Source organism: Dreissena polymorpha, chromosome 12 (assembly GCF_020536995.1).
Source record: "Dreissena polymorpha isolate Duluth1 chromosome 12, UMN_Dpol_1.0, whole genome shotgun sequence".
In the NCBI taxonomy this organism is placed as follows: domain Eukaryota; kingdom Metazoa; phylum Mollusca; class Bivalvia; order Myida; family Dreissenidae; genus Dreissena; species Dreissena polymorpha.
In genome coordinates, this window is record NC_068366.1 from 37,987,980 (window position 1) to 38,060,068 (window position 72,089).

Genomic DNA, 72,089 nt, shown 5'->3' on the forward strand with positions numbered 1-72,089 from the left:
ACGGTAGATCGTAGGTTACGTGCTGGTACTTTTTCTTTTTAAAGTTCTGTAAGGTATTTTGGCGCGTTACCAACAGAACAATTATACATGAAGTTCAGTAATTTAAATGTTATCCTAGCCTTTACTGGTAGCCAGTGTAGTTCATACAAGGCATCTTTTGAACTGCCATATTTCTGTCGGCCGAGTACCAATTTGGCACACATGTTTTGGATACGTTGTATTTTGTTTTTTCGAATTGAGCTGTTCTATACAAAATGAGATTACAATAATCTAGATGGGATATTACCAAAGACAAAACGAGTAATTCTGTTGCTTCTTTTGTTAAGTATTTCCTTATGTTTTTTATTTTAAGGTAGTTGTACATGGCTGTACGGCACTTAATTTTGATGTGTTCTTTAAAATTTAGTGTTTCGTGTAAATATGCACCCAAATACCGTGTGCATTTTTCTGCTTTAACAGTGTCACCAGCAATATCTATTTCTTGAGATTGACATTTATTTAATTGGGGTCTACTACAGAACATGATGAATTCCGTTTTTGATGCGTTCATTTTCAGTTTATTCTCGTTCATCCAGTTGTTAATAACGAGTGCACAACTTTCAAGTTCTTGAATGGCAGTTCTTTCAACAGAAGAAGATGTAGGTTTAAATCGCTTGTTTGCGGTGTGGTCGTCTGCAAAACCGTAGACTGTGATCGAGGGAGGAACGACATCAAACAGTGTTCCAGCGTACGTCAGGTAGAGCCATGGACCAAGACAGCTATCCTGGGGGACACTACACTCCAAAGAACGTGCCGCCGATAAAGCTGAGTTAACACTTATGCGACAGCTTCTTGGACGAAGATACGAGTCTATCCAGTTTAGTGCCGTGCCACATGCACCGTATTGTTTTTGCAACATGTCTAGCAGAATGTCATGATTGACTGTATCGAAGGCAGCACTCAAATCAATTGCGATAAGTGCTATAACCTCTTGTTCTTCCATACCTTCGAGTATATCATTGAATAGTCTAAGTAAAGAAGATTCACAAGAATGGAATTGTCTGTAGGCTGACTGATTTTTTGGAAGGAGATTGTTTTCATTTACGTGTATATTGAGTCTAAACAGAGCAGCCTTTTAATCACTTTCGATAGAAATGATAAGTTGCTCACTGGTCATAGTTGGCATAACTCAGGTCTAGTCAAATTTTCTTAAGAAGTGGTCTTACTATTGCCTGTTTAAATTTTGAAGGAAAAACTCCTTGACTCAGAGAGAGATTAACCAATTTTGTCACGAACGGTAGTAACTCGTTTAAAATGTTTTTAGTACTCTAGTTGGCAATGCATCTAGTTCGCATGATTTTGTTTGAAGATGATTGATGATCTTTTTCACTTCATCTTGGGTTAGCTCCTTGAACATACCGAAACATGGCACTTTGTGTGATCGGGTGTGAATTTTTCGAAACTTGCAAGGACATCTCGAATTTTGTTAATTTTATCCGGGAAGTAATCGGCAAAATTGTCAGCTATCGCGGTGTCGCTTTCACCTTCCGGCATAGGGTTATCAGTACTTTTTTCCTGTTAATTCTGATACAAACTTGTAGAGTTTTTTAGAATCTCCGTGAAAATCAATTACTTTTTCACTAAGCGATCGTTGCTTCTCTGCATTCAACTTGAAAGTGTATTTATTTCTGGCATTTTTGAAAAGTTCATATTGGTCTGGTTGTTTGTATTTTCTCCACATGCGTTACAGTTTGCGTGTTTTACGTTTTAGTTCAAGAATGTTTTCATTTAACCATGGTTTTGGTGCACGACAGATTTTGTTTTTCTCAATGTATGGAGCGTGTTTATCAAGAATTCTACAGATTTCATCTTCAAATTGCTCTACAAAAGTGTCTACTTTGTCTGCTGTAATTGACATTTCATTGAGGTCGTTAGTAAATGCTGAGTGGTCTATGTTTTTAAATTTTCGAAATTTTATTGTTTGACTCTTGATATTTTCTTATTGTACTTTGGTAACGACTTTAATTACACAATGGTCCGAAAAGAAAGGGCCTGGTTCACACGAATTGATTTCAATACCATTTGTAGCTTCAGAGATTACTGGGTCGAGTGTATTTCCCTCTGTGTGTGTGCTGAAATTAACATGTTGTTCCAAACCCATTGCTTCAAGAGAATTCTTAAATTCAGTCACAACACTGTTAGTTTTGTTGACATGCAAGTTGAACGCAAGTGGTCTGTAAACGCCAATTACATTAATTGTTATGTTGTTGAGAATCAGTTGCCAAATACCATGTTCAAATGTCCGGGTATTACTACTTGACACTTTTCGTACAGTAACCCCAGTCCGACAAGTTAAAGCCACTCCGCCGCCTGTTCTATTTGAACGATTTACAGTACTCGTTGTATAACCATTTTGATTTAAATCTGAGGTATCTATTTGGTGTTGCTTTTCATCTGAGAACCAGGTTTCTGTGAATACGGCAAAGTCGATTTTTTCTTCTCTCAGATATTGACCAATCAAAACATCTTTGTTTCTGACAACAGAATGACAACGTCGCTTGACAAAGGTATCTGAATAATTCATTTTGTGTTTATGCTCATTATATAATATATTTAATATTATTTTATAGTTTATTTGAATCAAAACAGTTTCACTTCCCGTTTAAATTTAAGGATTGTAGAGTCTGCACCCTGATGTAGCGCGAGGCAAATTTCAGGTAAAGACGAACCGAAAGACATGCCTTCTCCAAATGACGAAGTTGAAAGCGAATTCGCAGAATATAGCAGTGACTGGTACGAAGACATAAGTATTGGGTTTTGTAGGAAGTGATAAATAATAAGCTAACGTTCGATGTTTACCACTCACATGGAGGTTACTACATGCATCTGATATGAGAACAAGTACATACACAATTCGCTATGCATACGGATAAGAAAGCAACCAGCAGAGTGTCACTTTTTTTACATCAAAATTCACGTTACTTGTGTATGCTATTCTCTAATCGTTTTTAATTTATACAGATTTTAGTATTTCCATTTCCATCAATTGTTTCATATTTAAAAAAAAATCTTGTTATCATGTGTCCCCGTTTTAAATTTCAGGGCAATAAAATCTAAGCAACCAAATCCGGTTTCATTGTCATAGTCTATGTTCATGTTTTGATATCTAGCGAACGCTTTGATTAACAACCATGCAAATATGTAGGATGGTAACTTTGGAAAACAAAAGAGATGCCTCTCAAGTTTGAAGTCAAGTGGTGAAAGTTCAAGGTCACATATTCTCGTAACATGAAAATAAATAGGTACATTAGTGATTAAATTAGTAAAGTACCTTTGTTAGCGACAAACCACATCATTTACAGCAGGCGTTCAATTGTGATAAAACTCAATCATAACTCAAGTACATGATTATTGGATAGATCATGGAACGGTCAGCTGTACGAGCGTTCAATCATCGAATCCTGATTGACATCGTGTTTACAAATAAACCTGTTTTAGTCCGTTGCATTAGCCATATATGGAGTGTCTATCCTGGTAACCGACCTTTACTTTACTATGCAGTGGTAACGGATTGGCAACAACCATATCTAATGCGGTAACAGCACTTTAACACAGTATGGCCGCAGTATTTTATGGTATATTAGATTGGATATTTTAAAGACTTCGAAATTCAAGTCCGTCTTGGCTCAACAATGTAATACCATTATTTATTACATTTATTATTTTCTTTATTAGTTTTAAGAATAACATATCTGACAAATTTATATTCGTACAATGTAATAAATCAATGACAGCAAAACGATATCGTGATTGATACAACAGTATGTTTCATTGTGTGCAAAACGTTGTGAATGCAATTCTGTTATTTTAAACTGCCCTTCGGGTATTCAGCTAGGCAATAGTTGACGTTAGGCTAGAAGACGTCTACATCTAAAGTATTGAAACTATTTAATCTATTTCATTCTTATTCTAGAATAGCTTCGACGAACATTATAAACTGCCTGGGTTCTAAGATAGTAGTTTTTTGATAACTCTGAAACGAACAAGCAGCTATCATATAAAAACCCTCGGAAATTTCATTCCATATCAACAGCAATTGTTTGAATGCAACTACCATTGGAATGGGTATGCGTTTTGTACATAGGGGTTTTATTTTTTCGTAAACAGTTTTTCCAAAGATTTGGATTGAAATACATACATATTATAAAGTTTGTTTTTGATGTCGGTTGTTTGTGTGTTGTTGCTTTTTTGTTCTCTTCTTCAACTGTTCGCTGGTGTTTCGATAATTCTTGAAAGGCATCTTGTATTAAACTTTTATGAACGTTAAATTAGTGTTAAGCTTTCATTAACCATGTCTATCAATCAAACTAAACGCTCTTGGCTTTAAACGATTTTTATATGTGCGAATTTTGTTTGGGATGGATGTTGAATTTTTTAATCGGCGGAATGATTGTAGTGATTCTATGGAGTCAATGCCGTAGTAGGTGAATATTGCTTTGCAAATTTGATAATTGAGAATGTGTTCTTCGTTTGTAAAATGGTTGAGCATCTGGTGGTGAAGAAGAGGTATGTGGAAATAAGTGATCAAGAAAATCAATGTGGCTACTTGAATTTCACCAGATCTCATCATATTAGTAAAAATTGAAACATTATGTTCTTGCTCAAGGTTTTCCATTCTTTCAAATGTATTTATAAAATAATTTATTTCTTCTTATTGAGTTTCTTTAGAAGGTAAGACCATGGAAATTGGTGATTGAGAACTAAATTCTTTACAAAATCTAAAAAATGATTGAAAGAAAATCGAATTGGTAATCCCAAAAGTAATGTTTACAAAGAGGTCAACGAGGTACATGATTAATGAATGAAATATGTAGTTAGAAAATAAGAAAATGTTTATATCTTTGTTGTGAGGAGCGTCAGCGGACAGCAAAGTTCTTGTAGATTGTGTCAGCGGACAATGTAGTTCTTGCAGATTGAGCGGCAGCGTTTAATGAAGTTGTTGTAGGTTGGACGTCAGCGAACGGTAAAGTTTGTGTAGATGGGGCGTCAGCGGACAATGTAGTTCTTGTACATTGGGCGGCAGCGGACAATTAAGTTGTTGTAGGTTGGACGTCAGCGAACGGTAAAGATCTTTTACATTGGGCGGCAGCGGCCGGTAGAGTTCGTGTAGTGGTTGGTTTGAGTCTGCGGTAGAATAACTCGTGGAATCAACAATTATTGTTAGATACAGTTCATGGTGCGGACAGTTGTCTTGGTAAACTATATACAACATCTTAATAACATATATTCCAAACGTTCGTTGAAGAATTTTATACGAGTTTTTAACGCGTATATACAGTCACAAATTCATTGTTCATTGACGAATATAGTATTAATTGTCACTGCGTATATATATATATATATATATATATATATATATATATATATATATATATATATATATATATATATATATATATATATATATATAAATATATATATATAATCCTTTCAATAACAATGTTCTTTGGTGAATAAAATATAAGCTATCACCACGTATGTACAGTTAATTACGCAATTTGGATCCATCTTGTCACTATTGCATTAAACTTTTTAAACTATAGTTCTGAATTGTTAAATTCCCTCTGTTTGGATATTGAGTGGTATCGGTACTTTCACTATTGACGATATGTGATAATGTCCAGTAAACAGCTGGTGTAGTAATGAAATCAAGTTGTTATCGTCAAGTGTCATCATGATGTTCTCGTCCCAATCGTTATCCGCGTAGGGATGGGTATAGAGATGACAGTGTTCGTGTCTGTTGCATGGGTGCTGAAGGTTTTAAAAGAATCTCAGATTCGAGAGTTTCGCACGCCGCATCGCAGGAGGCCACGCCCACATAACCCGGGGGACTGAGTTCTCCCAGGTGCATATCATCGTTGGCAGATCGAAATTGGGCAATTACACGTTTATTAATTCGGGTCGTATGTTTGAATTTACAATAAATGAGAAGTGCTGCTCCAGAACTCAAAGTTATCATCACTCCTATGGCAATGAATCCCCAGAAAGGAAAAGCATTAGATGTTACTGTCATGTCATTTAATTGTCGTAGGTTTTGCAGTTTTGTTATTAAAGCTTCCATTGGTATTTCTCTGATGTTTGAGAGTTCATGGGGTATTTCAGTCTTAGAGAAATTTAGAAGAGACTTATGGAATGGTTGCCAAATGGAAGATCCCTTAAAGGTCGGCAAGTTAAGGGTTTCGCTCAGAAAGCGGGCTTGGCTAGAGTTAATATACCAGGCATTCAATATAAAAAGCGTTCATTATATGCGCTGCAATTCATAGGTATATTCACAATGTCTATGGGTGCGATTGCGCGAGCAGCTATTTGATTTTGAGAGTGATCTTGACATATTATTACAAGACGTAGGTCTTGTCGGGATACATTAGCCCAATTATCAGACCTTAAGTAGTTGGCTGCAGTATCGCTATAACACATAATTTGGACATGTCTACTTGATAAAATGGAGATTGGATGTCACAAGTATGTGGTGATTGGCCTGTCTGGAGTTCATGATCTGTCAAAAGGCAGTAGTGAGTACGCGCTCGGTCGATCAATAAGCCATTAGTATCTAGTTCGTACCTGGCAGACATGTTATAATGTATCTTATTTTCATTGATGGTTTCATTGGCAGGTGTGTATGTCATTTCGAAATTAAAATTTCATACATGTCAAAAGAAGCGCCAACTTCGAGTAAAGGTATGTCGATTGTAACAATTATAGCAGTAGGTGTAATCATAGCAGTCGTCGAGGTAGATTGATAATTGTGCCAAAGGTCATTTTTGGGATAAGCTGGTAGTTGAAGGTTGTTAGGTAGTTTTGTCGATATGTCTGTTAGTACGTCTTTGAGGTGAATAGGTGATATTAGAGATGGAAAGAGAGTGCTGAGCATATTGAGCTGTTCCTTAAAAGCTTCTAGGTAGAGTGATGCGTGTAAGATAGCTTGGCTTAGTTCGTCAACAATGAGTTTAAGGTAGTTGTTATTAACATGAGTCATGGCCTGTAAACGTTCATGTGTGTTTCTTAGTTTGTCGTCGAGTTGCTTAAGTGTGGATATCAAAGTATTAATGGAGTGGCGATTTTCAGATATGTGTTGTTGAGTAACATTTAGAATCGATAAACTGTTTTGTAGTACATGGAGAACAGTTTTCTGACTTTTTTGAAGTTGATTAACATGTACTTTAATATTTTGGATATCAGAATCGTCAGCTGTGCCAAACAGAAATTTAAAGAATCCACCGAGAGGTAGTAATGAGCGTTTTTGGGCATGACTCAGAGTTTTATAATCCAAATAAGTACTGTCATGATCAGAACGGATGGATTCAATTTCCGTGTAGAGTTGTGTTAGTGATTGTACAAAAGCGTCAGTCTGTAACACTATGTCATTTATGCGATATTGGTTTGTCATGTCATTTGTGGCATTTGTGATATATCTAGCTGATTGAGATACGTAGAAAACACAGTGGTATCGAAGAGTAGGGCTATTTACCAATGAGCTCTGGTAACAGACACTTCGTTAACTTTTTGAAAAATGACATTTTCATTAATTTCTAGCCCAATGATCATACCCAACGACAATATTACCACAAATGATGGTAACATCATCTGAAATATTTACAAAATTAAAAAGTATCGTATAATGACAATTTTACAATACTTCAAGCTATGACCAACATTTGGAGTCATTTAAACGTATGGACATTACTATTGCTTTGACGTGTGGCCATTAATGTAAATCTTTACATATGAGCAGCCATTGCTTCAATGCATGTAAAAATTACTTTCTTTATAGCGTAATAAGAACGTTGACGTTTCCGTATCGATTTTCGTTTTCTGTGTTTTACTGCTACAGCATCAATTTGCATCTGATCATCCGTTGAATTAGTTTCAACTTGACGTGCAGATGGGTATTGTGAATTATCATTATCACAATGATTGGTATCTGATTCAGTAGTGCTTGAATACTTGTACATGAATAGTTTGTTTTTTAAATGTTTTTCTGCCAGAGGGATATCTTCCTCATTGTCAGAATTGTCTCGAATTTCACGGGTTTGTCTAGTAATAATAGGCAAACTTTGTACTGATTTGCCGGAATCACTATTGGATACCGAATCCTCAGCAAAAGCTTGATTTGCTTTTCGAATGGGACGCTCTAGGGGTTTTGTTATTAGGGGTCATTCTTCTATTTTAGCGTGTCGTTTTTGGTCGGCGTGTACCTTGATAGTAGACTTGTCTAATTGATTTTTTATTACATAGGTTAGAGGTGATTTTTGTTCAATAACGCGGATGTAGGGTCTCCACTTACTGTCTAATTTGTTAGTTCTTTGGAAGTTTTTGTAGCAAACTGGGTCGTTAATTTCAAATTTATATCTTGTGTATTTTTATTAGCATATTCAGCACGCTTTCGTTTAGATTTTTCTGAGTACAAATTTTTTGAAATGATTTATGTTGTTCTGCTTATATTATTTTATGGTAATCTTCGCCGTGGTATCTACGTCTGGGTTACAATAAATTATCAATGGGAAGGATAGGGTCTCTATTAAAAACTAAGAAGAAAGGCGTGTTTTTCGAAGTCTTGGACGTACTAAATCTCATTGCTGCTAAGGACATGTTTAGATGTATATCCCATTGCTGTACATTTTCTTGAACCCTTTTTGATAAGATGTTGTAATAGTAGAATGAGAACGTTCATTCATACCATTTGCTGCTGGATGATATGTAGTTGTTTAAACATGATATATGTTCATTGCCTTTAAAGTTTCCGTGAAAGCCTCACTGGTAAATTCCTTACCATTGTCTGTAATTATTCTTATTGGGCAAGAATGTCGGCAATAAATTTCATTCATTAAAAGATGTACAATCCTGTTAGAGGATTTATCTGGGGAGGGAAATGTCTCTACAAATCCTGAGTACTGGTCAACAAAGCATATCATGTATCTATTTCCAGAAAGTGTTGTTGGATACGGTCCGCATACGTCTATAGAAACGACTGAGAAAGGGAATGGTGGTATTGATGTATCAGGCGATATTGGAGCTTTTATTGCTTTCTTCAAATTCCTACGTTGACAGACGATACATTTTGACACATAACTATTTAACTCTTTAAACATTTTGGGCCAATCATATTTTTGCTTGATGGTATGAAATAAACGTTGACAACCGGGATGTCCGTTTTCATCATGATATTGGTTGACAACCGCATCAGTTAGGTGTTTAGGTACGACAAGCCTAAACGTAGGTTCCTCATCTATATTGGAGATGTAGTAAAGTATCCCCTCAACCAAGAGATATTTTTATTTTGTTTCCCTAAGCGTAATCTTGTTTTAATCTCAGATATTTGAGGATCTTTTTCTTGCTCTATTTCCATGTTACATTCATTTATTTTATTTATTATTACTGTTTCATCAATAGGGAGCGTTTGTTGCATTGTGTTATTATCAATTATTTGTTTGTGATTAATATGTGTTGAGTCTATTACATTTATTTCATATGTCTGCGCTTGTTGGTTGAGTCCAGAATTGTATAATGTTTATCATTGATATCTTATTCTATTTGATCTTGATCACCCTTGTTAATTTTGAATTTAGTGTTAGGTGGTCTACTGAGAAAATCGGCTATAATAATTTTTTTCTTGAGATATATTCAATTAGACAGTTGTAAACTGCTATACTGAGCGCCCAAAGTTGTACCTTTTACTTTGCATTGGCGATTCAAGAAGGTATTTAAGTGGTTTATGGTATGTCCATATAACGAATTCAGCGTTGTGTAAGTAGTGGTGTAATTTGTTTAGACTGTAAAATATGCTGTAACATTCTTTTTATATAGTGCTATTTTTACATTGTGTGGGATAAAATCTGTGTGATATAAAGAATATTAGTTTTTCTCCCGCATAATCCCCAGTTTCATTTGCATCACATTTTTGGGTGAGACAGGCCCCTATACATGTATCGGAAGCATCTGTATACAGAATGTGCGGTTTATTTGGGTCAGGATATGATAGATAGGGTATTTGGGTTAGTGAATGTTTTAATTGCTCAAAGCTATCTTCGCATTGTTTTGACCAGGCAAATTGGACATTCTTCCTTGTTAGGTTAATAAGTGGTTCCACCATATCAGAGTAAGAGGGACAGAACCTTCTATAGAACCCAGCAGCACCCAATATGGAACGTACATCTCTGACACATTGTGGCCTAGGGCATTGTCTAATTGCCTCGACTTTCATTGGATCTGGTCTAATACCATTTCCATATATCACAAAACCTAAATACTTAGTATTTTGGCGCAAGAATTGACATTTTGACAGTTTTAGTTTCAGGTTGTGATTGCCGAGACGTTCTGGCACAGTATTTATGTGTGATAAGTGGGATTTTAAGTCAGGTGAAAATATTAGGATATCGTTTTGATACGCTACTGCGAAATTCTGACAACCTTTGAGTACTGTATTAGCTAATGCTTGGAAGATTGGACCCCCTTGAGAAATGCCTAACGGCATGACGTTAAACTCAAATAGACCACGAAAACCTGATGCAAATGCTGTTTTTCTTTGTCCTCCTTTACTGGAATTTGCCAATATCCAATATCCAAACTCGTGAAGTATTTACTTTTTCCTAATAAGGCTAGTATATCATCAATTAGAGGTAGTGGATAAGCGACTGGTTTTGTTATTTTGTTCAAGTGTCTAAAATCGACACGAAATCTCTTATCGCCTTTGTTATCTTTGTTTGAGTCTAGTGTATTTTTCTTTTTGTCTACGAGTACGATCGGGAAACTCCAAGCTGATCGGGATGGCCTTATGATATTTGCATCTAACATTTCGTAAATTGCTTTGTCTATGAAAATTTTATTGTTTATTGGTGTTCGGTACGGTCATAATTTAATTGGTGAATGGTCACCTGTAGGTATTTTAACTTCTACTGATGATGTTTGGGTCAATTCTAAGTTGCTTCTTGCAAATAAAGTTTCGTGTTTTAAAAGTAATGGAAGAATGTTTTCTTTTTGATCTTCATTTACATGTAAATCCGACGAAATTTCTTCTTTGATAGTCCAGATTTTGGTGTATTATTTTTGATATCATTTTCGACAGAGCATATTTCACTATCTTTTATAGATTTTATTTGACCTACGGCACAATTACGTCTAAGCCTTTTGATGTGTATTGTTAATGATTAAAACAGGTATTTTTCTGTCACGATTTGTTTTGACAACAGAATTAACAATTGATAAGCCCGGTTCATTATTAAAGAAAGAATTGCTTATTGTGTTAAAATCATAATTTTGGATTGGTTTTATGCAGTTTCTTTTAGTTTTGGCAAAAAGTCTATTAGCAGTTTGTGGTTTTAAAACAGTATGTCTAGTTAACCTCGTTTTGTGGAAAGATGTACATCTTCTTCTAGTGGTACATAACAGTCATTGATTCTTAAACATCCTAAATCATAGTATAAACGGACACCATTATCTTGTAAGAAATATCTTCCTTTCATCACGGTTCTATTTATGTTTTCTACAACAAAAAATGGGTGTTCTATATATATACTCCCCATTTTAAATTTTAATTGTACGCTCCCGTGAACTTATAATGAATTGCCATTAACATATTTTAGATTTACCTTTTTTATTTTAAGGGCTGGTTTGTTCCGTAGGATATCATAAGCCCGTTTACTGATTGTCGATACTTCTGCGCTTGCATCTACCAAACTTCGAAATTGACGCCCTCCTATTGGAATGATACAAGAATTGGAACTACCACACAAAGCAATATTAAAAGTCTCTACGTTTTCAGTCTTACCATAGACCCCTTTTAGGTAAGAATTTCTTAGTTTTATTATTCGTGAATGGTTAACGTTGACTATTTTCTCTACTGAAGTGTCCAAATTTACCACAATTCCAACAGTCAATCTTGTCTTTCCAATTTTTGTCATACCCTGTCCTGTTTGACCTACTGTTTTGTCCTACCGTGTATGCGTTTATTTCGCGTTTCCTACGTCTACAGTCCTGTATAACATTAACTGGTTTCCTACAATACGTACAAGCATAAGGTGGCCTAAGGTGGTCGATTTCCATGTGAATAGGTCTGTCATGTGTCTGATGAGTGTAATTTTGATTTACCTGTGATCTTAGTTCGAATCTAGCCCTTACATTTTGCTCATTCATTTCGCTGTAAACGGCAGCCGATAAGGTTGCAGGGTTTTCACGCATTATCTTGAGGCGTAAATAATCATGTCTAAGACCATCAACAAAATTTCCGACTAACTGTCTTTCAATGATGTCTAGATTTTCATCAAGGTTTTCGTTCGCTTCACTTGCTAGAGATAGAAGACTTTCTGCGTATAATTAAACATGTTAATCTGTTTTTTGTTTGATCGTTTTTAATAAAGCAATAGCATAATGAGGGTCCTGAATTTCTGCAAATCTAGCTTTAAGCTCTGCTTTTAACGTTGCCCATGTCTCTCTTGGATGATCAGTCAAATACCGATGAATGTAATCGCTAACAATTCCTCTACTTGATTGGTAAGCAACTAATTTCAATTGATCCCCTGCCAAATTTGAAAGCATCCCAAATTTTTCTATGTTTTTGATCCAATTTTTAAATTATTTTGGGTTCCCATCAAAAGTGTGAACTACGTGTGATACGCTTTGTGTTCCAATAGCAGTGGTAACACCTCTAATTTGCTCACTTAAATTTTGAAAGAATAGATCTGCCATCTTAGATAATAAACCTTAGGAAAAAAAATCAGTCACTCACCGATTATCGCCCGATGTTCTTCGTGGAGGTCCGGCACGTCTTCAGTCTTTCCGGCTCGTGTCGTGTAGCAGTAGCACTTCAGTTGATCCTTGTCACTGCGCACCAATTTATTATGTGTACCGTAGCCACTAATTCTAACACTCTTTCATCAAAGAAGACAAGTCTCTGAATAATTTCTATGTCTATTTATTCTTTTTCTTAAGTAGAGTACAATACAAAGTGATTCAAAACTACCAGTCTATCAGAGAGTTCTATAGATCTGAGGTGCAGAATGAATTCTTACAACAACCACGCAACATTTTATTCCAAGGTACATAAACATAAAATTTAGATATTTCCTATCCCATTCTTGATTGGTTTACTGTACTTTTCCTTTGATCCACTAAACCCCACCCTGGAATAACTCTTGTTGATTGGATAATTGCTCATGCATATATCACACGTCACAGCAGAAAAGTGCAATACACAGTTATCACGTTTGACCAATATGTTCGTGATGAACATGTGCAGATAATAACCTTTGGGAACATGAGACCTCGTTACATTAAGCATACTCGACCATATAAACAGACGTTCTCTATGGCCAAATCACATTGTTAATATGAAACCTGACACTTCTATAATCAATTATGCAAACGCCGATACACATTCAATCCGAACTTGTATCCGTTATGTACCTTGGGAAATTGGAACTACACTTATATATTCAATTATTTAAATTTCATTATAGATCATATCTGAATTGGGACTTGTTATGTCTGCTATGTATTGGTTTGAAGTAATGTTGACCTACGAGCCAAATTGTTAATCAAAAACTAATAACAATTCTCAAGATTCTATTTTAACTATATATATATATTACTAATAATATTCAATACATAACATGATGATAAAGGATGTATTTCTAATTTCCCAAATTAGTTTATTTATACAACAACAACAACAACAACAACACAATAATGTACAATGAGCTAAATTATTTTATTATTAATATATATGTCCATACACGATTTAATTTGCAGAAATGTGACTTTCCCAGTAGCATGTTATCTATGATGAGTGATATGGTTAATCGTCGAACGTCCCTTGGTTTTCAATCGATGCATTGACGTCTAACCCTAGAAATAACTATGCGTTATGAAATTCCCTTATGCTTCATATCTTCGAAAGTGGAAGGTTTAAAATGACATATTAAGGGGTGGTAAAATGTTATAACAATTTCATAACGTGAAATGTGTCTGTTTGTAGCTTTTTGAATAGAAATGCCTTTTAGTCTTTTCCGACTAATGTTTTATATCTGCTACTTGCATGGGATTTTTGCATATTCAAATATCTATCTTAACTGCTTAAGCTGCTTCCATACTTAAGTCCGATACTGCACGGGCACACCTGCATATGAAATAACCAATAACAGCAAAGAGCATGAAAAAGGCGAAGGACGATTTCAAATAGAATGCTTCTTTCGATTTTGATAAGCTGAACAATCGACGTCATTTGGAAATAGTAAATAAGTGTTTTGCGCATACATTACGTGAGAATAACAACAAACGGTACATCTGTTTTTATTGAATATAACTATAAAAGAATACATGAAAATGTATCAAATAACGCATATATTTATATAATAAAATATAAAAACAAAGTGTTAAGATTTTACATTAAGCAACAGTTTAAAACTTTTAATAGCCAGATAATTGGCTTTTCTACAGCACGGATTAACCGATATTAATGTAGTTACAAAAACTTATATACATATAATGAAATACTGTAAGTCGTCTAAACTTTACTCAGTTGACTGCAATAAATATTAATATTAATGTAGTTTCTGTCTAAACAAAACTGTTAAAGATGGATAATCTACAATAAAAGTTATAGAACCGAATATATAAATGTAATTTACTTCCCTTGCGTATTATTGAAATATTTGTAATGGTTAAAAAAATCGACTAGGTAAAGAAGCTAATTATAAACATCAATAGGGCCTACATATACTGCGGTTTTTGAATAATATATACACAATCAAGTAAATGCATGCTATACATTATATTGAATATTGATTGATTTAAATGTCTTAATTCATGTACGTACAGCGCGTCCATCAAAGCTTTTGTATCTTATCTCATGTAATCCAAATATTTTTTAAACTTAGTAACTGCGACAAATGTTCATTAGTTTGTTGTGCTTATTTCATAGAATATTTCAGCAAACGAGGAAGAAGCTCGATCTCTCCATCTGTCTACTGTCCTCGAAGATATTGGTGTCTCCAAGGGTGTCATATTGTTAAGAAGATACTCCCTCTTATAGTAGAGTTATTGTTGACCGCGATGGTACGTCTAGGTGGTAATGATGACGATTTGTTCATCTTCGGAAGTCAAAGCGAAGGGACGACAACAAGAGGAATGCGTTCAGATACGGATGCTATGTTTCACAAGATATGGTTATGGGGAGTTCAAGACGAATCTGCTCTAATCGTTGGAAAAGAGTACATTTTTCGGGTTCTGAGAAAGGAAAAATCATCACCCCAATGTTGCAGTCTAAACTTGTTGAGTCCGGCTGCTCCGTTTGACTGGGACAATAATAAAGTGTGAGGAGTAGATGCGTCCGATTTCGTTGCCATACACGACGGCCAAACGTTCCTGAAGACAACGTTTCAATTACGTGAACTGCGACAATATGGAAAAACAAGAACAAGGCACGGACCGGCTATCACTATAGATGACAACACAGATTACGTGTTGGCTTTTGTGACAAATCTACTAAATGAATGTAAGTTTGTATTTGATCGTTTGAGACACGTCACTGGACAAAGGCATCTACAATGAAGTTAGTAAAAGAATGCTTGACATTTTTTGTGCCGCAATGGCCAGCAAACCGGGAGAACAGAATGATATTTGACGTGAAGTCAAAAGTTGTGAAATTTGACGTGCGTGTTGGCATTGATGACATAGTGCATTAATGCGAAGAATTTAGATTCTCTACTCCGACGATCGAAAGATAATTTATGTTTGACCTGGATATCGTTCAACTAAAAGCTAATGTGACAATGAAAATGATAAGAAAAGAGTTATTTAAGAAAGTAGTTGGAGACCGATTGAGCACTTTTCACTTTAAAACGGCGCTTTTGTGGACCGTTGAGACATATCCACCAGAAATTTGGCGAGAGAACAATCTTGAAAATTGCATTATGTATTGCCTGGTTACACTGAGGCGTTGGATGGGGCGTCGCTACTGCCCCCATTATACAAGAAGGGATATCAACTTGTTTTCTGGAAAGCTCAAGTACGCTGAATTTCCCAAATGGATTGTTTTGCTGTCAGAACTAATAGATACACGACTGGAATTTCTGAACGAGCTTGTAATGGACAATTTAGGGCTTCGACTGAAGGAGCAAATGAAACATTCTGGAACTTCAAAACTACCAACACGATCTGAGAATCACACATGGATTGTAAAATATCTATTAGAGAATTACATGTATAAATTATTTTTAATTCCGTTAAGTGTCTGCAACATCTTGAGGTTTAAGTTGGCGTCACATGAAATCATGGATCGCTATACTGCGGTTTGGGAGGAAGTTCGCCGTCATCTTGCATATAGCCTTTCGACAGAAACAGACATTGTAATCCATATGGGAAATTTGTTTGCTGCATCAGTGCTTGCATCTTTATATTTGGAGAAGGGTTTACCAATCTTATCCCAAATTACTGCAAAATACGAAAAATCGTTAAAGGTCGATCTACTGTCGGCTAGGTTGACATATGCATCTTTATTGTTGAATATTGGACAGGTTGATCGCGCTGCAAAGCTTTTGTTCGACATAGAAGCAAGTCTACCATCTGAAGTTTATGAGTTCATTATGCAGTTACCAGCCTTTCTTACTCCTGGTCCAGAATTGGTTTAAACTATTACTGAGGAATCAATCATCGCCGCTGGGCAAGCGCATGTCGTCTTTTGTGTAATCTATACTCCTCTAGAAGTCAACTGCGGGCCTACTCATTTAACCTACGAAATGTACAGAACAATCACCGAAGACGACAAACGAGACAGACTCAACAAAGGACTTTGGATGGACTGTGCAGTGACAGATTCTATACCGTACCTTTACTATTTGCAGTATCTTGTTTACAAGCGGTTGGGTTCAAATAATAAGGCGAAAACTGCCATTTCGAAGCTGAGGAATAAGATTTCCAACGATCGCGAGAATATGTATTGCAAGGATAACCCAATGATGAATAGGCATCTGGAAACATCATTTAATCTTCTTGGGAACTGTTATGAACTTAAAGGCAACCTCGAACGCGCCTGGGTTTGTTATTCAATGTCTGAAGCTTTGTTTACTTTGAATAACGCTGCACGCTGGCACATGTTTGTCATGCTGATGAATTTTTATCAATTGTTATCAAAATAAAATTTAATACATTGAACAACTATTAAAAAAAAACATCCTTCAAGCTCTCCCGCACGCGGTCTCGAACAATGTACATATTTTTATTTGATTCATGTGTAGACGATCTAATAGTATAAAAAGCTAATTTAAGCGTACGTCAAAAGAAGTTCAGATCTGTTAAGATTTATTTTAAATACTGCTTTTAAGTACATGAAATATTAATATTTTTCATTCGCATTGAATACATTTAGTACCGACTTTAATATACTAGTAATCTATGATCCTGACTATATGATTTTTTTTATCGACAAGAAGGTACTCAGATAATCTAATCCAGTTTACCGATCCATAAAGTGTATACCAGTATTATGTTACTATGTTTATTATTCAACCATCAATAAATTACAATGTAATTCAACTGAATTGACATTATCTTGAATTTCCGTCTGAAAAGAATACCGCGTTTTGAGGTGTATGTATTTTTACATTTGTGTTTTGTTATTAATTAATATGTTTCTATTTGTTATTGCATGTATGTATTTATCTGTTTAAGCGATAGCCAATCGCCTGTTATAGAAAACAATCGCATGGTGACGAGATTTCTTTTGTTTGTGTTTCCGGAGTTTCAATTTTTAGTTGGTCGCGTTAGCGGCCCACTAAATTTACAGAGCATGGTTTGCAAATCAGTATGTGCTAAGCTACGCTGAGGACGGTAACTCACTACGCTAGGAACGATAACCGTTGCCTGTCTGCACTGCAGACGATGAATGCTTTATAGGAGCGTCTGCTCTACAACTGCAGTGTGTGTATTTACCAGCTTGTAAGACGACATTGGCAAGTCTAGTGTTTATCATTGAACTCTGTACGTGTTGGCTGCTTTCAGGGAAAACGGGGCTTAAGGCATGTCAAATGAGATTAGCCTGTGCACACTGATTAGCCTGTGCAATGCACACAAGCTACGGTAATCAAGGACGACAAAAGCAAACAACTTCAGTGCCTTCAGTGCTTTGATTTTTTTGTGTGTGTTAAAAGTTTCGTTCGTGTTATTCTTATATTAACTATGTTGGTTGATACAAGTTACCATTTTTACTTTAACGCGTGTTATTTTACAATGGGCTGTGTGAGTGTCTAAAATGCAATTGCACCCATCACCTTTCTGCGACGCTCAAAAATTGTTACAAGCTTAATGGCGATTTCAAAAGTACCTTTGAATGCAAGGCATTCTCTGTTATGTTTCGACCTAAAAATAATGTTGCACGATGGAATGATCTGACATGATTCCTATCCTCTTATGCGGGAAATCATAAATGATTAATTCAGCACAAGAAACGGATAACATGTAGAATAATAGTTTCATTAACATAAGAATAAAATAATGAAAGTTGAAATTATGATTTATTTTTATTGAATAGAATAGAAACACCAAATACATACTATAAATGTATATGCCATTGTTTAATTCCATTTTTGCGTTTGTTTTATTCCGTGTTACCGATTCAAGCAGTACATCCTGAATAGTCGGCTAATCCCGCTTGCGGAGCATTATTTTGTATTTAAAGCCATAGACATATAACCTGCGTTATGCTCATATGAGACTCTGGGCCTCAAGTGTGAAATTGACCTTAACGCTAGAGACCCAAGTCTTGCGCACGACGCGCTGTTTCCTCACGATTTTCATTTGTGACAAATTATTTTTAAATTACGTACTATCTACGTACGACCTTACTATCGAACACGGAAAAGTTTTCGGGGCGTATCTACGTATGGGCTGAGGGCGATGAGTCCACCAGAAACCTAGGTTTTGTTCCATTTCAAAACTAGTTGTTATCACATACTTTATCTTTTTTTGGTAATGTCAAGCGACATACTATTATGTTTGTCCGCTTTTACAGCACACAAGATGCCAGTAATTAAAACAACAAAATGACAGAATATATTCTTATATGAATTCATTTAACATGTAGGTGTTCAGTTCCCTAGTTAAATAAGTTTAATCGTGACTTTCATATGGGAAAGTTTACAATTATTTTGATTGCATCGAACATACTAACTGATTGGTACGTCGAAAATGCATGACAGGTGGATACAGTGTGTACGAATTGCTAATTTGTCGCATTCATACATGTATGTACAAGCAATATACACAACTTGTGATGTACATTTAATATCTTTTTCATTCTTAAATAAATACAATACTGGGCCCGTATTCACCAAAGAATTCTTAGACTTAAGTCTAAGAATAAAGAAAATTCTTTAAATTAGAATATTAAAGAATTTCTTTTATTTTGAGTCAAACTCTGCAGTAAACATCTCTATCTATATTATTCTTCATATAGAACATTCTGTTAATTACATAATCACCATTGGAGGCCTGTATATATTCAAACACTGAACACATTTTTCTTGTTTCTAAGTCTTTTCTTTATACTTAAGTCTAAGAATCGGTTGGTGAATACGGCCCCAGGTCCGACAATATTATTATACGAGACTTAAAAATGTGCAAATTTTGACAAAATTGCAGTCAGTTGGTAACAATTCGTACGGTACCATTGTTAAATCTGCTTTATTATTTATAATTTAAGACAGTAGAAGTTTGCGAATATTTGAACTTTTAAAAAATACATTTGCACCATAATAACATCTCCATTTGTTATTTACAAAATAAATAAATAAAGTCAGTATATAAACTTTTTGATATAATGCTATTTAAAAATACCAAATCTTGACTTGACGCAAGACAGCGGATCAGGTTCATAACATGCGTGATTTAAGTACGATTGTAGACATACACCTACCTCAATGTGTGGATATCAATCCAGTGGCTACATGTTTTATATTATTCTATTTTAAATAGGGATGCAAGAGGTTACAAAAATCATTTACCGGTTAACCTTTTGCCGTAACCGGTTAGTAACGGGTTAACCGACACACCTTAACTAGTTAAAATGTTAAAGTATACGAAAACAATGTCATACCGCTTGTACCCGTACTTTCTATAGAAACGAAAGTAATTTGAGATCGGTTGCGTTGCGTTGCGTTGATAACATGTCTGTTCCCTTATAACATGTTTTGTATCAGTTATTTTAATAATTTTGTAAATGTTTGCTATATTTTGTTTTTATTTTTCCGGCGTAAAAGAATATGAGTAAAAAATTAAGAATTACACAATGTTCATTTTCACGGGTCATAAGCTTATTTTTGTTAGGGTCGTTTTCATTACTTTTGCGTCGCATCGCTCACAAATTGTGTGTTTCTAGGTTTATTCTGTTTTAATTTTATTATTAATGTTATTTATTTAATTAGTTTAAGTATTTGCTTTCTTGAATAAAACTTGCCCCAGACGTTAGGGGTGGAATCGTGGATGATGTAAATTACTAACAATGATTTTAATGTGCGATAGAACAAATAAGACGTGAACTCGACAAGACTTTAACTAAGAAATAAATTCAGTTGGTTTGTTTAGTACAGCCGCTTAGCTGACATAAGCGGTAATATCGCGTACACACGCGAAACGATGTTGTATTGTACGTTCAAATGCAATTTAAATATCGTATCTTTAAATGTGTGAAACCAAATTTAACATTTAAATGTCCCAAATACAATGCATGATGTGCATTAAAGTGAGTCGTTCATAAGGCGCGACGTTTTTAAACGCAACACAACTCAAAGTATGACACTCGACATTTTATCTAATGCATGTCCTATTCTCGACTGTCGCCTTTGATCGCTTTAGCACGATATTAACGTTCAACGCTACAACCGGCTATGACCAAATGACGAACGACACTGTACAGGACAAATCACCTTGATGATGATTTATCTCAAAGTCATACAGCCCATATTGGCAACGTTTCGTGTCTCTTCATTTTTTATAGGATTGTATGCCCTTTGTTTAAGACATATATACGCATCTTTGATAAACTCTTCTTCCTTTTATCGTGCGATTTTTTTTATTCTACATAATATTTATCTAAAAGTGTTGTAGTTCAGTTATTGAAAAAGTGTAATTTTAAAGGAGTTAATCACGTTGCTACACTACTCCTAATTTTGTGTGCGATGTTTGTCAAACTTTCACAAAATTATAACACGCGTTTGCGTTGTTTTAAAGGGCTTTTAGCTCGAAAATACATGATTTAATATTTTATTAGGAGCTCCTCCGAGATTGTGTGTGCGATTTTCGCTAACCTTTTACAGAATAGATATCTGCAAGTTGCATAGAACAGTTTGTTTATTTTTTTTATTTTACAGGTGCGTTATTTTTAATAAGTAATTTCCGTTTGTTTAAATTCACAAGTGCAGCTAGGAAAACAGAAAATGCAAAAAATGCTAAATATATATCTTATTCTGTTCAAGTGATTTATTTGCTGAAGTGATTCTTTGTTTGATATATTAAGGTGTTGTTTTAGATGTTCAATTTCATTAACAATTTCTGTTCGTTTTATGGTTTGTGTTTGTTTATAAAACATGAATAAGAAAAGGTTGTCCACTAAAGTCCATTAATATCATTTCCAAGCTGATTATTTATTGCGAAAAGTATTTATTATTATTAAATGTATGAACATTGAATGAGGTATGCATTTAAAATATGTATTTTTCTTCAATTTAATTTGTTATACAGGTTAAGCAATCTATATCATGCAACTTTTAGTTGTTGAGCTTCCATAGACCTTTACCATTAACAATTTTGCAATTTAATTAAAATATCAATAACAAGTAATCAGTTTTCATACCGGTTTGAAATTCGATCTTTGTAAAAAAAGATAATGTTCGGAGTTATTTAAATTTGGTCTCATCTTTCTTGTTGCACGGTGTTTGCGGACAAAATCGTCATGTAACTTTTAAGGGTATCTATAACATTCTCATTGCATGTTCTGGCAAAATAAAGTTCCAATAGTTTATAATTTTATTTACAATCTAATATTAACTAAACAAATCTAGCTGTGTAATTTTGGAACATAATTGCTGATTAACCAAAACAAATTAAGCAATAGAAATATTAAATCCTAGTAAGTTTCCAAAATCATTATTTTTAGTCTATACACTTTTAAATCGATATATTGTTGCATAACTAAAACACATAACCAAACCCAGCTAGAGTATGTTTCATTTTCCAATTAATTGGGCAACTGTGTCCTGTAAACAATAAATATGATATTCCTAATTTTTAAGACAATATTGAATAACATTTATTGTCATATGACAATAAAGCCATACATTTAAGCATCTTAAAATTACGTACACTTGTAAATGATGTTTGCGAATAAAGATAGCAACCTTCAAGACCTAACTAAAATTGTGATGTTCAACACATAACACTTATTGTCAAACCATAACTTCGGAGTCTCTGTAACACTCGTATGCTGGTCGATATATCAATAGTATTTGTTTTAAGTTCAATTTATGTTATTGTCACGTACCTTTATGCGTATGTACTTTTGATTGATAACATGTAACATAACTATTTTTACTACTATAAGCAAAAAATATACCTAAAACTAACAGTATTAAAGCATCTTTGTAAGATGTCAAAGTACCTATACATATTCTCTTTCAATAATCATATTTACAATGCAACTCTGTAAGGAACAATACAAACAAACAAATACAATAAGATAACCGTGCAATTACTTAATGTTTCCAAAATCGAATGCCATCTACGCCCGTCCTGAATAAACCAATCATTTACAAATAAAACAAAACACATAATGAAACATGTTTAAAAAAACATTTCAAAACCTATACAATTATTTACAAATTTAAATGAAAAAATGCATTATTATAACTCAATTAATGTCATTAAAATGTTATGCAACCGTGATAGTAGTAACCCTTTAAAATAGTGGTCATGAAAGCTTCAAAAACAGCCAAAAAGTTATGGCAGAATTGTACACACTAAGATACTGAATCATGATTTGTTTATTTATTTCAGTTCGATACAAATTTAATTAGCTTTGCATGTATACATTGTTACCACTTGTAATCGTTTGTAATCCGTTCGACAAATCCTTTGATGATATATCATCAGTGTACTGCACGGGCATTTATTTAAACATATAAAAAGACAAAGCTAAAGATAAATGAGCGCAATAACTTGCGAGAAAAGCGATGTGATCATATTCATACTTATATTCAAAAGCAACATGAAATCATTTTTAGTTAAAAACCACATCAGGTATTTAACAACTACGCTTATTAAATACAATACTGGGTACATTGCTATATCATAATACAATGAAAACAATTAATGTTTTTGATAGTTATATTCTTTTTTCAAATGGTATCAAGTATTGCTTGTTTTCATACCATTCAAATGCATTTCGTCGTAAGATTAGTACTTAACTACACAACCTCTTGCACATGTTTTAATGAAGTTATCTGTACACGTCTGATGTCTGCATCCCACGAAGCCTCAGAAGACCCACTTTAATCTCGTGATATAAGAGACCATATTGCAATCTTTGTCTGGAGTGTGTTATTTTCCTTTACACATGTATTCAGCAAGCTTTGTAGAAAAGAGATGCATTGCTTTTGGTATGCTTTCAATTCCACACGCCTACCAAATAATGGTAGACCATGCCATTTAGATGGAACAACTTTGTCATATTGTGCATAGTGTTGCTCAAAATTTCTTAAAATGACATGCGTCGTTGAGTTCAGAGCCGTATATATTTCCTCACGATCCTTCTTAAACCTTTGCGCAACTATTTCCAACGATTCTGCATCGATTCCAAGCTGCCGTGTATATAGCAACACTTCTTCTTTCAGAATTGTATCCTGATATCGTTTGTTAATCTGTCGTGAATGTATAGCTGCAATTGCCGCCACCTTGCTTACCTTGCCGATTCGTTCCTGACAAATTTTTACTTTTGCCGCTACAACATCTTTGGTAAAACTCGTTATTGAAAGGACAAGAGCATCTCTTTTCAGAAAAGAAACTTTTAAAAGAAGCATATTTACAAATTTACCAAATTCAAATTTATCTGTTTCATGATTATTCACCATGAAGATGTGTGGATTCCGTATGTTTGCCTGAACGAGGTTATCACGACAGTTCTGTTTGATTTCCATACATGTTATTTCATTTTCTTCATCTGTCAAAGGGACTTTCCTTCCTTTGCTTTTATTTCGCAGATCATCGTCAATTTTTGTTCTCACGAAAAAAAGATTTGCGTCTGGAAATCGGTATATTATTTGTTCTGCCAACCAAGTATCATTCGTCGTGTACCTCGAGGAGGAAACAAGTATGATAAAGTCATGCTCTATGAAACGTGCTTTTTCTAAGTAACTTTCTTTTGGGAAATTTGGCGTTCCAATGCCAGGTAAGTCCCATAGTACCAGATTGTCGTTCTCAGGGTGGATGTATGGAGTTGGCTTAACAGTTGTTTCAACGCAACCGGTTTTTGCTGCACCAGGTTCGTCGTCTTTAAGGCCTCGTAAAGCGTTAATAAGACTTGATTTTCCAGTACCGGATTGGCCTGTTATGGCAATATTTATTTTCCTTTTCCTCCATTCGTTGTTCTTTTCATACAGCAAGTTCATTAATTCTGCATAGCCACATCTTTCAAGAACCTCCTCATACTCAACAAACTCTTCATTGGCAAACTATAAAAACACACAAAATAAGTAATAAGTACTACAACTAATGATAAGTAACTGAACTATCGAAAATAAATATAAAAAAGACCTATCTTATATGTCTATCTTACCAAATCACTATCGTCGATTGCATCACTTCCTGAATCATTTTCCTCGTTTTCTAAAACAATAAAACACATGTTTTCAAACAATTATGTAGATTCAACATGTTATGTGTGACCGCCATTTGTTTTCTTACTCATATAGCATGAACAATATCTAGAAAAACAAATTTTGGATGATTCAAGGGCCATAATTCATGCGTGTTTCAGTCCATTTTTCTAATTATCATGCTTGGCCAAGATTTAAAGCCAACAGAAATTGAGACCACATTTTATAATAATACGATTACGGGAGTGTTTCCGTACAAACAGTTGTATTCAACCTATATTATTTTGCCATTGCCGTTTCTGTAACGTTCTGCAACGATTCAGGAATTAACATTCCAAATAATAGTATATTTTACCATCAGATTCAAATTTATGTGTTCTATTTTGATATAAGTAATACAAACAATCGGTTGTTCATAGTAATGCAAATATTTCATTTGTGCTAATATGTGTAATAATTTGTGTTAGTTGTGCTGTTGTTTCTTTCGACTCGATAAACAATAAGAAATACACTACAATAATGAAATCATTAGTTCCTGTCACTTGTGAACATATTCACACATACGTTTCTTACAGCTACAAAAAGGCTGCTCTCGGAACCAATATATGTTAGTTAGTCAGTTCGAAAATCAAGCCTGGTAATCAAATCAGACACAATCAGAAAAATCATTTACTTTGAATGTTTTACATAATCATATACGAACGGGATTAAAAACATATTTTGTTCTTCTTTTTGCAAATTCTTACAGTTTGCAAACAAATATAAATAACTGATAATAAATAACTGATGTATATTGAAATAGAAGATTTTACCTTTTAAAATTGTGTGTCGATCTCACAATTGTGTACGTTTATAAATGTTAGCTGAATATTACTATTATGATAATACTACAGTTGAGAACGATATTATAAGCCTTTTTCAAATAGAACGTACTGTTTTAAATGTAGACATTTCAACATTCATTCCATTATTTTATAATAAAAAACATCATCTAAATTTTGAATTATTTACATAATGTAATATTAAATACCCAGTACTCACATAGTATGTAGTCTTAGTTTTGTTCATGCTTATTGAGGAACATATACGATCCGAACAAGGGACTTTGAATTCCCGCTTCATTTGAGCGCAAAGAAGTAAAAAGGGACCAACTTACAATTGTTTCTTACGCGTGTTATTATTTTTAAGTACCATAATAATGTGAATTCCGGATCAACTGACATCATTATGTGGTTAAATTGAGTTTTCGCTGATTATCTTAAGAATCATAACAATCAATTAACCAGTTATGTAATTATCCTTTTACAAAACGAAAATAATACTGGTATAAAAATGATAACGCGGCAGTTTAATACAGGTACACGACATTAAAACCAGTTGAGCTAAAAGGGCGGACAAGTTGAATGGATAAGCCCGAAAATCTTTATATTATATGTGTTTTTTCCTAAATGTGTTTAAGATTTCGTTTCCGACTTTATTTATCTTAACACAAATGGTTCTGTTAATTTAAAGTACTAGTGGCTATAACGCATTGAGGTCTATCATTATAACGTCATCGGGTACATTGCGCACTCAGTACAATACGCCAAATTCAAATCGATCAAAATCTGACAGTGTCGTATTGGAGAGTCATCATCATTTACGGTTAAAAACATAGTCATGAAATAGTTTGTCCACATGGAGATTTGTTTATTGTTAAATATAAATATTTGTTGCAAAAAAAAATTAAATGTAGTTTTATGAAAACATAGGTCACATAGTAATATGCAATTTGGCTATTTACAACCAACATTTCAGCTTCCTTCTATTAGTAAATAACGACGTACTGAATATTAAAGTTTAGTATGCTATTTATCTTCAACTTGTTTAATACGACTACATGTTGTTGCTACTTGTGTTGTTTTTTTCAATTGTACTTAAGAAAGTTACACTTGTAATGCTATCGTTAACAAGAAACAAGTAGTAGATATATAATGAGATTGGAACGTGTTCTGTTATGTTGCAGTTTGATTTAAGCTTAGTTGCTACGAATTATATATGCTTTATACTTAAATTGTTTATGAATCTGGGCTAGATGTTTGGTCGAACGAAACCTGTAAACACTCAACGGATATGTTTTTCATGGACACTCTAAGGCGGTAACGCGAGTTGTTTAACATTTCGTTTGTTTGTGTACCGTGTATTTGTCCTTTGACACAATGTATTGCAATTGGTATCTTGCCTCAAATAAAGAACATATATAGATGATATAAAAGATCCCCAACTGATGCAAATGGAGTTGTAATTTGTTTGTTTTTTTACAATTCGTGTAAATATTGTTACAATTCCAAATATACCAATAGCAGTGAAAACAACTGGTGCGTGCGTAAAATGAATGTTCCCATGAACAAAATAAAATATTTAATCAACATTCGGGATTTATCATTGTGTTTGCGTAAGTATTTATATAATTTGCTCATGTATAAGCATGTGATAAAAAAGATCGGACACTCGTTGTCATATCATACCATATTTTATTAAACTCGTCCAGGAAATTCGTTAGTAAGCTCGCCAAAGGCTCGCTTACTAACAAAATTCCTGAACTCGTTAAAAAAAATATGGTAGATATGACAACTCGTGCCAGATCCTATATATATTCAATCCCATCATCACTCTTCCATTGACGAAATACAGCCCGGTGTTGTAAACTCAAGCTATATGTATACCTGTTGAAAATACAAAAAATGGAAGTATCTAGATGTGTTTTGATTGAGCTGCATAAGGTCATTAGATATATTTCGCGCTTTTCGAATATAAAACAACAATCTCATTTAATATGAATAAATTCATCGTTGACTTTCGTTAAGATTTCAATAAAGAAACATGTTTGAAGTTAATATGAGAGCCATTTAAAACTATTAGGTTTGCGTATATTTGATGGCTTCGGCGTTGACCGTGTACAGTTTATTTAAAAGACAGCTGTCAAAAAAAATTTAATGACGCGTATTTCTATTCATCAGACCGCATTATTATAATTGAACCAATCCCAACAGTATCATTCATTTTTATTTTGCAAAACTGCATATCAGCGCCTTGAACGTTTTGATAAATGCTCCGCGCAATTTCGGTGGTAAATATCAAATGTTTATAAGTTTATTCTAATCCAGTCAGGTCTCATTTGCACTGCTGCGAGTAGAAACATGCATGGGGAGTGCCCACCACTGTTTTAACATTGTCCATCCAGCTTTTCTTTTTGAAGACCTCGCCAGTCCTGCACCTTGAATCGTACCTAGTGACGCGTCCAAACCAAGTAGTAGGGGAAATTTTTCAAAATTTTGTAACCTGTTTTAAACTGGAAAGATACTTTCAGATATCGAAGTGTATGGTATGGCGATGTAAATAAAGATGGGAGCAGCATTGGGGTACATCTATAAAGAACTAAAATCAGCGTTTCCATGGCAACAGTGTGATAACAATTTGAATTTACCAATAGTTTAAGTGTTGCCTTTTTTGTTTTAAACTAATGGAAATATTTTCATGAAACTTGGCATGTAGCTGTACAATATACTAGCCATGATGATAATATACGTATGCATTATAAATTCATGATGTCAAGGTCACAGTCAGAGGTCAAAGGTCAATATTTTGGATAGGTTTTGGTTTTCAGACATTTGTGTTATATTTTTGTGCAATACATTAAAACCTTTTGAAGAAATATGCATGCGTCACACATTGGTGACCCTCACTTAAATATTTTTGGGGTATGTTCAGGTATGGGTCATCAGTGGGGGTCAAAAGGTCACAAATTAAGCGATAAAGGTCAACTATTCACTATTTTATAATTTTTGGTTCAATAGTTCAGCGTGATTTTTGTTTCAATAGATTCTTATAATAATTGTGAACACATAACACACATTTAAATACGCTTCAATAGAAGAGACAGCAGCAGAGTAGTGCAATTATAAAGTTCCAAAATAACCGTTTCCATGGCAACAGGCAATATTGAAAAATGTTTACTATCTACAAATAATACTTAATATCTTTTAAACACGTGGGAACATTTTGATATAACTTGGCATGTCATTAAACAATACCCTATTACTATTACAAATGGACAATTATACCACCTTAACTCAAGGTCAAGGTCAGTCTGAAGGGTCAAAGATACTTTCATATTCTCAGAAGTAGAAACTTGCAAATATATACTGTAGGTTCAATGCTAAAGTTTAATGTCGATTCAGAGAACGTTTATTTCAGTTTACAGCAATTGAAAACAAGTTGTATTTGTAAACAACTCATAACTGTTGAGTGTCAATTCAAAGAACATATATTGCATTTTATATTAGTAGAACATATTGTGTAAAAACAACTTGTAACTGTCAGACATAAATAAATGTAATGAAATATCATTCAAAACATTTTCACATGTATACAAAAATATTTAGGGACAGATATCATAAGGTGTTTTCATCGTTGCAAATTGTGTCACAATAATTTCAGAAATATCATCAACAAATGTGATTCCTGTAATCACACTTATTATAACTGAATTATGGAATATTATTTAACTTTATCACATCTTTATCAATTTATAATATATCAGCAACACTATTGAACTGTTGTTAAGCATTACATCACATATATTCAAAAGTGTTAATTGTAACTAAACTTATAAACATCACACAATGTTATCATTTACAAACTGTTCAAGAATAAATTGAATATGTTACAAGATAAACAATTTTAACTCTGGCATTGAAGGCAACTGATTACAATGTGCATCTGTATTATTCATGTTTATCAAAACGTTACTGCTGAAGTGTGTGGATATTGTAATATAATCACAATATATTATTAGATTTAGAGACAAAATCCTCTTTGCAAATTCGCAAATATCACAAAACCATCTTCACTGTTATTGCAAATCCTACAAAATTTACTTATCACAGATAGACCATCTTTCGCATATATCACAAAAGCATCATCACTATTATTACAAATCCTTCAATATATACTTATCACAGATAAACCATTCTTATCACTGTCATTGCAAATACTTCAAAATCTTCAAAATATACTTATCACAGATATACCATCTTTCGCACATATCCAAAAGCATCACCACTGTCATTGCAAATCCTTAAATATATACTTATCACAGATTAACCATCTTTCGCATGTATCACAAAAGCATTATCAATTTTATTACACATTCTTCAAGATATGCTTATCACAGATAAACCATATTTCGCACATAACACAAAAGCATAATCACTATAATTACAAATCCTTCAAAATATACGTATACAAAATAAACCATCTTTCGAATATGTCACAAAAGCATCATCACTGTTATTGCAAATCCTTCAAAATATACTTATCACAGATAATCTGAAAACGTAGATGCTTAAAATCCATAACATCGTGGAGTTTTCATATCATTTTCATAGAAATGCTAATGTGCTAGTATTCAGTCATCAGAATATATTTCAGTTTAAAGTGAATATTCCTGTGTATCAATTGAAAGTGAGTTTCTCGTGAAAAGTATGCTTAAAATACTTATAAATTTGTCATACATTGGTTATATAAACAACGGTCCTTTACTCATAAATCATATACCACATGAGCAGCGACAGCTAGCCGAGCATTTAAGCCTGTCAGTCGAACATGAACATTTACGATTGCTGCTGCAGTCTTTCTTGCATGAACACCTTGTAAGTTCCTTCAACGCCTTCACAAGAAATGTCTGGTCTGCCCAGTGTGGCATCCATACATCTGTTTCAGGATCAGACTGCCAACCGAATGATGCTGGTGACTGGACGTTCATTTGGGTGTTCAGACACGGGTACCAAATACTGGATTGCAGGATTGCTCTTCTAGTGTGTTGTTTGAGGGCACTTTGTGTTGGTGGTTTATTTTCTATCCGCCTGTTTTTCTTTGTAAAAAGGAACTTGCGTACAGCGTTGATGTTTGGTAACGACATGGCTGTTTTGTCGTAAGCTGCGATGATAATTTTCTTGACTGCGAGATGGATTTCTTCAGTTTCACAGAATCGGTTATTTTCAACACTGTGAATGGCAGTTAAAGAGGATAACATCCCCGTCTTTAGGGCTCCTAAGATGTATAGAGTGCCTCTTACCACGTTGAGTGTCGGTTGATACCGTAAAAAATGGATCCGCGCCGCTGCTAAGTCTCAGTTAGGAACAGCTACTGGTTGAGCATGTGAAAGACCTAGCGCGTGTCGGGTATGGGTACACGCGCGCTAAAATCTGCACCAAGGCGTCCGAATTCGATGTTCACCTTGGAAAATGGGGAAAGGAAGAGAAACCCTTCAGTCTCAAATGGTTCTATGGCTTCATGGGCAGGTAGCCAGAACTCAAAGTTGTTAAGCTATCCGGACTTGCTGAACAACGAGCAAGGTATGCTTCTAAGGAGGTGATCCTGAATTACTTTGAAGAACTGAAACATTTCTTCGACAAGTATGAGTTGCACAACAAACCTCACCTTGTGTACAACATCGACAAAAAGGGCATCAATACCGAATATAGACCACCAAACAGTGTAGCTTGCTTCGTCGCACGTCCTCAAGTGGTTCGGACGATCGAAAACGGTGACAGTGATCGGCGGAGGAAATGCCCTTGGTTCCCAGATACCGCCATTCTTTGTATTTCCTGGTCAACGGATGCTACCGGAATTAATGGTCGGAAAGAGTGAAGAGGCTGAAGGCATGATGACGCAATCTGGTTGGTCAAACAGCGAAGTGTTTCTTCGCTATATGAAGACGCACTTCTTGAAATATGACATGGGACGTAACCAAGAATATACAACATTGGTGTTGTACTATGGTCAAAAGAGTCATATCTCCATCAAACTAATTGAATGGGCAAAGGAGAACACAATAGTACTATTCGCTCTATCACCTCACTGTTCCCATATTTTCAGCCCATGTATGTCGGTTGTTTCGGTCCATTCCAAAAGAAAACAACCAGGAAGGTTTAACATACTCCAGACTGCACAACCAATGTGTGACCTGGTACGATGTTTGCAAATTTGCGTGCAAAGCATACACTGTAGCTATGTCGCCTGTCAACTTGCAAGCATCGTTCAGAAAGACTGGAATTTATTAGTTGCAGAATGCCATTGACGCGGTGACTAGTCTAGGCGATGTCATAGCACCTTCAGAGCTGTATGCAGCTACCTGCGAAAAGCTGGGAAAAGCTGGCTCTGGTGCGGATAACATTATCCAATATGAACCTGACATGAACGACGGTGAAAAGTTGTTCTTCAGTGACTTCCCCACTAAAGTTTCAAAGAAAGGTTGTTGGTGGCAAAGCAATGACGGAAGACAAAACCTTCGATGTTGTGCCTCAATACATTGCTGAGTCCGCCACCCGCCCATCGACCGCTGGCAAGGCTACGACTTCAGGCAGTCCAGTAGCAGGACCATCACGCGCAATACAGACTGATGATGACTCCATGTCCTTAGATGACGATGTGACGGACGATGAGAAATGTTGTTGCGTGTGAAAGAAGTACTACTGCCCTTCAAATGATAGACAGTCTCTTGTAATTTACACATGGGCGCAATGCGATGTATGCCAACACTGGACACACATAAAATACTGCACACTAGTCAGAGTAGTCCGGAGAAACACTACTTTCATATGCCCATATTGTTAAATAAAAGATTTTTTTGGTTTGTTTTATAGTTGCTATATCAAGGAATATTGTTTTTCAATTAAATTTGTTTATAATGTTAGTGCATTTGCACCGCTGTTTCGTAAGTCAGTGCTTGAAATGACGTCACGATATGACTATTCATGGACTATCGGAAACCGGTGTCGCACTTTCTGTTTTACAGTTTTTGTCGCCCGTTTGCTTTTATTGTTAATTTCCCTTATGTTGGCTCCTTTGTTCCCGTTTTTCGTTGTTAATTACACTTAGAACATTCATCTTGATGATGCAGTGTCAGAAAAGACGACAATAAAGACAGACAACTTTTTGAGGCGAGTTTTATTGTATATATATATAACAATTTTACCCTTTAAAATGGCAGAAAATCCCTCCTTGGATAATCAGTAAACTATCGCCTGCTTCTCTGTTGATGTTGTACACATTGTGTAATATTTCAAAGGGAAGTAATTCAGTAACTTTTGTACATGAAAAGTGATATATGCTACCACTGGGCGACAGCAGTTCTTACATGTTGTGTGTGCAATTCAGTCAAACCTTCCGCACAATAATGTCTGAAACTTGTCTGATGATGTGTTTTTATCACAATGCCAACTGGCTTGTGTGTATGTTTGTCTGTTGCTATGGAAACAAATAAGAATTTCCTTAGCAACCACATTAAATTTTCTTTATTTTCTCGAATCTACTTGATTTTATCGATATGAAAATTATAAAATACATGGTAAAGCATAACACATAATAAAACTGTTAATACAAAACATTTTACACCAACATAAGATGTATTTCAGGGTGGTTATCATGGCAACACAGAACATTTCTAATAATATTTATTAATAAAAGGGAATCATCAGTCCCCTAAATATGTTCTTTATATGGAAAAAAAAACAACATGTATAGTGAATAAACTCAAACCTATTGGCAATTATTGGAAAATTTGATTCTTTAACCACTGATAAGTCAGTAAATTATATAGCATAGTTACCGAGTTTTGGATTTATTTATGAACATGCTGGTAACCATAGCAAACAAATGTGTGTCCAAATTTATTGTCATAATTGTTGATTTATTAAATAAGCAAAGATTAAGACCAGATAATCACCTATTGTTTAGAAAGAAGGATTAGAAATTGTATGTGTTACATAAAAAAGTAAAAACAATAAGGAGAAATGAGTATTTAGTTGCCATGGTATCCCTTATAGGAGGACAAAATGGAAAACAATATAATTTGAAATACAATTTACTAATCCCTCATACATATGGTATATTAAATTACATCACAATCACACATGCGACCAGACTGACATTGATTTTAAATAGTGCCCACCATTGTCAAACCTGTTTCCATGGAAACTCATATTCCGAAACAAATACTTAGCGGACAGTGCTGCTCTCATCTTAAAAAGATCGTTTAAGGTGTTAGGTATAGATATGTGAAATATCGGGGTAGTCTAAAACCGGTAACAAAATCGGCCAGAATCTGGGTTATTTTCCCCTACTAAAGCCAACATTTGTCATTTAACAGGCGCATGAAAGAGATCTTGAGAGCAAAAAAATGCCGCTGTTAAATTCCGCACTTACTCGTTTACCTCATACTCCATGTGGGAGATGCGGAGCATTCTTCGGAGTAACGTTTGTTCAAAAGTCTGAATCCTGCGTTCTGCGTCAGCGTGAAACGTCAAAGTCTCGCAGCCGTAGAGTAGTATAAAAGAACGAGCGAATTATTGCTCAGGACTTTGACTATTATGCACTCTTAAACTACTTGATAAAAATGTGCAATCTCATTATCTTCGTAATCTGATGTTGGTACATAGACCTGGATCATAGTGGTGTTGTACGGTCTGCTTGAGACTTCGGTGCAATGGATAATTTTGCCCGTTGTTGCTAATCGATCGATGGATAACCTCCTCTAGCATATACTCTGGAGATAATCAGTTGAAATTATCAGTTTAGTGCGTGGTCGTTTTTATTCTAAGTCTAAACCGATACGGCTTGGTAGTCGTGTCCTATTCATTTATTTTAAGTGGGCTTGAGTCAATCCTGAAGGCGCCCGTCTCCTCTCCAAAATCTTTCTGCTGGTCGTATGAAAGGTGCCAGCCCCTATTATTGTTTCGCCCGCCGGCATAAGCGTTCACCAGGGTGAGGTTGGGTCAAGGTCTTGGAACCATAAGAGAGAGTTGAGGGACAGTCGAGAAACAGTTAACCCACCCCCCTCGTCCTCCCGAAGGATCTGCTGCGAAGCGACAAAGTACTACTTCCACGTTGTAAACCCCATACACACACTATGTGTATTTGCGTACAAAAAAAATCATTTAATTTCCAATGAATAATGCCTGTAATTATGCTCTCGTTGCTGTGGTTAATAGAGTTTTGATGATTCTTCTGATAGTTAACGACACGTTTATATAACTACGGATTGATATAATGTATGGCGTCCGTCGTGGCAGTGTTTGTTTTCGTGAGGAATGTTCGTCTAAATCATACGTTACAAAGAAACAATTACGTGTAGTCCTTTTTGCGTTAAATTGTGCAATTATTCAGTGTCAAAAATAAGATTATATAAAGTTTTTAATGTTCCCAAATAAGTATCATATAAAAACAGTAAGACACCCATCATGCGATTACTTGTTATGGCATGTTTATCATGCGAGTGTTTGAAATGACATGATAACCATGCGAGTACTTGTTATGACATGTTTATCTTGCGAGTACTTGGTATGCCATGGTTATCATGAGAGTACTTTAAATGAGATATGTATCATGCGAGTACTTGTTATGACATGGTTATCATGAGAGTACTTGGTATTGCATGGTTATCATGCGAGTACTTCTTATGGCATGTTTATCATGCGAGTACTTAAAATGACATGTTTATCATGCCAGTACTTGTTATGGCATGGTTATCATGCGAGTACTTGTGATGGCATGGTAATCATGCGAGTACTTGGTATAACATGTTTATCATGCGAGTTCTTGTAATGGCATGATTATCATGGGAGTACTTGATATGACTTGGTTATCATGCGAGTACTTGGTATGAAATGGTTATCATGGGAGTACTTGGAATGGCATGGTTAGAATTCGAGTACTTCGTATGACATGATTATCATGCGTGACTTGGTATGACATTATTATCATGCGAGTACTTGGTATGACATGATTATCATGCGAGTACTTGATATGACTTGGTTATCATGCGAGTACTTGGTATGAAATGGTTATCATGGGAGTACTTTTAATAGCATGGTTAAAATGGGAGTTTTGGTATGACATGATTATCATGCGTGACTTGGTATGACATGATTATCATGCGAGTACTTGTAATGACATGTTTATCATGCGAGTACTTGGTATGACATCTTTATCATGCGTGACTTGGTATGACATGATTAGTATGCGAGTACTTGTTATGACATGTTTATCATGCGTGACTTGGTATGGCATGATTATCATGCGAGTACTTGTTATGACATGGTTATCATGCGAGTACTTGGTATGACATGTTTATCATGCGAGACTTGGTATGACATGATTATCATGCGAGTACTTGGTATTACATGATTATCATGCGAGAACTTGGTATGACATGATTATCATTCGAGTACTTGTTATGACATGGTTAACATGGATGTACTTGGTATGAAATGGTTATTATGCGAGTACTTGGTATGACATGGTTATCATGCAAGTACCTGGGATGACATGATTATCATTCGAGTACTTGGTATGACATGATTATTATGCGAGTACTTGATACGACATTGTTATCATGCGAGTACTTGTGGAACGACACGGTTATCATGGGAGTGCTTGGTATGACATGATTATCATGCGAGTACTTGGTATGACATGATTATCATGCGAGTACTTGTTATGACTTGGTAATCATGCGAGTACTTGGTATGAAATGGTTATCATGGAAGTACTTTGGATAGCATGGTTAGAATGAGAATACTTGGAATGACATGATTATCATGCGTGACTTGGTATGACATTATTATCATGCGAGTACATGTTATGACATGTTTATCCTGCGAGTACTTGGTATGACATCTTTATCATGCGTGACTTGGTATGACATGATTATTATGCGAGTACTTGTTATGACATGTTTATCATGCGTGACTTGGTATGGCATGATTATCATGCGAGTACTTGTTATGACATGGTTATCATGCGAGTACTTGGTATGACATAATTATCAGGCTTGACTTGGTATGACATGATTATCATGCGAGTACTTGGTATGACACGATTATCATGCGAGAACTTGGTAGGACATGATTATCATGGATGTACTTGGTATGAAATGGTTATTATGCGAGTACTTGGTATGACATGGCTATCATGCAAGTACCTGGGATGACATGATTATCATTCGAGTACTTGGTATGACATGATTATTATGCGAGTACTTGATACGACATTGTTATCATGCGAGTACTTGTGGAAAAACACGGTAATCATGGGAGTGCTTGGTATGACATGATTATCATGCGAGTACTTGGTATGACATGATTATCATGCGAGTACTTGTTATGACATGTTTATCCTGCGAGTACTTGGTATGACATCTTTATCATGCGTGACTTGGTATGACATAATTATTATGCGAGTACTTGTTATGACATGTTTATCATGCGTGACTTGGTATGGCATGATTATCATGCGAGTACTTGTTATGACATGGTTATCATGCGAGTACTTGGTATGACATAATTATCAGGCTTGACTTGGTATGACATGATTATCATGCGAGTACTTGGTATGACATGATTATCATGCGAGAACTTGGTATGACATGATTATCATTCGAGTACTTGTTATGACATGGTTAACATGGATGTACTTGGTATGAAATGGTTATTATGCGAGTACTTGGTATTACATGGTTATCATTCGAGTACTTTTTATGTCATGATTATCATGCAAGTACCTGGGATGACATGATTATCATTTGAGTACTTGGTATGACATGGTTATTATGCGAGTACTTGATACGACATGGTTATCATGCGAGTACTTGGTACGACACGGTTATCATGCGAGTGCTTGGTTTGACATGATTATCATGCGAGTACTTGGTAGGACATGATTATCATGCGAGTACTTGTAATGACATGGTTATCATGCGAGTACTTGGTATGACATGATTATCATGCGAGTACTTTTTATAACATGGTTATCATGCGACTACTTGGTATTACATGGCTATCATGCAAGCACTTGGTATGACATGTTTATCATGCGAGTACTTGGTATGACACGGCTATCATGCGAGTACTTGGTATGGCATGATTATCATGAGAGTACTTGGTATGACACAGTCATCATGCGAGTTCTTGGTATGACACGGTTATCATGCGAGTACTTTGTATGACATAGTAATCATGCGAGTATTTGGTATGACATGGTTATCATGCGAGTACTTGGTATGACATGTTTATCATGCGAGTACTTGGTATGACATGTTTATCATGCGAGTACTTGGTATTACATGTTTATCATGCGAGTACTTGGTATGACATGTTTATCATGCGAGTACTTGGTTTGACATGATTATCATGTGAGTACTTGTTATGACATAGTTAACATGGATGTACTTGGTATGAAATGGTTATCATGCGAGTACTTGGTATGAAATGATTATCATGCGAGTACTTGGTATGACATGATTATCATGCGAGTACTTGAATGGCATTGTTAGAATGGGAGTACTTGCTGTGACATGAATATCATGCGAGTACTTGGAATGAAATGATTAACATGCAAGTACTTGGTATGATATGGTTATTATGGGAGTACTTGGAATGGCATGGTTAGAATGTTAGTACTTCGTATGACATGATTATCATGCGCGTACTTGGAATTACATGATAATCATGCGAGTTCTTGTTATTACATGTTTATCATGCGATAACTTGTTATGACATGATTATCATGCGAGCACTTGAAATGACATATTTATCATGCGAGTACTTGGTGTGACATTATTATCAAGCGTGACTTGGTATGACATGATTATCATGCCAGTACTTGTTATGATATGTTTATCATGCGAGTACTTCGTATGACATGGTTATCATGGGAGTACTTGGTATGACATGATTGTGATGCGAGTACTTGGTATGACATGATCATCATGCGCGTACTTGGAATGACATGATTATCATGCGAGTACTTGGTATGACATAATTATCATGCGAGTACTTGTTATGATTTGTTTATCATGCGAGTACTTGGTATGACATGATTATCATGAGCGTACTTGGAATGACATGATTATCATGCGCGGTATTTGTATGACATGGTTATCATGCGAGTAATTGGTATGACATGGTTATCATGCGCGGTATTTGTATGACACGGTTATCATGCGAGAACTTGTTATGGCACGGTTATCATGCGAGTACTTGGTATGACATGATTATCATGTGCGGTATTTGTATTACACGGTTATCATGCGAGTATTTGGTATGACATATTTATCATGCGCGGTATTTGTATGACACGGTTATCATGCGAGTACTTGTTATGGCACGGTTATCATGCGAGTACTTGGTATGACACGGTTATCATGCGAGTACTAGTTATGACACGGTTATCATGCGAGTACTTGGTATGACACGGTTATCATACGAGTACTTGTTATGACACGGTTATCATGCGAGTACTTTGTATGGCATGATTATCATGAGAGTACTTGGTATGACCTGATTATCATGCGCGTATTTTGTATGACATGTTCATCATATAAACAATTTAATATTGAGACGAGCTTTTCTTAAATGAAAGGGCATGATCATTGACATTTCTACATGTGAAACATCACTTTTCTTTTTTAATATATTTGTGGCATTATTCTCAAATATTTTATTATAATTCGTATAATAAGTATGGTAAACTAAGATTGCATATGTGTACATATAAGTATTTGATATCGATATACACAGTTAATAGTTGAAACACTGAATTGTTTTATTTTCATAAAAAAATCATGAACGGATTTTTTGGAACACTACTGTCAACAAATGGTCAGATAAATTAACTGCAACTATTTTATACACCAATTATAGTATGTACATGTATTTGCAAATTGTACGGGCAAACTTTATTATTCTGTTGTATATGTATGTATTTAATATGTTACGTAAAAAAACCGGTCATGCACGTGGATTATTTGATTATAAGCCTTGATTTGTTCACGCCTTCTCTAAACAATATTCGTTCCTAGAGCGGCCTTTTTGAAGCTGTTAGAAAGCATATGTGCATGTTTTCATAAATGACAAATCTAGTTTTGTGATTGCACAATGTTAATCGTGTTCTATATATATATATATATATATATATATATATATATATATATATATATATATATATATATATATATATATATATATATATATATATATATATATATATATCGTTAAAGCGCGGAATACCAACGTGTATTTTCCCACAAAAAATACACGTAATACAAATCGGCTCAATCTCATTCCTCACATGTATGTTCCATAGCAACAGTAACATGATGACTTAAGCGTAAGAACAATCATTACAAAGATCTTTTTCTTTATAAAGTCTGCAAGGATTTGCAGATTCTCTAGTTATGAATAGTTCTCAATCAAATAGCAGCCCTTGACGTATATTATAATCATAAAAACATTACTTCTGCGAACAATATACGGCGCAAAGTTTCACGGGAACAAATTTAATACAATAACAAAAATGCATATTATACTATAAACGGGTGTCTATAAACGAGACATATGCGTTAATAATTTAATACATACAAAGATGTTTTTTAGTGTTGTTTGTTTTTTCAAATATCAAACACTTCAATGCGTATATAGACTTACTTAACCAAAAGAAATCAAGATCCATACTCGAAATTAAACTTACCAATTAGTGAGGTTTTTTACTACCCAGACCAACGAAAGTTTGACAACCAATATGCTAAGCGGCTTTTTCATTGAAAATCATTCTTTTTGTACATGTATAATCAATGTTTACAATGTGTTTTTTTGGTTCAATTAATTAATACTTTCGATGGGCGATTATCTGACACAGTCCATGCGTCTTACACTGAATGTATAAAAAAACAACATCATTTCTAGGCCCACTGTATATACAAATGTGCCTCTGAAATAGTACCCCATTTGAAGAAGTTGTAAACGTTATCACGTTTTGATTATGGCTAGGCAGCAGCAGACAGGTCTTGTTGGATATATATTTGGCTGAATCTGTGCGGGCTTTAACCAAAATTTATTGCGTTTACACTATCCATATATAAAGGGAGGCAACTCAATTAATGTACTATTTTCGTTTTCTTCTTCATTAATGCAGACCATTTTTTGCAGGACTGTGCCTGAACATTTCAAATATTGTTTTAATATTAGTTATTAAACGCTCTTGCAAGTAGAGAAATGAGAGAACTGTGTGTTTCACACGTTATTAAAAGAATTTCGTTCAGTTTTTCTGTAAAGTAAGTGACCAAAATAAGCAATGGAATGTGTCCAACATTTTAAAAATTGGAACGGGCGCGGCTTGCGCGTCTGCTCCAGCATATATTCGTTCACATAAATTGTAAACCAATGCAACATACTCATAATAACTTTCTCGTATATTTGTATATAAAAACAAACTCTGGATTCTGCACAAACATTCTCAGAAAGTGTTTTATCGTTTTCTGTTTCCCGCCCACGTACAGTATTATATTTGGTCTTGATTTTCGATTGACACACGTTTGACGTGAACATCAATTGTGGATAAAAAAATACGTCTGTTGATGCTAAACATAATTTAGGATAATACAGCTACCATCATACATAGTCCATGATATATATGCTTTAACATCGCAATAACTTCAGTTCAACATTTAACAATTTGGAAAAAAAATCGCTCTTTTAATGCTATACTCCATGTATTAGTTTTATCTTTAATGATGCATGCTATTAAAATAAATGTTTCGAGCTATTATAAATGGTCATTTGTTGAAATAACGACCTAGCCATAGGACAATGAAATATGTTACCGTTGTGTCGTCTTCCAGTTCCTACTACAGCTTGTAACTCTTGGTAATCGCCTGTTGCGCTTTCAATTGTTGCGTTGGCATCTTTTGCAGCTCCTTTAACATTATGGAAATAATAACATAAAATACATCAAAAACATTTCTTTGCTGTTTGCACACAAGAACAATGTATTTTCCAGTTAGTTATAGGGATTTGTTTACTCATAGTATGTTATATAGAATGCTGGCATCGAAGAGCGGCGAAAAAAAATTAAAACAATATCAAAGTAGCAAAATGGAATTAATGTTATTTTTATAGCCAGAAAGACGTTTTATCATCTTAACATTAAAATATATTTTGGACAGACAAAATCCAAATGTTCATTGAATGCAACCTTCAATATACATAAAGCTATGCAACCGCATAAATTCTGCACACCTGTCGAATTAGTCCGAACGGGAGGAGGAACGGGACGAATACGCCTATGGAGTGGTGGCCTACGTGGTAGCGGTGGCATCACTGGTGGCGGACGGGATAGCGTGTCAATTCCTAACCCTAAACATGGAATGTAACTCAAATGTGACATTATTCTGATTGTACAGTCAAAGACAGCATTTATTTCAAACGCGATTGCTTTACTGATTTTGCTATTACTTGCAACACTTATTTTCTATGTTGACTGACCAATCGGATAACGTTGCAACCTCAAATGACGTTACGAAATTTTAACAACATTCCCGTTTTATCATTTCGTTTACGTTTTATCTAATATAAAATAATGTGATTAAAAATATCTAAAATTCGTCGTCACTTCATACAAAACCAACGGCTCGCCGCTTAACAACAAACTTCATGAACACACCATTATGATTATGATTAATGTTATTATAGGAGTGCATAACACAAAGGTCTTGTTTATATAAATATATTTACAGTATAAAAAGGAAAATATAGCAGTGGTTTTACTATTATTATGATTGAGATGTACATGAAGTAACGTTATATGCATGCACACGATTGGTTACGGAACTTACGGTACTTTTTTTTTTCAAAACTTTAAAGGGGCCTTTTCACGTTTTAATAAATTGACAATAATTTTAAGAAGTTGTTTAATATTCGCAGGTTTTCGTTGTAGTTGTGATATTTGTGAGAAAACAGTAATACTGAACATTAACCATGCTCTAAAATATCCATTATATGCATCTTTTGACGATTTAAAAACCTGCAAATTATAAAGCGATGCAACGCGAAACGATTGAATAATTTCGAGATTTCTCTTGCTGTCGTTATATCTCTTTGGCCTGGGGCGTAGCCCTAAGGCCATAGCAATGATACAAATTTCTGAGACAGTCAGAATTGGCTGGCTGCCAAAACCCACGAATGAATGAATTCCCAAAAGTCCGATTTACCACTTGGCGGTAATTCATGCGCAATCAAAGAAGTTCTTCGCAGATCTAAATAACCCGCCTTGTATATACAGAACATCACTATATAACATGACATATTCATGCGAGAATAAGATCCTCACTTGACGGTATAGGCCGAAAAGATACGAGTGTCCACGGAGACAGTAAGAAGAATTTTTTTCTGATACATTTTTTGAAGACATTACATTTGGTATTTATAAACATAATTTAAGATATTGTTATTTCATTTTGCGTTAACGAGACATTCAAGAAAAAAGAAAATGAAAAAACAACAACAAATATTCATGATCATTCTCGGAAATATACGCAGTTACCGTATATGATATTTCACTGCGCAGATCGAGCGAGCAAATCGAGCGCGAAAAGTTCTACGTGAGACAACGTACACAATCTGTACACCGTTCTCAGGGTAAAGGCCCAGTCTCACTATGATACCGGCGGAGCCCCTTTGCGTGATCCGGGATCTACCGGGATGAACAGGAGCTAAATCGGGGACGGCCGGGATGAACCGGGGAAAACCGGGCATCCACCGGGAAAGTATTAAAATGTTTAATACCTCCGGGCACAAATGTCGAATTAGTCCGAACGGGAGGAGGAACGGGACGAATACGCCTATGGAGTGGTGGCCTACGTGGTAGCGGTGGCATCACTGGTGGCGGACGGGATAGCGTGTCAATTCCTAACCCTAAACATGGAATGTAACTCAAATGTGACATTATTCTGATTGTACAGTCAAAGACAGCATTTATTTCAAACGCGATTGCTTTACTGATTTTGCTATTACTTGCTACACTTATTTTCTATGTTGACTGACCAATCGGATAACGTTGCAACCTCAAATGACGTTACGAAATTTTAACAACATTCCCGTTTTATCATTTCGTTTACGTTTTATCTAATATAAAATAATGTGATTAAAAATATCTAAAATTCGTCGTCACTTCATACAAAACCAACGGCTCGCCGCTTAACAACAAACTTCATTAACACACCATTATGATTATGATTAATGTTATTATAGGAGTGCATAACACAAAGGTCTTGTTCATATAAATATATTTACAGTATAAAAAGGAAAATATAGCAGTGGTTTTACTATTATTATGATTGAGATGTACATGAAGCAACGTTATATGCATGCACACGATTGGTTACGGAACTTACGGTACTGTTTTGTTTTTCAAAACTTTAAAGGGGCCTTTTCACGTTTTGGTAAATTGACAATAATTTTAAGAAGTTGTTTAATATTCGCAGGTTTTCGTTGTAGTTGTGATATTTGTGAGAAAACAGTAATACTGAACATTTACCATGCTCTAAAATATCCATTATATGCATCTTTTGACGATTTAAAAACCTGCAAATTATAAAGCGATGCAACGCGAAACGATTGAATAATTTCGAGATTTCTCTTGCTGTCGTTATATCTTTTTGGCCTGGGGCGTAGCCCTAAGGCCATAGCAATGATACAAATTTCTGAGACAGTCAGAATTGGCTGGCTGCCAAAACCCACGAATGAATGAATTCCCAAAAGTCCGATTTACCACTTGGCGGTAATTCATGCGCAATCAAAGAAGTTCTTCGCAGATCTAAATAACCCGCCTTGTATATACAGAACATCACTATATAACATGACATATTCATGCGAGAATAAGTTCCTCACTTGACGGTATATGCCGAAAAGATACGAGTGTCCACGGAGACAGTAAGAAGAATTTTTTTCTGATACATTTTTTGAAGACATTACATTTGGTATTTATAAACATATTTTAAGATATTGTTATTTCATTTTGCGTTAACGAGACATTCAAGAAAAAAGAAAATGAAAAAACAACAACAAATATTCATGATCATTCTCGGAAATATACGCAGTTACCGTATATGATATTTCACTGCGCAGATCGAGCGCGCAAATCGAGCGCGAAAAGTTCTACGTGAGACAACGTACACAATCTGTACACCGTTCTCAGGGTAAAGGCCCAGTCTCACTATGATACCGGCGGAGCCCCTTTGCGTGATCCGGGATCTACCGGGATGAACCGGGGCTCTACCGGGATGAACCGGGGCTAAATCGGGGACGGCCGGGGTGAACCGGGGAAAACCGAGCATCCACCGGGAAAGTATTAAAATGTTTAATACCTCCGGGATGAAGCGGGAGTCACCGGGAAGGACCGGCAACGACCGGTGCGGCACCGGGAACAACCGGGACGGCACCGGGAACAACCGGAACGGCACCGTAGCTCCACCGGGGCCCATACAAACCCCGTTGAGCTACGGCAACGCCCCGATGAATGCCGATAGACTCCCGGTATAGCTACGTTATATAAGAAACAGGCGCTCTGCCGGAACGCCACCGGGGCTCCACCGGGGCATTACCGGCGACGACCGGGGTAAAACCGGGGCGTTGCCGTAACTCTGCCATAGCTCTGCCGGGGTCTGATGCCGGTATAGACACGGTGAGTGCCGGCGGTGTTACGGTATACCGGGGCTCTGCCGGCTTTCACCGGCGCTCAACCAGGGCACTACCGGCGACAACCGGGGCTATGCCGGGACGCTGCCGGCTTTCACCGGGGCACTACCGGCGATAACCGGGGCTCTGCCTGGGCTCCACCGGGATAAACCGTATGCTGTCCAGGTTGACCGGGACTCTGCCGGGCTGTTGACCGGATTCAACCGGGACGGCACCGGGAAATAGTGTGACTGCGTTAAAAAAATTCTACGAATCATCCCGGTCCTCGCTGGTCGACCGGCGTGAGCAAACCGGGATGGACCGGGGCTCTACCGGCAAAAGTGAGACTTGGGTTTAAGTGGATTTTCTTTTGTATACACATTACAAAGGAAGTGTGAGTGTTTTCCTGATTTGTTAATTATGTAATAGAAAGCTATTTTAGGCTATTGAAAGTGAGTTATTTGACGCCAACAATAACAGTTTTTTGGGGCCATGTTGTTGTTGTTGTATATCTTCACGGCCTATGTAGACGAACCTCTACCAGATCTGTAGAGTTGAACAAAAGGTTATCGTTCCCACAACCAGTATCGTGTTGTCCTCCACCGTCTATGTACACTGTAGTATATACACAACTATTGTCTTGTCTTACAGTCTCTGAGCTTCTGCACTCAACCGCTAGGGTAAAATAAATGTATTAATATTGGAACAATGCCACTTATATCATTTGCAAGCATGGGCTTTTATAGATCGACGCATATATTGGCTTTGGTTCAATCTTTTCAGAATGATCAGATGGTTCAGAGTTGTATCCTTGTTCTTGGAAAATTCTTAAGATTTCTGTTTTTAATTAGCGCCTCTTTAAATAGTAAATAGTAAATAGTATTTGTTCAGTTATATTTCGCGAATACGTCAACTTTTACCAGTATCTAGTACACATACTTATACCAGCAATTTATCACTGAACTACTTAAGTAAGAGGTACGGGAGAAAGGCTGTAGAAAAAAGTACAAGTCTGAATACAAGATATGAACACTGGTCGGATATCAAAACAATTTTCCTGGGAGTTGTATTCCAGACTCTACCAACAAAGCAAATAAGCCCGGTTAAAGATTCTTTTTCAAGAGCAAAAATAGTGATTGTGTATAATATACTTTCCGCCTGCTTGAAGTGGGATCAGAGTGGGAGTTTTATATAGATTATACGGATATTGCAGAATTGCCTGGATCCCATTTTATGATTTTTACATTTTCTAAAAGGCAAAGTTGCATGTGATTGATTTTAGGTAGTTCATGATTTGCAGCAACCTTTAATCCCTTTTTAAATGCAAATTATCCATCCCTAATTCATATGACTTCTGCTTCTGCGGTGCAAATATCAAAATCATAGAACATATATTTTGGCAGTGTGATTTATACTTTCTGGAATCAGTTTACATCTTTTCTTGAACAACAGAAACTACAGGTTAAATTGTCATTCTTTAAAGTTAGTTTTGGAATTAACTTATTAAAATGAACAGACGATGATTATATTGTGAATTGTATTATTGTATTAATGTCATATATTATCTTCATCATGAAATAGAGGAAACAAATACCGAAGTTAAATTGTTGTATGTAAAGAATGAATATACAACTTCAGATTGAGAAAGAAATAGCCCTCAGTAATTAAACACTACATGAATTTGATATAAAAGAAGGAATCTTGTTAAATTTTCATGATATTTGTCCACTTATTTGCTATTTACTTTTTTATGAAAGTTGTACTTGATATTATCTTGTAATCTTATAATATCTGTGTTTATATATAGAAGAAAACACAGTTGTCACAGATATAAATCCTAATAACCGAATATGTTGAGCATAGCATAACATTTTTTGAAGCATCAAACGACTTACCTTTTGGGTTAGCGGATTTATATCCGTTTTGATATGCTTCCAATGTTAAATCCGATTGTGTTTCTTTTATTATATCTGCCATTTTGCCTCGATCTTCAATTTAGAAAAACAACATCCAGAACGTACGTATTTAGCCTACTGTTTAAATTATAAATAATAGCTTATTACAAACTGCATACAAACTTCCATGAAATTGTCCTTCTGCAAGAGACATGTTTTGTAAACCGTCTGGTATGCTTTGTATATGTTTGATTTATACTTTTTATTAAGCTCAGGGTGCCCTTTTTGAATAACAAGTAGATCTTGCGAAGGTTTTCAATTGGCATTTACAGCAAGATCGATCCAAACAGTGATTAAGTAGTTAATTGGTCAAATATACTCGATTTTAGTATATTTTAAAATGCAGTCTTACTTTTTATCACAATAGCTTTACTTTCTCCACATTATAAAAATCAACATTGATATAAAAAAGCATAACAAACTAACATATAACATCAACTCTGATATTATATTAAAGTATACAATAACTGTTACAACAACATTATGTTTGGTTTTAGTTTTTTATTGACAACTCTTATTCTTCTGAACACATATACAGGTCGTGTTCATGCGTGTTTACTTAATCAAAAGATGTTATCACATGTGTGAAAAGCTTTAATATGATTTACTCAACTGATTTTTAATACATAAGTTGTATTCAATTAACTCCCAGAAATATTTTGCATAGTAAATTATTGCTACCATTGGCAATCATAGACTATAAAACCTTTAACGCATTAAAAGCACTTACTATACACATCACGAAACTCAGCAGTATCATCGTTTATTTTGAATGTCGATAGTAGTTCATCAACGCCACCGATAGCTGCTTCGTCTACATTAAAATATAAAATGGAGATGGCTTAAAATTTTGTTACTTTTGTTTTTAAAATGCATGAATTGAATACTTCACTTAAATAGCACGTAACGGAATGGCAAAAAATGTTTAAGGAATCCTTAAGATATATTTGAAGATTGAAAAATTAATCATTGCCTAGTGTAATAAGATGCCTGACAAGTTTCATGAAGGCGAACCTTAAATTTATTTAGCCCCAGCGTTTTTTTCTGGTATCTATCTAAAACACATAATACAAATTTGCCCAATTCAAGATTACATTCCACATATGAAGGGAATAAACTTCTTTTACATATATTTTTATTTACACTTACAACGGAAGTGTTCATTAAACTCAGCGTTTTTTCTAGGATCAGTGTATTTTGTGTTTGGAAGATTTTAACGCCGAAATCTCTAAAACGTCCATGTTGCATACAATCTAAAAACGAGTATGTGCTTTGCCAATTAAATCCCAATGCAATATCACTAAATATATATTAACTCTCGTTACCTTCATATTTTTTGAACCAGGGATTTAGTGCACTACAACGGTAACAGTGTTGCCCCCAAATGAACAGTGGCATTCCACATGTACATTCCATTTTGAACCTGTTTGGAAAAAAAAATTAGATACTCTTTAACGATGCAGATAACTTTTGACAACTACAACGAATTTTACTTATGTGTAATAACTGACAATATAAGAACTATAAAACTCCATAAACATTATCAGAAAGAAAATTCTGGTAAATATCCATAAGTCTTTCTCTAAAACCACTTACCAGTTACCTGTACAGTACAATACAACACATTCAACACATCATTCAACACAAAATGATTAAAACTGAGGTAAACGCCTTGGAACGGTAAATGAAAAGCATTACTATTCCAAAACAGTTGAAAGGCGAATCATTTGCTTTTCATATCAGACAGTGAATTGCATTAAATGCTTAGCTGGCAATTGACATTTTCCTAAAAAAAAAACGCTTATGACGTCATTTTAACACGTCAAACATCATATGTATTCCCGCTGAAAATGCAGCGTTGTGAGCAATAAAAGGTTAGTAACTGTCACTGAAAGAAAAGTATTGTTCCAAGGTAAAGCTCGGACCAAGTACACGAAGAGTTATACATCAAAGTTAAAACCGTAAATAAATGTCAGAGAAGAGCCTGTTTACACTAGGTCTCACATTCACCTCAAACAAGAGATGTTTCTTTTTTAGATAAGCCTACGCAAAAATTCAGATTTATTCAACAGACCGAAATTTTCTCTAATATTTACTTTGATAGTGCGACAGGAAAAACATATCTAGACAGTTACGCAAAATAAAAATAAATAAACTAAATATTGATATGAAAATTGACTCCTTGTCACGGAAACGTTTATTCAATAGACGGCATGTCGCAGATGTTACTAACTACGTAGCATATCAATATGATAATTGGAGGCACAATACCTTGTATTAAATTTCCCTTCAACTCAAATGTTGTGGCCGTTTATAAATCTTAAACTTTAATCACGCTTTGTAATCACAAAAATTACGATCTAATATTATCCTTAATACTAAGCGATGTCAATTCAAATATACGAACTAATTTTGGTATAACTTGGCCAGTGAAGATAACGTTTTACCGTATCGTAATGGAAAAAAGTAAAATATGGAATAATAGGTATTTTTTGCTTTAATTACACCTGTACGAATAGTTCTGCACCGCTTATTGTAGTATATGCGTTGTGTAATGTTTCAGATTTTTTTCTAAAGATTTTGATATATTGTATGTATATATATATATATCTACACTTGCAGATCTTTCTAACGCAACACTTTTCAAAATTGAATATCTCATTTATAAGTAAAGATTTTGATTTAAAATTGCACATTTGATCATTTGACTTCATGTTGTGCATTTTTTAAACGTATCTAAAATGTGTAGTATTATTCCCATTTCTCGATGAAGGTTACGTGAAGGAAAACAACCGTAGGTTAAATTGGTCTCAAGAAAAACATCTAAACATGGAAATTGGTGTGGTTCATAGAGTCGATGTGTGGAAAAAACTATGAATATGTTAAAACCAGTTTATAACATATCTTTGGTAATTTAATTAATATTGCTAGACAAAGTGTAATGTTGCTACCCAATGAAGAATACAGACAAAATAATTCATAAAGAAATATTAAGCATGTATGAATTGATAAAACCTGATGACAATTTTAACATTTTTAAATTAAGTGAAAATAATTGTCGAAATATGATGTTAAAACTAAGGGACCGTTTTGACCAATTTCGGAATTGTGTTTGCCATTTTCGTGACCGTTTAAGGTTCCGGTCGTTTTAGCTCAGCTCTGTGTCATTAATTGTTAAAACTTCTTGTTCTTCAAAAAGCAGTAGTAAAAAACAATAATAATAATAATAAAGAGCGATGGTTCATTCAGAGTTAAATAAATGTATAAAATAGTTTTGTTATTATGTTTTAATAAAACAATTGTTACCTCTTTTGGTAAATGAGTTTTTAATGCAAACAATTTTAATTTTCAGTGTCAATTGTCAGCGGACAAGAAGAACATTTCTGTAATGATGCACCCCTGACCTTGATATCAATGAGAATGTCGGTTCTAAACATTATCTGGTTACACCTGCTATCTTTTGTTTTCACTATAAATCCGTTCATTTTCTATAACGTGGCGATAATGTTTCAGATCTGTGTTGATCATACGACTGCTGTAATGGTCGTTATGACGTAGATGATCCAGATCATGATTTTTAAAACTAAGATGGTGAAGTTGGGAGAAATGATAAACAAATTATGACTTCGATGGATACAAGTGATTCATTGGATCCAAATAACAATAGTTCGAGGTACACGATGATGATAACAGGAGTTTGATGATTATGTTTGAGTAGGATGATTGCGTACATTTTTTATTTAAAAAAAGATAGTCAATCGACTTTTGCAAACAATGACAAACTAAGATTATCAAATTTGATTTATGATTATGGGATCGTAATATATGTGAACACATGCGATTAAAGAATAATACGTATATAAGTCAACGCTTAATATCTTCGTTAACCGGGTGACAACCTTAGCTTAATAAAATTTGAATGAATAGTTTGGTAGGCAAATATCGTTTAGGTAAATTGCATGTCGAATCACGACTTGCTCAATAAAGGGGTATGCCAAACGACAAATCAGATAAACAACGTGTTCTTTTGTAGGTGTAGAACGAAACATTTTACCAACGGACCGACATTAAAGCCTTAAGTAAACATCATTTATCATCATATTGATAGGAGAGACCTACAAATAACATATTCTATTAGTTTATCTAAATGTATTGATCCTTCCCAGAGATTGTAGTGTAGGTAAAGCTCTCCAATAGTATTATGGGAGTTGACCTATATTCTTATCCAACTTCACGAATATGAAATTATTCTGTTGCTGTATACAAATATAGATCTTCACAAATACAACAGATTTTATAGGTCAATTTAAGCAAAATCTTATTTTTATAGCATGGGGTAGCTCAAACATCGCACACCTGTTTATGCGGTTATAAATCGAAATGTAAAATGCTAAACGTTGCTGGAGAATAAACGTGCAAAATATTTTACGATTACCACATCCAATTCTGTATGTTCACAAACCGTTATAACACATTGACAACAATGCCTTTATGCCTTAACTAGAAAGGGCACGCTACATGACGAATAGTAAGTATTCTCCGTATAAGAGTCGACTTAAAACCATCAAGATGTGATGTAAGATTAAATTAAGGAATGCATTTATTTGATTTAACTGTCAGCACATAAAAAAATGAGTGTTTTTAAGGTAAGTGTCGAATGCCCCAGCATATTTGTTTTCATCGGCTAGATATTGAGATTAAAACTAGATAAACGAACTTGTTAAAAAGAGATGGAATAAATGCCAATTGTAATCAATGAAATACGGTATCTAACGAAAGAAAAATGACCTCAAGTTCCCTGAGATCTTTTCCCTTAAGCCCTCTATTATGATATGAAATTTCAGGCGAATCTCTTAAATACTTTCTGCGTAATTCTCTGCACAAGAACAAAAAAAAGGACAATACAAAATTTAGCAAATAGCTAAATTACAAAACTGTCACAAGATTTATGATTCTTATTCATTTTAATGTCTCGCAATGCCCTTTATTTAAGTGCAATTTTTTTAATAAAATATGTTTAAGAATTAGGGATAAATTCTCAGCACAATGAAATTGACTAAAGGGCAATAACTTTGTGAATCGGTTAGTTAGTGCATGTAATTTTATATATTATTTTGTTAGTTAACACGAGACTCTGGAAGTATAATTGCTTGATAAGTTTTTCCCACGTTGTTATTTTATAATAACAACCAAAATTGTATTAATTGCTAAAACGCTTTCTGGGACACTTTTATAATTGACCTAAAATAATAAGCTAACATGAATAAACCAGGGAGTATGAACGTTTGCTAATGTGTCAGCAATATTATTTGAGGCAGTTATATTCAGAAGCATGTTGCTTTCATTATTATTAAAAAAATGTTTTTATTTCATTACATACAATGTATTTAGTTGATTGTTCAGAAATAAATAATTTCCCGCTTTATAAGTCGGTTATCAAGAATTGAAAATCAATAACAATTATATATTCAATTTGTAGCTGAAATTATACTTATCGAAAACTTAACCTGAAACTGTAAGTTGTTGTTGTTTTTTGGCCAGCTGTACCCATGTTTAACAATATGATTCTCTCACACGAATCTCTTTAGTTCTGGACATTAGAAAATTGTATCCTTTTAAAACGAATAAAGTGTTACCTTTGAAATATGCGTGCACTGTTGTCCTCACCATATGTGTTGCGTTCACTCAGCCGAAAGCCGTACAGAGCCATTTTAAAGCAAATTTACCACAATTGCATATTTGTGATTGTGAACAAACGTATATGCTTCATTGCAAAATATTTTATTTTCAAACCAAGCCGACTTTTGATAAGTAATTTTTAGTATTCCGTAATGCATATGATACAGCGTTATCGTTGAATAACGTTGTCTGAATATAAAGTGTTATAAAGATTGTCGCAATGACAATTTTTTTGCTAAATGAACCGACTTTTTATTCAGCCATAACAAAAGCAATATCCATTAACATTTAGTTTCTTCCCTAAAAAGCAATATCCATTAACATTTAGTTTCTTCCCTTTCAATTAGAATATATGATCTATACCATATAATCAAATTCATCAACATATGAACGGCCAATTTGTGTTCGACCATGGCCTGGTTTTCTTTAGACTAGAACTTATTTAAAATTGTTTGCCATCAAGTTGTTTTAATGTATTTATTCTAGGGATGGTAACGAATATCCGGATATTTGGATATACTTCTGGTCAAGTATCCGGGTAATTAAAGAGGATCTGAATACTTGATTAAACAATATGGGCGCTTTTTATGCACATTATGTTCCTTATCGTATATTTCGTAGGTAATATGCATACAAAACGTCATTAAAAGAACGAAATGATGATAATGGTAACCTTTGATAATTGCTCCCTAGCGGCCATTTTTTCAGCGGATAAGACACATTATAATTCGAACCCAGCACAGATATAATTAGAACAAATGTTCTGAATAAATTTCATGAATATTGGACGCTAATTGTAACTTCTTAAGTGCTAACGCGGTAACTATAGCCATGTAAGAAAATGCCCCGTTCCCTGGCCGCCATATTTTTCGACGAACCATTTTTACTTAACCGAGCCATGAGAACAAATGTTCTTACCAATTTTCATAAAGATTGGACCATAGATGTGCCTTCTTGCGAGTTAAACACATTTTACTAAAGCAATTTAAGGAAAAATTCTCCGCCCTCCTTCATCCATGCGTTTCAACAGACCGGGGCTATTTTCGAACCCATCCAATATATCATAAGAACATATGTCCTGACCAATTTTAATGAAGATTGCACTATCAATGTTACTTTTACAGGGTTAACAAGGTTTTACTGTAACCATAAATGTTCTGAGCAAGTTTCCTGAAGATTCGACAATATGTGACTTTTAGAGTGTTTACAATGTTTGACTAAGCCATGTAAGGAAAAATTACCTACTCCTGGCGGCCATGTTTTTAAACAACAGGAACCATTTTCGAAAATGTCCATTAAAGATATAATTGGAACCAATCTTTTACAAACGTTTCAAGTCAATCGGACAATAAATGTGGCCTCTAGAGTGATAACAAAGCAAATGATGAAGACGCACGACAGACAACGGACGACGGAAAAGCCGATCAAAAAAGCTCACCATGAGCATGCTTAGGTGAGCTTTACAGTGTCTGCTGACTTCGTTAAATGAATCTTAAGTATTAAAAATACTGAAATCATAAATGCTTTTTTTGCTTTTTATTTAGTTAATATTGCTAAGTAACATAAAACAGTGTATATTAACGTTGGTAGTGATGTTGGTAGCAGTCTATTGTAGTTTACTGGTAAGAGTATACGGACATCCGGATATATTCGGATAATGGATACGGTTATCCGAATACCGATTTTGGATACGATTCCCATCCCTAAATTTTACTTTATTCATATAGTCTGCTGATTCAAACATTCCATTGGTTTGGCTTTAAAATGAACGTTTTACACTTCATTTCACGGTAAAATTCTTTTATGTTTCGTTTGTTTAGTTTACTTTTAACAGAATTTTAATTTTAACAGTTTTTCAGTCAAATCATGGCGGTCAGTTGACCAATTTACATTTTTTTGAGTAAATTGGTTTACCAGATAATTATTCTAATAAAAGACAACCGCCCTATATGAATCATAGGTAGGGAGAAAGGCCTAAGAAAGGATTTCATGGCCGATTCCAAATTCTGCATCTGAGCCGATACCGCGATCACCAGGTTGAAGTCCATCGCTCTATCAACAGAGCTCAAATCCATATACATTTGTAAAATAACCTAGACGTTTCAGACGACTGTGACTACGGTGGATGAAAGCTATCATGGTCTCCCAATAGGAATACTGAGGAGTATACTTGTTTACTGAACGCGATATCAAACATTATTCCGGCTTCTATGTTTACTAATGACGGTTGAACTTAAAAATGTAACTTTTGATGACCACTAAGGGCCATTTAATGAAATACATAAACGCATATAAAGCAGTATACGACACATATTCATTATTCGATTTTTGTACTGGCCTCGTGTTCACAAAACATTTTTGCAATCGAAAATTGATTTTAGCTGACATCGATTTTTTATGTTTGCCTATCAACTACAATGGAAATAAATTTTCATTGACAAGCAAAATCGATTTTCGATAGCAAAAATTGTTTTGTAAACATGGGGCCAGAATTAAAACGTTATTGTGAATTGAATGTTCGCATGTGACCACATTTTGACAATCGCTTAGTTAATAATAAGGATCATTATAGAATATAATATACGTAACTGTACCTCGATTGATATTTTCCTTCCAATTCTTATGTCGAAGCTGTCTTTAAAATTATGCAAATTCACACAGATTCAGCCTCAAGAATTCAGATCTACAAACTGCTTACATCGATAAACGAAAGAAATTCTGTTACGTCAATAATAGAGATAACGATGAACCATATCGGAGTCCAAAATTCAGAACTATCGTTCAGAAGAATTATCTTCTGAACGATAGTTCTGAATTTTGGTTAAAAAATTATGTCGTTGATTTAAACAGTTAAACGTTATAGATAAGTATTCGTGTATTTAAATTGTGAGACACGTGATAAGCTGAAAAAATAACCGTTGTTATGTTGGTTGAATCTGTCAAAGTTAAGTTAACTTTTGAAACGCATTGTGCTTTGACATATAAATGACAACATTGTGTGAATTATTAAAGACAAGATTGGTTCACTAATAACCGGTGCTTAAATTATGAAACAAATGTTGAATTTAAACAGTTTCCGTAATATTGACTCTGTAATCTGCTCATGAAACTATTGTCATTTTATTTTTGTTTTGATTTTTATAATATTGTTAATGTGTAGTTTTTTAATAAGTTATTGTGCTCACGAATGTTGTTTCACAGTTATACGCTTATCAGAGAGATTTGGTAGCTAACCATTTAATAACATCTAATTGAATACTCATGTAAAATCAACTTTAAACGGTTATAAATGGATTTACACTATTGTCCTCATGGTTTATTTAATTTATTGGTATCTTTACACCATTGTACTATTCAAATCAGATTTTCAAATACAACAAGAGTGCCAGCTGGTAACAAACTACGCCAGGGTTAGGTGTTTTTTACTTTAATAAAGATAAGATGAAGCCTAATGGAAATAGATAGCGACATCACTTATGAAGCGATTATTTAAGGGCAGTTATTCAGACATGCTATAGGCGATTTGTCAGATAATCATACATTACCAAAATTTGAAGCTTACAAACAGTGTGATCAAGTTTGATAATGATTCGGTTCAGATAGTGTACAAGAAAAAGCATTTTTTAATCTAACTTAGTTTTACTGTTTCCGTTATCTGCAACGTCACAGGGATTAACATACCATCTATTATGAACGTTTAGTGTCAGATAAAAAACGTAATTGAAATTTAAGAAATCTTGAAGAAGGTGTGACATTTTTATGAAAATTATTTGACGCCATTGTTGTTAAAAGTAAACAAATATATTTTATGACTTGGTGCTTGTTAGTATTTTATTAATTAATTAATCAAGTTGCTTTAATGTATTTATTCTAGGGATGGTAACAAATATCCGGATATTTGGATGTAGTTCTGGTCAAGTATCCGGGTAGTTAAAGAGGATCTGAATACTTGATTAAACAATATGAGCGCTTTTTATGCACATTATGTTCCTTATCGTATAAATTCGTAGGTAATATGCATACACGACATCATTAAAAGAACGAAATGATGATAATGGTAACCTTTGATAATTGCTCCCTAGCGGCCATTTTTTTCAGCGGATAAGACACATTATAATTCGAAGAAATCTTCAAGAAGGTGGGACATTTTGATGAAAATTATTTGACGCCATTGTTGTTAAAAGTAAACAAATATATTTTATGACTTGGTGCTTGTTAGTATTTCATTAATTTTTTTAAATAAAAGCTTTGAAATTCCAAACAATTGTAAACATGCTAAATTTGGATGACAAACAATGTGAAGTTAACATTTTACAACCAGTTAGATGTCTTGTAAATAAAATTCTCCAATCAAATCACTTTATTTGATGCTTTCCGATGGTTTATACAGAAATATCAGGGAATTAAAACAAATATTTCACTGTTTCAAACAGTGAAAAATAACAGTGAAAAGTATCGATAATTTTCCTTGTTTTACCGGAACTATTTTTAGATATCTTTGGTTTCCGCATTGTGACCCACCAATTAAAGGCAATTGGGCAAGGGCGACTTCTCTGCATTGATGATTTAAAATCATGCGGATGAGCTTCCTTTTAAAATACATGGGGACACCCAACGGGGAATTATATTGTCCGGCATGGCAAAAATACAAAAATAATCATTTGTAAGCATAAATTAAAAAAAAATGTTTGATTCGGTGGAATACCGATTTAAATTTACTCGTGATCATAGACAAAACTATATCAAATCAAACAAATATCCTCTATAATAAATTCAATATATCAATGGGTTAAGTTTATCTTTGAATCATTATGAGAACACTCAACAAATCTTAAACGTGTTCACATGTTTACATAAGACGCTAGAGGAATTTATAAACCAGGCCTTACAGCCTACACGAACTTTACAAGAGCAGACAAGTCACGGAACAAATTAACACAAGATATTTGGGATTATTTACACAAACTTACTTAAAGATGATAACTATCAATGCTGTTCCGTTTTGCTGTTTACATCGTCAACTCCAAAAGTGTTCCCTTAAGTAACATTGTGATAGAAGATATTATTAAATATCACATTATTTATTATTTAAATCCCTTAGAGGGCCGAGAGCTAATGTTAACTGCGCTTGATAGTTATTCGCATTTGTTTACAAAACCTATATGTGTTTGTAGGGGCGGCACATTAAACTTAGTTTTTTTTTTAATGAACTGAGAATGAAGTAATTTTATTATTTGCATACAGATGACCCACTAATCAAAGCTAGTCATTAATTGTTAAATCCACGTGTGCAATCCCACTTGTTTTGTACAATTTCATTTGTCCTGACCGAAATAGTTACTTGCTCTAACATTAAAAGGCAACTCAATATACTATTTTAGTTTTCAGTAATTTTACAAACATGTATCATAACAAATCACGATAAGATGTCTCCTTAATTTGTCATTTATTTGTAATAGAATAATTGACACAACCAAACCTGCTAAACGGCTTAGTATTCTATACAATATCACAAAACTACTACAATTGATATTGGAGCATAAATAGTTTAATAGCCAAATACTGCGCATATCAAATAAGTTCATGCATACCAAACACACGTGACTCAGAATAAAGTTCGACTGTTGACAATGCACACAAAAAAGGTTTCACAATAATTGAGTCATACATGTGATATATAGAATGATAATACTTGTTTCCATATATTTTACCTTGTAACCTAATGTTTGGAAACACGTGGCCCAGATTTAAAGTCAGCCAATAAATTATCGTGATAATCATTCTGATATAGTTATCTCGAGATTCTGTCTTAAATGTTGCCTTTTGGTTGTAAACATGTTTTTCTAAAATGTCTAAAATATGGTGACCGAATTAATGGACTTTAATGACGCATATTCAAACTTAAACTCGATATCGTAAAGATTAATACTTTGACCAAGTTTCATCAAGATTAAGTCATTCATGTAAAGTATAAAATGCTTAGCGTTTTTTTCCAAAGATTTGACACGGTGACGTAGTTTTTACACGCACCTTAATTCGAACTCGGCCAATACAATGTCACGATAATTTTGTATCAGGTTTTATAGAAACAAAGTCATAATTGTAGCCTATGCAGTTTTAACAAGGTTAAACGTTCAAACCGGTGACGTAACCCAGCTTTTGACTCAGCGTAGATATTGTCTAGATGAACATGTTGACAAACTTTCACGAAGGAGTCATACAAGTTGCCTTTTAAGAAATAACAAGTTGGTTTTGTTAAGATGATGAACTATGCTTTTGATCCAGAATCGAAATCGGCATAAAATTCGTGTGAAGCTTCATCACGATTTACCGTAATTATTCTATGTTTTCGGACACTCTAAGTTTTCGAACACCCATTTTTTAGCAAAAATAATTATTTTTCGAGACTCTTTATTTTCGGACACACGAGTTTTCGTCCATAATTAATGGCTCTAAGTTTTCGGACAGTATATTTTACAGCGCTATTTTACCAAATTTCGGTTCTGTTTTTGATATCTAATGAAACTTCGATCATGGGGTTTTACAACCAGATTAACACCATAAAACATGACAGGTGCATGCCTGAGGGCAACGGACCATTACATTTGCGTTATTGGGTAAATAACCTTGTAAACCGGTAGTAAACAATGGTTTCGCCCGATAGCATAAGCGTTATGACAATTACCAGGGGTAGTGCCAATTAACAGTTCAATTATCTACCGCATTGGTACTACCCCTTCTCAGTAAAATAAATGTGACATATACTAAACGCTTCAAAGTGTGATGCACCCTATTGCAAGTTTTACGAACAATGGAAGGTGTTAGAAAACAACTATAGGAAATGAACAAACCAATAATTCATAGTATGCTTTCTTATTGCGTTAATTTCAGGTTCATACTAGCGAGTATCGGTACATCACATGCTCATCTTTGAACCTCGTTGGTCAAAGTACAACATTGTAGTCACTTTTGTCAAATAAATTCAGCATTTAAAATTATTAAAAATGCAGTGCAAACATATATAACTGTAATTTATACTATACGGCATGGTATTCTACAAGCGCGTTCTATTACCGGTAGTCGTTGATACAATTGACGATATTTTCGACTCTAAGTTTTCGGACACATGTATTTCGTGAATATTTTTCGTATCTAAGTATTCGGAAAATAATTTTTTTAATTATTTTTAAGTGTTCGAAAACATAGAGTCATTACAGTAGTTAAAATGTGACGGTAACATGAGTTTACCTTGTTACCTAGTTTTGGACGTACATGTCCCGGATTTGACGTCGTAGAAATAATAATGACATAAGCCAAAGTTGTTATCGGACAAGTATAAGTCTGTGGCATATACTTGTTTAACTGGAAACTATATCGTCAATTTACAATAAATATTGACAAAAGAATAATTGTTTTCAAATATAAACCAAAATAATCATATGAGTTAAATTGATTGAAATTTAAAATTAAAACTATCGATATAACACTTGTGATCTCTATTTCTCGCCATCTGAAAGGCAAACCATCATTATGACAGTCACTGATCAATCCTGTAACATTATTTTGCTGACCTGTCTTTGCAACGTCAGAAAAACATCACGCAATTTAAACAATTTTCCGGTTGTTTTGTTTTTTTTCATGACGTTTACGTAAACATTTTAAAAAAATCTAGTCTAAAAGCATATGATAAAAAAAGATCAGACATTCGTTGTCATTTCATACCATGACATAATGTACTTGTCCTTGAAATAAGTGAGTAACCTTGCAAAAGGCCATCTTAAAAACAAACTTTCTGAACTCTTTAAATAAAATAACATATTAAATGACAACTCTTGTCCGATCTTTTTTGCTTTTATTGAGAATATGCCCCCAATAACGGCTTTAAAAGAAGACACAGCAAAAGAAGCTTTATCATTAGTAAACGTAGTGTAAGTAGCAATACAAATAGTAGCAACAAGAACACTGGAGGTAGTAGTTACAGAAGTAGTAGCACCAGCAGTACTTAAAGCAGTAGTGAAAGTTAAAATATTAGTAGAAGTAGGTGTAGTAGAAATAGTAGTAGTGGTAGTAGTTGTAGTGGTACTAGTAGTAGTTTTAGAAGCAGATTTGTTCATGTAACTGAGAGTTTGTGTTGATTATCAAATTAAGAACTGTTTGAACTATAGCGAATAGCCGAAATGTCGTTTTGCAATTTAACCAAAATTCCCGTCGAATTCATGAACATATAGACGGATATAAACACAGAAAAAAATTGGACCTCGTGAAACACCATCAAACCAATTTAATCCGCGATATTGTTTTATACTGTATACGTGATGTAATTCCTGAGACGCAAATATAATGACGATGCGATACATTCATTTCACTTGTAAAAACACTAACTTTCAGGTCGAAGTATCAGCAGCAGTAAAACAGTGATAATAATAATGCTTATTATATTTGGATCGTTAAAAATGTATTTGTTTGGAACTTTATGTTACAACCTTTGCTTTACTGTTAACATTCATTTATTGTAAACGTTTTAGTAAAAAAAATAATTACTGTGTATTTGTACACACGTATCAAGTTCCAAAAACATTTTCACGAAATCAATTATTGTGTATACCGCTAGTCGTTTCTTTAAGGCAATGATCAATTTGTCCGTATGGTCTTGTATTAAATCATCACTGTATCACAGATATTATCATCATCCTCATCATTACCAATCGTACACACATTTGGGCTGACGCTGATAATTATATAGTTCATATAGGCTATCTTATCCATTACACGGAAGGCAGACATAACATATGGAATTAACGTCGGGCGTGTCTTAAAGATTAAGCAAAACATCGGGAAGTCGGATGGCTGTGAATATTTATATGTAGTCATTTATAGAAAAACTTAACAGTTTTTTAGAAAAAGATAAATACGTGTCAAAAACGGATCCAAAGGTGTACGTCATATGTGTTAATTTTGCAGAAATATAAATAAAGCGAGTTTTTTTGTAAGCAAATGCTGAGACTCACATATATATCGTAGAGAATTTTCCTAGAATACAAACAATCACATAATTATAGAATTCTGTAAAATGTTTGTTGCATCGAATTCAAAGTAGATGTAATAGAAGTATTAGTATTAGTATTAGTAGTAGTAGTAGTAGTAGTAGTAGTAGTAGTAGTAGTAGTAGTAGTAGTAGTAGTAGTAGCAGTAGTAGTAGTAGTAGTAGTAGTAGTAGTAGTAGTAGTAGTAGTAGTAGTAGTAGTAGTAGTAGTAGTAGTAGTAGTAGTAGTAGTAGTAGTAGTAGTAGTAGTAGTAGTAGTAGTAGTGGTAGAAGCAGTTGTAGTAGTAGTAATTTAGAAGAAGTAGTAGTATCAGTAAAACTGTTAAAAAAGTAATATGTTTAAACACACGAAAAACAAGATTGGATATAATCAACTTGAAAATAGAGTATGACAGCCAGCATTTATCAAGTTATCAATAAAAAGGGCAGAACGTCAAGTGCACGTTTTCCAACTGATATCAAATTGACATGTTGACTCAAGAAACACAGGATCGGTCGAAATCATATAAACAATCGACAGTGGCTTGACCAAAAAGCATTTATCCAGTAATAAATCAAAAGGAGCAATAGGTCGAGTGCAAATTTTCCAATAAGGCATATTTTCATGTTGATCCGATAGTGAATGGTTTACATTAACTCAAGTGATCTTGGGAAAATATTGTAAAGTTTCTTAAAGATTTAGGCAACACTAAAGTCTCAATCACACTACACATCCAGGGTTTACCATTTATTGAAGTCAGATACATCATCCAAACAATTTTTTTAACAACCCGCAATGGATTGCGCCACCTGGCGCTCTTCCATCTATAAAGGCGCCAAGATGTATGGGGCGAACAGAACAACTTCCGTAGAGAAAAGGTGTTTCCTCCCTCCTTCTTATCTCATGTACCCTTTGTACATGGACATTCCGCGCAAGCATCGGTCCTTTTGCATCCAACTGCGCACATACATGCAATTCAAATTCCAGAAAGCCTTGGGTTAGACGACTTGTTGTCCTCGTCGAGTCGACGGACGAACAGCACATACGCTAAGTTTACTATACTGTGTATTTGGTGTAAAGCTATGGTAAACATTGCTTGCATTAACCCCATATCACTGTTACTTCTAATCACATATTTTACATATGTGTTCATGATAATTATGTGAGTTGACTGAATAGAATCCCTAACATTTGAACATAGAAAGAATAATTACCCTTTGTACTTAGACATTTTATTTTAATATTCCATGCAACATGGCTTTATCGCTGAGATTTATCTCAGTCAATACTTTTTAAATAAATATCTTTAATGAGGTGTAATTATATATTAGAAAGCTAGCAAGGAAAAAACCAATGTCACTAATTTCGGATGTGAGTCAAGCCTTCTATTGAGGTCAAAATAAATACTTAGTTGTCAGCAATATACAACTTAATGTAGAGATTCCTTTATCATGATCACACTGGGGTTTGTATTATGGGTGTTTGTGGTCAACGTATGGTTACAGCTACAAAAAATAGAAAAGAAACATTGAGTATTTCCACTCATTAAGTTCGGAACAAATTGTTTGCCCCCAACTTTCTACATAACAACTTAATCACTCCATGTCAACATTTATGTTTGCAATCTCTGTATGAAACATGCTATACTTGTTATGCATTGGTTAAGTAATTTCATATTAGCAATTTAAAATGAAACACTGTTAAAATCCCTTTCCATAAATTATACAAGTGTATTAATCATACAAATGAGTTAGTTTTCTTTAAATTATTTAAGTTTGTTTTTCTACACTGCGCGTTTTTGTGTGAAGATTATGTTGTAATGCTTCGAAAGAAAAGCATCTCGATAACGACAGGTTTTTAAAAAGTGATAGAGCTAATGATGAACACAAAGCAACTGTTCGGTAGTTGACAGTTATACGCTTCTAAAAATGAAGTAGAGTATTGGACTATGCGTTATTAAACCATGATGACCTAATTGTTCAGCTGACCTCTCAACTAACATTAACTAATGTGTTCAGACTGACATGAACACGAGCGGTGATTCAAGACTCATCCGAATTATTCAATGACTTGACATTATTGGTAAGCATGAGCTAGATTGTCGCAGAAGATAATCAACAACGACTCGAGACTTTATCCAAGTTTCCGATGACAAGCAAAAACGGGGTACAATATATTATGTTGTATTACCTAATAATGAACAGTTACTAAAGATTCGAATATAATTTATGATGGCATGACGTTTTCTATCTAAAACAAGCCGAGTATTGATGCTTGGTAATATGAAACGGTGTTGTATGATTATATCGATTCGGGATGAAAAATTATTGGGACTCACATGGTGCGCTGAATATGTGGTTTGGCCTCACAGTTTTCTGAGACACTAAATATGGTCATAATACATCGGATGTTGAGAGAACAATTGTGTTTTGTATAGTGTTAAAACAACGTGATAATTAAATTATCAGGGCATTGTTTCTATGATTCGCAATGAACATTGATATATTTCAAAATCGAATGGTGTTCTTGAATTTTATCAAGTTTAATCAAGTTCATGAAATGATGTGATGTGGATTTTTACGACAACCAAAATTACACAATCTATCTTCCTATCAAATAGTTCAAGGTATGACATGCATAATACATGTAGCGGGGAGGCTGGTATTTTAAAAGCTCATCTTAAGCCTTAAGTTTCTCAAAGTTGTTATTGACATCTGAACAAATCAATATAGTCTTCGCCAGGACAAACAAGTGCGGAGATATAACATTTAATAATTTACAATATTTGATATGTTTGCAATTTGTAAGGATTAGACACATGGGAAAAACATTGTAATAATTTTTTCTTTATCATTCCTAAAAACATTGGTCGCTTAAAATAATAATAAAGACGTGTTCATGAAAACAACGAAATGAATATTTGGCATTGATAAAGCCCACTCACTATAACTTTATGAAATTCTTTTTCATCTTGTTTTTTATTGACAATACACTTTAATATATAAGTTAGGCATTGTGCTAAAACAAACCATGATAATCAGCTTTAAGTCATGATATAAAAAAGAATACTAGTTTCAGTATAGATTCTTCAAAAACATAAACCGTAATATTGCATATGTGTTCGATATGCATGGTAAAAAGTCATAAGTCAACACTATGTATATATCAAACCTCATCAAGTAATTTATATCAAGCATTTCTTCCAAGTTTCTTATTCTTGAGACATCGAATGGATGTTTGCACTTTCCTTCCTATTTATAAAAGTAATAATCATGATGTGATTATGCAAAAAAATTGTATTAAATGATAAGTAGCAATATCCGGGATTTTTGCCACCTTGTGTGAAAGGGCATAAATAGGATTTGCGTCCTTTCAGTTGAGGAGAAATAAGCATGATCTCACCATAAGGGGACTTGTTAACAGTTGGGTCAAATTTCGATTTTAATGAAAATTGTGATTTATTCAAAATGAAAGTATGCATTATGTTAAAACAATAGAAAGAACGCTCTTGACTAAGAAACATTTATAATTAACGGATAATCATCATTCGAAATCGGTAACATAATAAAGCGTTTGTGACGCTTTACCTTGATAATATGGAACGTACGTCGAGTATTATTTAGTAATAGAAGTTTTGCAGTCGATTGTCTATTTCAACGACAAATACAAGAAGTTATTGTATGCTGGCATATGCAAAAAAAAATCATTTCTATTTGTTTATTAGGCACAAATGTCTACACAGAATATTGGGGATTTCCCCATAGTCAGTTTGTCGACGGCCATTTCTTAAATATTTTATCAAATGTTAATTTCTGAATTGGTTACTTATCTAAATAAGGATATGCATTAATGATATAAAATATTGTTTCTTCATGAATTATATTTTATTTTGATCATATAGCATAAAGCTTTGTTGAAAACTAATCCTCAAATACTTAATATAGCATGGTATTTACACTATGTCTACTCTAACCTTACACGAAGCTCGGAAATACAGATGAACATAGGCTAAATGACACCATATTTGTTATATAAGGTTTTGTAAATTCAAATATGTTAAAGATAGCATCAACTATAAATAATGGTTGATTTATTTGAAGAGTTATGTAATTGAAGTGTTATTTTATAAGAGTATTTGCGTAAACGTACATCAAGACTATGCTATGTAATTGGGCTTACACCCTGCTTTATCGATTTTTTAGTTGAATTACGATTATCTATATTAAGAACTGTATGCTGATACGTTCGAAAACTTTTAACAGACAAGAAGGGAAATAGTTGATATTTGTAATAACTCTATTTCATTGAACCTCAGAAAGTTTATATTTAGCTGCTTGTATGCATATTAAAGGGGTAATTTAATTGAAATTTAATCGAATATAAATATGACGGTATTGCCTTTTAATTTGAATAACAATTGTATTAGGCAACAGTTGATTTACACATGTGTTAAATAGTTAGATATTGTTTTTAGACTGAGTGAGAGGTTTAGCGCGCCATCTACCGGTTAAAAACCTCAGTGCTTTGATTGACCGTTTCAAGCTGAACCCAGCTTTAATGTGATGTTTTTATGGATGTGTCACTTGTCTTAAATGTATAATGTGCAATACGTATTTATCTGCTAAAAATATTCCAGGATTTTTATTTTTCCAATACTTTCATTCATTCCAAAAATGACAGTGACCTTTTATTAGGATACTATTAAACACCAATTAGATGAATGGCCAGATCAGTTTGAAAGTATATAAAAATATTATCCATAAGGTATGAGATTCCATTTATCTGAAATTGTGAAATTGGTGCTTTATTGCAGCAATTGAATACCACAACAAGTACGTATTATGTCAATATTAACATACAAAGTGCAGTATGAAATAAAACTACAACCTTCTGTTATACATGAAATAAGACTTCATGCTAACGAACATCATACCTCTATGGTAGGTTGAACCTGATAGTTAATTAATATGTATAAAGTCAAAAAGCCTATATATTTACAAACGCAAACAAATACCTGAAGCTGAAGCAAAATGGCATCACCATAACCTCCATATACAGGCTCGTCAAAAATGCTAAATTCATGCTAACATTTAGTTTAATTATAATTCGTTATTATTGTTCTTGTTGTTATTATTATTGTTGTTGTTGATGTTGTTGGTTTTTTGGGGGGGTATGACTTTTGACCATACAAATGAATTTAAATTAAATACGCCTTATAACTTAGTATGCAAAAAACTCCTGGTCTTATTAAAATATAAATCAATTTACATTTGCACTTCCACCCCTGCAGTGCACGCTAGACCGTGTCAGATCATTGATCTTGAGCGAACATTGATAATGTGTCCCATAAAGGCAAAAATGTCATTTTAGTAAGTGCAGAATAAAGCTGATTCATGTTCATTTTAATTTGTATACTGGTCACTCGGGATAAAAAAAAACATAATGAGATAAAAAAAATCCCAATAAGTAACAAGATATTCATTTTACTGAATACACAACAATTAAAAGTGTCAGCATTAAATTAAAGGGTATGCAGTTGTTTTGATAATGTTGCCATTTTAATAAAAACACTTTTCTTTGGACATCAATTATATTTCAATTATTTCGGACACTACCTGTATAAAATATATTCAATTTAACAATTTCTGCGGTGTAACGTTTTTCAACAGATTGTCAGTAATGGGATCGAATTCGGATGGATGCAGATTTGCGAAGTTGATCAACTCTGAGATCAGTCGCATATGGAAAGACATGGACAGTTCGTTGACTGAAATACAAAGTTTTATTAAGGCTGACTTGAAATCGGATATGGACGAAATGAAAGTACGCGTGTATTCGATAGCGGAGTCATGGAAAATGGAGGAAAATATAGACTTGAATGTGGTAATACGTAATCTACCAGAGTTACATGGGGGGAAACATTGAAAATAATGTTAATTCATTGTTTCTTGAAGGGTTGAAGCTGCCGAACGTAAACTTTTCATCCGTCATTCGTAAGCAGTCATCTGATAATGGAAATGGGAATGGGAACAAAAGTGGTGTTGTTATTGTTAAATTCCAAACTGCTGAAGATCAGAAAATGGTTATGACAAATAAGAAAGATTTGTTCAAATCTAGGCAGTATTCGAATGTGTTCATTTATCATGACCAACTCAAGAATGAACGGCTAATGGCGAGCAATTTTAGAACCTTGTTAGCAGCCCTGAGGCAAAACGATAACAGGATTGGTATGAGGGGCTCGCGTGTTGTCATTAACAACAATGCTGATAGTCAACAGGAGGGATTTTCTAACTCGAGGATGGATCACGAGTTTTCCGTCATAATTAAAGGGGAAACAACTCTGACAATCATAATACGTTTGATAACAGTGGTGTATCAAAAAGCGCAAATCGTGGTACTAGTAGCGGTAACGGAGGGAACGCTGCTGGTCAGAACAGCGGGGGAAATCAGTGACGAGGGCGTGGAAATAGAGGTCGTGGAGGAAACGGTCGTGGTTGAAACGACCGTGGTGGAAAGTTTGGAAACGGTCACTTTGGTAACAAAAACTTTTAGTTAAAAACAGGATATTGGAACGTTCGGAGGTGGAGTAATGATAGTAATCATGAAAACAACTTATTTAGGTCATCTTGTGTATTAAACGAGAACTTTGACATACTGAGTGTGGCAGAGACGCATTTACAGAATGAAGATACCATTCCGCTCTACGGGTATACCTGGATCGGCAACAACGGAACATTAATCCTAAGAAACGCCAGGAATGGTTCTGTCGGTGTCCGCTTTTTTTATTAGAAATGAACTTTACGATATGTGTAATGTTTCTGTATTAGATAAATCAAATTAAGGTATTTTGTGGCTTAAAATTGAACATAAATATGAACATTTTAGTTTAATTCCATGCGTTTGTTACTTGCCACCGGAAAATTATCCACGTTATTTTGATGTTAATGTATTTCTTGACTGTCTATTAGCTGATATATATAAATTTCAGGATAAGAGTCTGATATTTCTGTGTGGGGACTTAAATAGCCGTTGTGGAAATTTAGAGGATTTTATTAATGGTATTGACTGTGTCCCTAGTCGTTATATAGTTGATTTAAAAACAAATCATTATGGAGAGCTTTAGAGATAGTTTTTAACAAATTTAAACAGGTGCATTTTGAATGGTCGTAATTTTAAAACTAATGATTTCACCTCAATCTCAAGTAAAGGGTGCTCGGTGGTAGACTTTTGTCATGTTAAATATGATGACTGGCATTTATTTGACAACTTTTCTATTTGTAAATCTATTGACCTAGTTAATAAATGTAATATTATTGACGTTGCACCATCTGCATGTTTTCCTGATTACTCTTTGTTGTCATGGTACATAATGACAAACTTTTCAGAATAAAATGTTTTTATTGTGATAGTTCATGTAATGGTCAGGACAGGTATTTTGAGAAGTTTGACTTCTCTCAAATACCTCAGGACTTTTTATCTGATCCAAAATGTCTTGGCCAGGTAAATGTACTATGAGCCCCTAGTTTATGATGATATCAGTATTATTGAAGTAATGACCGCTATTAAAGATGCAAAGCTATGAAAAGCCTGTGGTATCGATAATTTACATGTTGAGTCACTGAAGAATAATACTTCAGTCTTATTTTTACAGTCACTTTTTAATGTTTTTAATAGGGGTGTGATTCCTTCTATTTGGTGTAAATGTATAATACATCCCATACAATAATCAGCAATGAATAATTTCAAGAAACCCGCTTTCGTACAGGGGGATTTCCCATGCATGTTCAATGTTTAAGCTATATTGTAACATTTTGAACAATAGATTGGTTAAATGGTCTGATGATAACAATAAATAAGTTGATGAGCAGAATGGTTTTAGAAAAAAAAATCGCAGCTCTATAGACCAAATATCGGTTAGGCTTTGACTAAGTTGATTGACGCTAGGAAGAAATCTGGATTGTCGACTTACACCGCGTATGATTATATTAACAGGACTAAATCATGGAGACGCCTTACACGAATTGGAATACATGTATATGGAAAAAAAAGTTATCCAGTATAAAATCTTTATATAGTTCAGTTTCTTCCTGTGTATGATTGAATGGGTTTAAGACAGACTGGATTGATGTCAATTGTGGCTTAAGACAAGGGTTTTCGTTGTCGCCTCTATTGTTCAATTTTTATGTTAATGATCTAGCTACTTAGTTAAAAGCTACTGGTATAGGTATGAATACATTATTTGTATTCTGTAATATGCAGACGACATTGTCTTACTAGCAGATAGTCAACACAGTCTACACATATCGTTGAACCATTTAGATAGCTGGTATTCATCAAATGATATGTTGATTAACGATGAGAAAAGTAATGTTTTTCACTTCAGACCTAATAGGATCTAACAATGTGATAGTGTTTTCAAATGTAGTGAATCAGTGTTGTCAACCGTGGATAGATATACCTATTTGGGTGTTTTATTGCAAGACCATTTGGACTTCAATATTTCAGCCAAGGTGGTTTCACAGAGTGCTAGTCGGGCATTGGGGCTCGCTCCTTATTGCTGAATGTAAAACTGCAGGAGGGTTTACAAACGATGTTTTAACCAAGTTGTAGGATAGTTTAGTTTGGCCCGTGATTGCGTATGGCTCGGCAATATGGGGAACAAAATATTCATGTATTAACGCAGTACATAATCGGGCGATGAGGTTTTTTCTAGGGTTGGCAGGTATACTCCCATTGCGGCTGTTGTAGGCGAAATGGGTTGGGTTCCTTCTATTGCGCGACAGTGGAAAAGTATATGCAGTCATTGGTGTCGATTGTCCGCAATTCAATAATGCAGATTTAACAAACGAATTGCACTCTGGGCTCTATCCAAGGGTAAAGGTAACTGTAGAAACTGGCGCTATTGAGTTAAAACTAAGGTTAGCGGTTTAAACTGTGAAGAGTTTTGTGATTTGTGTAGCTTGAATACTTATTATGCACTTCCTGTAATTGTAAGAGACACGATTTTTTAACAGTATATGGTAGACGTGCATGCAACTATTAATCGTGAGCGAAGTGGTAAAGGTAATGGACGTTAAAAACTTAGTTAATATTGTTTGTTTAAAAACGTCTATTGGTCTGAAACTTATTGCAAGATGATCCTGCCTTTCAATCATCGAGCAGCGTTTAGTAAATTCAGGTGTGGTGTAGCAACACTAAGGCTCGAAACCGGGCGGTATGAAAACTTAGATGTCAATGATCGCAAATGTTCATTCTGTGCCTCGATTAAAGATGAGTCTCATGTTCTGTTTCAGTGCTCTGTGTACAGCCATATTTCTAATGTTCTTACCCAGAAAGACTGTATAGTTAATCTAAACTTTGAAAATATGTTATTGCCAGAAAAGACTATTTTGATGTTCTCAGACCACGTTCGATAAGAATAATTGCCAAATCCTGTTTTGAAATATTAAAATTACACTTATTTTTTTTATATAAATAACTAGATATAGTATTTCAAACAACCTGGTCATCTGGTATTTTTATTGTTTTATTAATATTTTATTAATTTGTTTTATTGTACAGACAATATGTTGGTATGTATTACATTAAAATCCCTGTATAAGGCTTTTGTATAATGGTCATACGCAATGTATCAATTTTATGAATCTTAAAAGACATTTTTACAGTACAGTGTATATGCTGGGACTACAAACATGCGCTAAACTTGCTTCTTAGCGCATTTGAATGGTAATGAAGGAAAGGTGACTCTTCAGGGCTTAAAAAGTAGATATTTTAACGAGAGGATTTGAAGAGTTACTTCCCTTCAATCTGATAAAGAGCAATTGTCTTCATTCTGATAACTGATTGTAAGTTTATAACAGGTTGGAAGTAAATATTATCACCACTAATCATCTTATCATGGTATGCCATGATGGTTGAATGTTCTTCCTAGTTGGTTAATTGTTTGTGCAATAATGTCACAATTCACAATGTTGGATAATATATGGC

General features: G+C 34.4%; 1 protein-coding gene and 1 long non-coding RNA gene across 2 annotated transcripts; both read right to left on the reverse strand.

Moving 5' to 3' along the window:
* Positions 1-22,122: 22,122 nt before the first annotated feature.
* LOC127852904 (interferon-inducible GTPase 1-like) lies at positions 22,123-43,942 on the reverse strand. The gene is made up of 5 exons (XM_052386941.1): positions 43,556-43,942; positions 42,011-42,127; positions 41,596-41,688; positions 24,854-24,903; positions 22,123-24,749 (listed from the first exon to the last, which is right to left on the reverse strand). Exons 1-5 carry the CDS (start codon positions 43,713-43,715, stop codon positions 23,571-23,573), a joined length of 1,599 nt encoding a protein of 532 aa, XP_052242901.1. The 5' UTR covers positions 43,716-43,942; the 3' UTR covers positions 22,123-23,570.
* Positions 43,943-47,340: 3,398 nt separating this feature from the next.
* Positions 47,341-55,794, reverse strand: LOC127852920 (uncharacterized). The gene is made up of 4 exons (XR_008036360.1): positions 55,674-55,794; positions 48,726-48,823; positions 48,131-48,214; positions 47,341-47,433 (listed from the first exon to the last, which is right to left on the reverse strand). It is a non-coding gene; the product is annotated as an uncharacterized LOC127852920 (long non-coding RNA).
* Positions 55,795-72,089: the final 16,295 nt, after the last annotated feature.

Excerpts from the sequence above, each read along its gene's own strand:
- LOC127852904 (XM_052386941.1), bottom strand. The coding sequence starts at position 43,715 with ATGTCACATTTGAGTTACATTCCATGTTTAGGGTTAGGAATTGACACG. Across the intron at positions 41,689-42,010 it reads CGTTCGGACTAATTCGACAG|GAGCTGCAAAAGATGCCAAC; the intron begins GTGTGCAGAATT and ends ATAATGTTAAAG. Across the intron at positions 24,750-24,853 it reads CAATCGACGATAGTGATTTG|TTTGCCAATGAAGAGTTTGT; the intron begins GTAAGATAGACA and ends GTGTTTTTATAG.